Source organism: Lygodium microphyllum, chromosome 20, assembly GCF_053477565.2.
Source record: "Lygodium microphyllum isolate KBCC chromosome 20, Lygodium_microphyllum_v1.1.10, whole genome shotgun sequence".
NCBI lineage: Eukaryota > Viridiplantae > Streptophyta > Polypodiopsida > Schizaeales > Lygodiaceae > Lygodium > Lygodium microphyllum.
In genome coordinates, this window is record NC_141154.1 from 71,778,161 (window position 1) to 71,850,249 (window position 72,089).

The window sequence follows — 72,089 nt, forward strand, 5'->3', positions numbered from 1 at the left end:
TTTCTTATCCTAAGGTACATGCATAGACATACACTAGTGATGTAGTAAAAGAGGCTATAAGAGATAAGAGATTTGACCATGTGGACAAATCTAACCAAAACTAACATGACAAGATCATAACACAACACATATAAGAGTTTAATTGAAATAATATCTAAAATAGACTTAAGTAAATTTTGCATAGATAGCTTAAACTTTTCAGTATGATAAGTATTCTTACACACTAGATTACAATTAAATAGTTATCCTTACAAAGGATGATAAATTTTAATGAGCTCTTTAATACCGATTTGGTAAAATATTTACTTAAATAAAATTTTTAAACCAAACATGCTTGGTACCTTTTATAAAAAATTAAAAAACCAAAGACATAGTTTCTTTAAATAATATCATCAAAGAAAGAAAATATTGCAAATGCTAATGGAAGTAACTTCTCAAGAAAAAAATCAAAATTACATCAATGTGTCTTCCTTGATGAAAGGAGAAGGAACGGAGTTTAAACACCTGAAGTAGCCCTTAATTTCTCTTTCATAATTAGACTTGCTATATCTTGGCTTGATTCTTCTATCCCCTCGGGTGGTACTTCAAGAACTTGAACTTCAGTAGGAGGAACCTCTTGGGAGTTTGAATTTTGTTTGGCACTCTCATGGACCCTCCACAATTGTGCTTCAACCTCTCTTTGCTCTTGAGTGTTGCAAACCACTGCAATAGTCTTCATATGATTTATCAATGCCACCTTAGATGCAAGTCCACTTGCATATACATCAAATACAACCTCATGAGCATCATTGAATGCTTTGATTGTAGTTTCCATAACTTTCATTTTCTTTCTCAAAACGGCCTTTGCAATCCTTTGTTCTTCTTCAAGATCTTCATCATTGCACTCCTTGTCCAAGCCTTCAAAGTCCAAAATGGAAGGCTTGTTGACATTGTTTATATATCGCTCAAAATTGATGAAGCTTTTCTCCATGGTCACTAATGTCAAAACCACAAAAGAATCTATAGATCCAAAAGCAAACGTTCTATCCATTGGTAGGAAGTCAACACTACCAACTAGCATGCGATACTTGCAAGAAATTCTTTCAAGAGCATTTTTCAAAGCTGCCATTTGCTTTCGATCAAGAAATGATAACAACATGAATTGTTTAGGTTCACATGTCATTTGTAGTAGAGTGGATACAACCTTTCCAAACTTTATAGAGTCCCATTTCATTCCCTCAACCCCATGTGCTGCATCTAGAACAACAACCCCAATGGTAATTGGATCTCTATAAACATTATGTATAAGATCAAAGGTTTCTAGATTGCATCCGACAACATATACACGCCAAGGGGAAGTAGTGGAGGATTGAAGAGGATTTTGCTTTTTTCCAATTAGGAAGTTCACAATATCTTTTGCTCCATTTGGTAGGGACCCTGCATCAGCTCCACGTGTGAGCTTCTTTGATACCCAATCATTACAAATGCCTAAAATCTTTGTGTAGACTTCATCATTGATATCATAATCATCAACAAGCTCTTCCCAAGTCTTCATCACAGCGCTACTTTCTGGAACTGAAGCATTGAAAAGAGTGACTAATTCCTCCTTTAGGACCCTATCTTGCTTGATTTGCTTAGCCCTTGTTTCCATGTCAATCAGATCTTCCTTATCCCATTTGTTTCTAAGAAAAAGGATATGACCTTGATTGATCTCCTCTTGTAGTTTAAGGATGTCTCCATCCTTTAAACCCATAAGGCAACGAAATGCAGTAGGAGAAGGTTGCCTTCCCTTTTTTCTTGAACTCTCCTCTTGGGATATAAGTTCACCTCTAGAGTATCTCTTCATGATTTTGATCCAACTATCAAATATTTCTTGGGAGCTAACAATCATATGGCAATTTCTAGATGCACAATTTTCTCCAATGTATGCCACAAATCTCTGCAAAAAAAAGATCAAAATAGTGAGCATAGAACAAAAGAAAGAGCATCACACTAATCTTCACAAAAAAAGAAGGTAAGCTTATATATGATTACCTGCCATGGTACTCTTTGAGAGCTTGTCTTAGAAAGCCCTTGTTGGGGTTTTGGTGGAGAACCAAATGCTAGCCACTAATCTCTTAATTGTTGAAGTTGCTCAACATAAGGTGCATTCTTCATAACATTATGTGATTCCATATTTGTCATTCGTGAAAGCTCAATGCACATTTCCGCAGGACAATCAACTAATATTCTAGCATTTCTTATGGTGTATAAATGCTTGGTTACTAGACAACGTGTAGTATTACTCTGAATATATATCTTTGCTGCTTGAATTGAGTGAAGCCCTGATATAATCCAATAACTATAAGTGTCCAACTTATTAGCATCGACCTCATCACGATGCATGGGTCTCTTCTCATTGTTGTCTTGTACAAAAGGCATAAGATATGCTGCTGTTGCTGGGTTCATGGGAGTCTTTATGAAAGACGTGGTTAGCTTCTCTACATAATCCCAACATAGTGACCTATAAGCATACAAAGGAGGTGCCTCATAACACCTATCAACGAGAATAGGAAATTGTGTTGTTGGCCCAAATGGAAAGAATTTTTCAAACATGTGAAATCCTGATTCTTCCTTCTTTCCCTTCTTCTTAACTATTTCAGGAAAATCGAATGTTCTTTCTACTCCCTTGACCTCAAGAGAAATTATTGGCTTTGCAGGTGTAACTTCTAACATGGAAGGTAAAGTGGCATCATTCTTAGTAGTGTTAGCAGACATACTAACAACAAGAGCTTGTGACAAGGAACTTTGTTGAGGTGATTTTGACTTTGAGCTTGTGTGATTCCATGAATTATTTTCTTCTTGAGGAGAAGATGAAGATCTCAAGTCTATTTGTTTATCTTGGAGCTTCATTCTTTTGTTGGGGCGATCACATTTTCTTGATAGGGAAAGTAGCTCACTATTTTGAACAGCTTGGAATGCTAATATAATGTCTTCTGTGCCCTTTACCTCCTCAAATAAGGTCCATCCCATTGTTTTCAAAGAGTATTCTTCATCCTCTTTAATACTGGCAAAGTGAAATGACAAAGGATCAAGTTTGTATACTACATTTTTCCCCTTGATCTTAACAAGATTACATGGTATTCCCTCTTTCCCAGCACATCCATCTGTTATCTTCTCTATGACACCATCTTGTTGAAAAAATGCAATATCACTCTTCAAAGTGAATAAGAGAACATTGTCAGCTCTTTTTCCTTGACTATCATAAACATCCACATACCATGGATACACAAAACCACCACTAACTCCATCAATGGTTTGGGTCTCCTTTTTGGATGTGCTATCTTTCTTTGCCATTGAATAGTTCTACAAAGAGAAAAAGTTGTTAGACAAAAGTGGATTTAAAAATATTCAAAATTCACAAAACCCAAATAAATGTATAAGATTTCTAAGTTGAAAACTGAAAACACAACAACACAAGATTTTACGAAATACAAGACAAATGTACTCTAAAGGGACTCTTCCATAAAATGAAATATTGAAATTTGAGACTAAGTGTGGTATGAGATCCAACCATAAATATGTGTGCTTATGTATCAAATCTCATGGATTATCCTGGCCCTAAGTTAGCATTAATTATGTTTCTCTTACAAGAATCATATAGTAAAAACTTTGCAATGGACTTCGGTGAGAAGATCAAATTCTATTAATAGTGAGACTTGACCATGGGCTTAACCAAATGGTCAAGTGATAATGAAATGTTGAGTGTGAGTGTGGTATGAGATATAGTGAAAAATCATTGTGGTTATGTAGAAAATGTCATGGATGATTTTGTCCCTAAGTTAATATTGGATTTCTTCTCCATGTAAGTTTCCTATGCAAGGATCATACTCTACGAACTTTGCTAAGATTTTTGGCCATGTGGTCAAATCCTATTTAATCAAAGAATGAGATTTAGTCCAATATGAGATCCACCTATATATCAATGTGGTTATGTAGTAATCTCACAATTCCATTTGGCCCAAAGTTAACATTTTAATTACTGCACATGTAAGTTTCCCTTGAAATGAGCTATATTGTAGAAACATTGTCAATATTGGTTTTAGCCATGTGGTCAAATCCTATTTAGTCATAAGACTTATCTATCAGATTAGAAACTTTGCCATGGTTTTTTACCATAGGGTTCTTAAAGGCTAGTTAAAGGGAGGATGCAGTTTATTGTGATATGAGATTCACATATAAACAAATATAGCTATGTAGCAAATCCCATAGATATCAATATAAGATAAAGCGAAAAACACTTGAAAGGTGGAGATTTGACCTCATGGCAAAACCTACAAGACAGGATGATTTCTATATACTAGTTTTACCATATGGCCAAATCTAGTTTCATAACCATATGAAGAAAGTGATTCATTTGTTGTAACATGCTGTGAAATTGGATTTGACTATATAGCCAAATATTGTTTTATAATGGAATGAAAAAGTAGTCTCATGGTTTGTAAGATTTATAAGATTAGATTTGATCATATGGCTGAACAAAACAAGAATGGGGGATTCTTGGATGCTAGCATTGATAACAAAATGAAAGATTTGACCATATGGCCAATTTTTATTTTGTAGTGGAATGGAAAAAGTGGCTAATTTGTGGAAAAATGATATGATATTTATAGGAAGTAATGAAAAATTGAAATGAAAGAAATGGTAAATGGAAACAAAGTGGTTTTTTTGTTGCACAACAAGTTTTGACCACATGGCGAGACTTCCTATAAATATAGTAGGTAATCAAGGAGTTCCAAGTAGAACATGGTCTTCCTTTTTTTGGAGATAATATAGAAGATGTTTTTCTTAGAACATTTTTCCATACAACCAAATCTAGCATACCCAAAATTTGTGTGATTGAACCCACCATAGATTTAGTCTTAATTTTTTAGGATCAAATTCCAAAAAAGTGGTTCGTTTGTTACAAGACAAGATTTTACCACATGGCCAAATTATAGAAAGTAAGGAATTCTAAGTAGAAACTAGCCTTTCCCTTTGGAAATAAGCAAGGGTTGATAATATAAGAAAGCATTTGACCAAATGGCAAAATGTCATTCTTGTAGTAAAATGAACAAAGTGCTTGATTGGTTGCAAGATATTGTGATACTACAGGAGTCCTTATTTTGGCCAAGAGATAGCTTAAGGAGAAGATTTGGCCACATGGCAAAATCTCATAGTATATTGGAAAAAAGAACATAAATTACTTCCTATATTATAAGAAAAGATTTGATCTCATGGCCAAATCTCAGATTGTATTGAATAAAATAACAAAAAGTACTTCTTATATTGCAAGAAATTTTTTGACCATATGGTCTAATCTATAAATTGATGAAAGATCATGATATATGTTGTTAGAAAATCAAATTACATCCTATGGCAAAATCATATTGAGTATTTGTAAGTATTGTATAGCCATATGCTTATTGCAAAATTATAAACAGTGTAACCATAAAATCTGATGGTAATGCTTTTACTATGAAAATACAGTATAATGGAAAGTTCTATATAGTAAAGTATAATACAATGTATAAGAACTTGATAAAATGCTCTAATATTACAGAATGATACAATAAATATAAGGGTAGGTTTAGCCTTGAGGCAAAATCTTGAGGTATATAGCATCACAGAATAGGAAGAAAGGCTAGTATTTTGAAATCACTCATCATTGATAAAAGCATTGCACAAACCATTTATTCCATATTCACATCTAAGAGACTTTTTTCAACATTACACAAATCATATACTTCATATTCACAACAAAAAGAGTATTTTCAACAGTGCAAGAAGTCATGTTTTCAATATTGACGTAGAGTGAAGCTATCACTTGCAAGGTAGTGGTTGGACAACAAAAAACACAAGCACTCCAGGAGATCAATCAAGCAATCGAGAAGAAGAAGAAGACATTGAATTCTCGAGAGTGAGTGCCTAATCTCATTGCTACAGAAATACATATACAGAAATACATATTGCATTTAGTTTTCATACATGATTCTTATTTAGAAAATGCTTTTGGTGTTTGATCTTAATATTATTCAATACTAATCATACAAAAGAGTAGTAGTGTGATCTGTAGTAATTGTATGGATTGAAATGGTCATAATCAATGTAGTTTAACTCAAAATCAGAAATGAAGTAGAGAAAAGTTGAAAACCTGTTGTAATTAGTAGGTCAGTAATGTGTGCCAATGTAACAGAAATCACCCGTGAAGTAGGAGCAGGCACGGTGTGGACTAGCGATCATTCACTAGCTTGTTGAATTGCTAAAGCCTTGGAGCAAGATTTTTTATTTGAAGATGCACGTACTTTTGGTCATAATACCCTGATTCAAACCAGAAATTTCATTGCACAATCTGTTTCAGTTTGAGAAAATGAAACAGTGAAGAGTAGTCAAAGAAATATCCTGATTCAAACCAGAAATTGAACTGCACAATCTGTTTCAGTTTGAGAAAATAAAACAGTGGAGAGTAGTTAAAGAAATACCCTGATTCAAACTAGAAATTGCACTGCACAATCTATTTCAGTTTGAGAAAATGAAACAGTGGAGAGTAGTCCAAGAAGAGGAGGGGGATAGAACCGCCAAAGATTAGGGCTGCAACACCTCTAGTAAGAGAGGGGCGACAGGAGCAGAGATAAAAACGCAGAGGATCAGAGATGCCAAACCTGCAACTGTAAAAACGCAACAGAGAAAACGCCCAGGTTAGAGAGTTACGTGCAAGAGAGAGGGAGGGGAAGAGAAACTCATTTTGAGAAACGTCATGATTAGTTATGAAGACCGACTCATGAAACGAATCATTTAATGTATCACGCTATTCGAATAACCACAACTTGTTACGGAATACCCCCAGATCCCCACAGGGGGGCGATGCCCCCCGGACTCCCCGTTGGGGGCGTTGCCCCCAAACCCCCACCGGGGGCGCTGCCCCCGAACCCTCGCTGGGGGCATTGCCCCCAGACCCCCACAGGGGGGCACTACCCCCCGGACCCCCCGTTGGGGGTGTTGCCCCCAAACCCCCACAAGGGGGGCGCTGCCCCCTGGACCCCCTGTTGGGGGCATTGCCCCCAAACCCCCACACCACGGGCACTACCCTCGGACCCCTGCTAGGGGCGTTTCCCCCAAACCCCCATCAGGGACATTGCCCCCAAACCCCCACACCACGGGCACTACCCTCGGACTCCCGCTAGGGGCGTTGCCCCCAAACCCCATCAAGGACACTACCCCCAACCGCCTACTAGGGGTGTTGCCCACATACCCCCACCAAGGGCCCTACCGCTTAAATCCCCCATTTGGGAGCTTTGCCTCCAAATCCCTACAATGAGTGCTATCTTGAAACCCCAACTAGGGGCATTGCTCCCAAACCTCCACTGAGGAAGACATTGCCATCAAACTCTTACTAGGGGCATTTCTCCTAGACCAGCTCTTTCCCCCTCGCCCCTCCTTAAGAACCCACCATTGTGATATTGCCCCTATTTCCACAGCTAGAGATTTTTCCTACATACTCTCTATCCTACCCTACTAGAGATTCTACTCTCGAACTATCACTAAGGTGGGTTCAAAATCCTCAATGATATTACACATTACATATTAGATACATTTAATATACATAATCTTACAAAATATAATTTAATATATTTAAATTATATTTATTAATTATTAATAAATTAATTTAATATATATATTTTTAAATTATATTTTGATAATATATTCCATAATATACACATAGTATGATATACTAATATAACATGATTTAGAGTAATAGTATAACTTAAAAATAAAATGTAATATAATACATTTTACTATTATCAACAAGTAGGTAGTATAAGATTTATAAATATTTAACCATGATAAAAATTATCTTTCCTTCTCAAATAGCTTCTAATTGATGCTAAAATTTTCTCAATATTTATAACTTTGTGTCATAGTGAATGAAATCTCCTATTCTTTAGAGGTCATTGTGGTTTCAACATTTAAGCACAAGGTCAAAGTTTCTCAAAAATATCTTTTTCCTTGTTGTCATGTGGAATACATGAAATAAAGGTTTTGATCATTTGATCAAATATTTTCCAATGGAGATCACAGAAATTATTTATTCTTGTTGATATACAATAAAGGCTTTGAACATTTGGCTAAATCTTGTTCTATGGACATCACAAAAAAATATTATTCTTACTATCATCTAGGTTAAATACATGTTTTGACCATATGGCTAAATCTTTTCTTGTGGATATCACAAAGAATTTTAATCCTAAGTCTTGTCTAAAATAGTTGCAATAGAGGTTTTGACCATCTGGCTAAATCTTTTTCCATAAAGATCACAATGAACTTTTATCCTTGTTATATGTATTTGGCTTGAGTTTTGACCATTTGGCTAAATATTTTTCTATGGAGACCACAATGAGCTTTTATCCTTTTTGTCATGTGAAATACATACAACAAAGATTTAAATCATTTGACTATGTTTTCCCCTATGGGGATCACAAATAATTTTTATATTTGCTATGGTATGGAATACATACAATAGATTTTTGACCACGTGGCTAAATCTTTTCCTATACACATTATAAATAATTTTAATCATTGTTCTCGTGTTGAATAGATATAGTACAAGTTTTGAACATCTGCTATATCTTTTCCCAATGAGAACACACAATGAATTTTTTGCTTACTCAAAGAGTAGCTACTAAAATAAAGTAAAATCAAGGCAACTAAAAATAATAGAAGAAACTTTTCTTATTTACTTTAGGTCGGCACAGTTCATGAGAAAGTTTATTTTTGGCCATATGGTCAAATCTATCCCCTTCTTTCTGTACGATGTTTCCATTAATACTTTCTATTATGGAAGTTGGACTCATTCTATCTAATGTTTAAGTACTTTTTTTGTTTCAATGAAATTTGATACTTCATTGTATTTAGCAATTTCATCACTATTTTCTTCTTTCTGAGAGGTGACAACATACAAATGATAAAATCTCCATTTTCTCACTTGTTGATGGACCTAAAAACGGGCCGGCATTGGCTCATGCACTAGCCGGGCCTCACCACTACGCACAAGACAACCCCTCGGCCTCGCGGCCAGGAGCGTCTACCAAAATCTCTGCCTTCCTAAACATTGCGTTTGTAATACGTTGTAGTCCAACTGATCCTAACCCAATATTACTCCTCAGAGGGAGTCCCTTTCACATAGCCAAAAGGCTCGAATCACATACACATGGGGTTCCTCCTACGACTGAATGCCGTCAACCCTCTGCGACTCTCCTACACCTTGGGGATTGGCCCCTCAATGCGTCGCTCAACAAATAGACACATCGCACAAAAGTCGCTCAAGGTACCAAATAAACGTGTCCAGGAATGTACCATTGTCCTTACTTAATTTCCCCTTTAGGATCCCCGTCTACCTACCGCATGGGTGCCTCACTGCCTCTCAACGTAGGTCATGTTCTAAACAACAATTGCAATGCATGTCCAGGAGCTGATCACCGATACTTTTAAATTCTTTTCATGCTCTATGCATTTGGTGGATGTCTAATGCTCAAAAATTTAGCAAACAGTATCGTGCACAAGTGCAAAAACATCCTTTTAATGGTTTCCAACTACCGATCGTGCTTCGTTGCATGGGCCTAGCACCGAGGTGATCCTCGTGCTACTAAGCTCTTAATTTTAATTATCATCCATCCTAAATGCTATGCATAGAAATCAACAACTTCCCCATCATTTCACACTGCATTTAGACATATTTCAACTTCTCTACCCTTCCCCGTTTAAATATTGCATCGTTGGATGGATTTATAGGGTATTTTGACATCATTTTTTTGTGTAGAAAGCGGAAAAAGACGCACTAGAACAAGAAAGTGGGGTTGAACTAAGGCAAATCCTCATGCTTCAGTCCCCACAAACATTCACAAACATTTCTCTTATTTATCCTTATTTTTCGGAACCCAAAATGTATTTTTTCCCTATTTTTTAGGGTTTTTCCACCATTTTCTTGTATTTTTCCATTTTCTCCCATTTTTTTAATTGCTGAAAATTAAGTTCAGTTTATGGGTTGTGGCCCTTAGTTCATTTCAGCAAAAAATAATAATTTTAGTAGGTGTGGATTAATTTATTGCATCATTTTTAGCCCAAAAACCCTATTTTCCCTCATTTTTATGGTTTTTCGTGTCTCGGTTTTCTATTTTCTGCTAACCCGCACATGTTTTTCTGATTTTTAAATGATGAACAGCTAGAAAACAACTCAAAGCACGACATACTCAAAACTCAACCCATATGAACACATTTTTATCAACCAAATTTGCATCAAAAGGCCATTTTCTTTGTAAAAACAATTATTACCGTGTCTTGCGGTTTTTTCCATTAAATTTGGCACGTCTTACGACTGATTTCCAGCCATGAATTCTTCTTGGAATCAGCAATCTACAATGATTTGGCATTGCCCTTCAGTCTCGTCAAGAATCGGCATCCATCCGGCCATCCATTTCCATTCTACTCTTCCACGCACGAACGGGGGTTAAGAGGAGAGAGAAGGAGGAGAGAGAAAGACTGATTTTATCTCTCTCTCTACAGTCCACCATTGCGGGAGCGGAGACCGGCGATACGGAGCGTAGGATAGATGTAGAAGCCTGGCATAATGCACTCCATAGCTTGTTTGTCAAGCATGATCATGATTGGGGGGGGCGCGTTTTTTTCGCGCCGTTGCCTGCACGGCACTTCCTTCCCCCCCACGAAAAAAATATGGGGGTGGAGGGGCCAAAGGGCACCCCCCACTAATCACACCCCTTCAAATTTCAAATTTGGCCCCCTTTGTGGACACCCCGGCCGGTTTCCGCCCAGTTTCCGCATACGGACTCCGATCGTCAGTCTGAAAATTTCTGTGAGCTCATCTCGACATCCCGCACTCACTGGCAGCTCCACTGACTGGCACAGGTGCACGGAGAAATTATGAAAATTCTCGGAGTGTTGTACGGGGGCCCGTTAAGCGCTTGACGCTTAAAATCATCCTAGATCGAGCCGCCGCCTTTGACAGTGAATATTTTTCCCTTGACATTCATAATTTTTTTCTATTTTTAAGCACTTCCCGTCACCTAAATTCCGCTCTCACATGTACAGGTATCATGAATAACGAATTTTATTTTGGAGAAACTATGAATTTGCTAGATGATCATGAGATTGTTGCACTTGGTAGAGTGCATGCAATACATCCAAATGAGACATGCCATGGAGAAACACTTGAAGATGGATATATTTCAGTGGCTATTGATAAATGTTTAAATGTAGCAGCGTATTTGCCATTCCCAACAATTGATGCAACGAAGGTTCATGAAGCTGTAGGTGGTTTTGTAAAATGGGGAAAGAAAGATGTGGTGGTTGTTTCAAACTCAATAACAATTCATGACAGAGGAGATGATTACGAATCAGACCATGTCCTACCTTCTGAGGACATTGATGTGCTTAGCATTCGTGAAAGTTGGAGAGAACGTAGAGTGATGCTATGGACAGAAGGAAACACTTTGTGTGTTGGGACAGGGGTTATATTATTGGCTTTTCCATATGATGTGATAAACTTTGAATTGCTAGGAGAAGAGGATGTTGGTGTGGTGGTAGATAAAGCCCTTGATCAAACCACAGGAACATACATAGATGACAACCTCCACTGTGTCACTTTGGAAAGATGGCCTATTAAAAAAGTCACCTTTGATGATGGAACATCACTGCTACAACAACAATCATACATGCAATTTGTCTCTATAAATACTTGTGCCAAAAACATGGAAGATACCAATGAAGATTATGTTTTTGCAAAAAAATCAATTTTTGTTCAGAAGAGATCATATTGTATGGTCAATAGAAAGCCTCGAATTATTGCCCCTAAAGGTGCAAACTTGAGGACTTCTATGGACTCCATTTCACAAGTTTCCATGATTGATTGTTGCCAAGAAAAGTGTTGTCAGTTTGCTGATAGAAAAGCAATGCAACAATTACGTAAATACTTTTGGGGATTGCAATTTGAAGACCGCACAAACTATGTTTATGACAAGTTTGAATCATCATGCAGGATTGATTACTTGGGAACAAGGAAGTACAGCTTTATCTTCAATGGACAAGTGGTATGTGGAAGGGCATGGTATGAGATTCATGGAATCCCAAAGACATCTTTTTACAAGTACAAAACACAATTTGAGCATGGCGTGAGGAGGACAATGCATGGAAACAAGGGGGCAATAAGAGCAGCTTGGGATCACACAGAGATGGGAAGAGCCATCCTTAGAGACTTTGTTAAGAAGAATGCAGAGCAAATGCCACACAAGAGTAGAACAATGCAAGATGGATCAAGGGAGATACAATTGGTCATCCCTGATGTTTATAAGCAGGTAGATATATGGGCAGAAGTAAATACAACATTGAGAGGTATTGGATGTAAGAAAATGTCCTTGTCCACCTTCAATCGTATTTGGAACACAGAGTTCAAGCATGTAACCTTAGCAAAGACAAGTGAGTTCTCCAAATGTAGTATTTGCTCAGAGATCAAAGAGCAACTTGCAGCAACAAAGTGTCTTCAAGAGCGAAATGTGCTTCTAAAGAAGCGTCAATGTCACATGCTACAACAACAAAGTTGTCGGAACATATACTACAGTTGGCGCTTGGCCTCAGCATTAGATCCAGATAAAAACTTGTGCATCATACATGATAAAATGGACCAGCAAAAGACAGCTATCCCTAGGTTAAGGCTTCGATCAAAAGAGACTGAAAGATCTACTCAACTACCAGTTTCTTTAACAGGCATGATTACACATGGACATGGAGAAGGTAGATATGGACATTTCTCACTTGATCTATGGCCTCATGATCCTAACTTCACGATTGCCTCATTGTCATTGTGCTTTAGGAACTTAGAGCGACTACATAGGCATGCAAATGGTGATCTACAAGTAGATGGAATGCCAAGATCAACCTCTGTGCTACTAAATGCCCTCAACTCGAAAAAAGCACTAGACCACCATCAAGGTGTTGCACAAAATAAATCATGCATGGAAGATAATACACCACAGGATGACCATCATCATTTCAAACGATTGCAAGAGAACTTACTTCTACAACTTGATAATTGTGGGTCAGAAAACAAAAATCGCTATCTCTTTGCATATCTATCATTGCTTGTTGCACGAGGAACATTCAAGATGATCCAGCTTGGGTTTCTCATGGTGGGTCATACACATGAAGACATCGATGCAATGTTCAGCCAATTTTCAGAGAAGCTAAGGATGAGCATGACCTTCACTTTTCCTCATCTTATGCAACATTTTCAATCATGCCAAATGACTAGTCCTACACCTTTCTTATTGACACATGTGCTTGACTTTAAGAGATACATTGAGGGATACTTGTGTGATTCGAAAGATACACTTGTTGGTCACTCAAAACCTCTTCAATTTCGGTTTTATATGCAAGGAGATACACCTATCATGCAATACAAGATGCATCCAAAGTCCCCAGACTGGTTACCAAGAGAAGGTGGCATTGAATTATGGAAGAGAGACCTTGCAGGAAAGCCTACTCTTCCAAAGGGTGTTCCAATGTTGCTGCCCATGTTTGAGTACGTTAAGGATCATGAAGAAGTAGTAAGTGGAGTTAAAGATTATCTGAAGTATTGGGAAAGATGGTCAAATGTACAAGGACTTGAAGCAGAGTTCACGAAGTTTATAACACCAGTGATTGATTATTGGAAACATATGATCTACGCTCTTCAAACTCCAAATGTCCAAGAAGATTTATTTTTCATAGATTTTTGGCCAAGAACACAAAGTGATGTAACCAATATAGATGTAGATAATGCAGATGACTTCATTGGATTGGAAGAGTTGAATGATCACTATTGTGGTCCTTTGAGCAAACGACCCAAACATGCATTTGAACCAATGCTTGATGTTAAGAAAGATGACTTTGTGCTTGTTAGACCTTCAAATCCAATATATCCAATATGGCTTGGTGTTGCACAAACTGAGGTCGATACAAATAGACATTCCAAAAACTTCAACAAGGTATGTATACAATATTGGGCACCAGTTTGTAGTCGTCAAAATGCTACAGATGCAGAGGTGTATTTTAATTGTTGGGATAAATATTGGATGTGCAACAAAAAAGATCCTGAACGATGGGAAACAATAGATAGCATTGTCTTCTCTTGGATGAAGAAAGGTACAAAATCTCCCAAAAAAATCAAAATTCCCCCAAAGGTTGTATTGAAGGCTAAAGAAAGTCTACATGAATCCATCGACTGAAGATTTTCCTTGAATATTTCAAGGATATTAAAACTAAGGTGTTTATTAACACCACCTTTTTGAGTTTTTTTCAATCTCTTGGAAACAACCATAAGTAGTAATATGTTTAATTGCACCAAGTTCCAAATTAATGAAATTCCCAAAATTCATGAAATCCATTTTGATTTGGTTTTCCCATATTGATGGGAAATTCCCAAAATCCCGAATATGGAGTTTAATGGTCATTTTCCTAAACGGCAACTAGCATCGAATCCCAATCGAACTACTTTATGCAGAAATGCCAGGGATGAAGGAGATTCATGCTGCACATGGTTCAAGAAGAATGGAAAACGAGAGGGATGCAAGGCTCAACCTCTCTGCCCATAAGGCATAGTCCCATTCTGTTCCCCTAAAACAGCATAAATCGGGATTTTTGTGGTTACCTAAACTCTAGGTCAGCGCCCTTACTGTTCATTTCCTTTGAGAAGAGATCCTTGCTATCCATTATGATTGAGAAAAGTTCTCGGCCAACCGGGACCACCCATCCGTAAGACAGACCCATGGCCACATCCACCGCACTTTCCTCAAGGTTGCTTTAGTTGTCTAGTTACCTACCACATTTAGTTGGACATGCATCAAGCTGCTTCATTAATTAGCCAGTTAGACACCGGTTCCTTCACGTAATCTTAGCACTTGACATAGAAAAGCAGTGTCAAACAAGTTCCTTTTCAACAGGCTATCTTATTTATATTTGGAATACATCCATAAAATCCAGCCCGTAGGCTTATCCATAATCCGCTCGAAGGCTATCCATAATCTATCGGAAGGCTATCCAGCAATCCATAGGGATTACTAATCCAAGATTCTGCCCGTAGACTAGTATGCGGGCCTCGAGATCCAATCTCGAGTCATGTTGGCCTCTTGCATAGGGCCCGAAAGGCAAGCAATTTACGGCCAAAGACCCCCGTGACACCCAAGCATCCTCCTACTCCAAGTAGCGCTCAATGAAAAGACCTCACGCGGTGGGTTCGGTCCACATTCCCTGTGCGGCTAACAACCCCCTTGGTTAGGGTCAAGCAGACAGTCGGGGGTAACTGATGCTGCCTCTTCCTTCAGGCCTTCAACTTGAAGTATTAAATATCTTTCCACCCTTTAGTTCCTTGAGCAAACAATGCAAACAATGCTCCTAAATTGTTACAAGTACAATCAATCCAGTGGTCGTCTATTTGGCCAACTACTAAGGAATGTTTCCTTCTTTCCGAATGCATCCATCATTTGATATGGGATCAATTGCAACTTGGCAAGATCCCCTAGGGTTTGTTTGTTAACCCTTTTGTCCTTGAGTTAGGGTCGTGCCCTCTTAACCCAACTTAACCAATACCTTAGGTTTCATACATTGACAATAAATCCTGGCGACCATGTCGCTCCAAATTCTTGACTGATCCTTTGCTTCCAAGCAAATACCTAATTCCCTTATCTTGACAATTTTTCCCCAAGAAAGGTGGTATAGCAGGACGGCTACTCATCCTCTTGCAAGTTAAACTTGCGCAAGAATCTGCCAATCTCATTCCAAGGAATTGGCAACTCTCTTGTGATCAAACCACAAGATCATGCGACATTGCAACTTGTTGCACAAGTGTCGCATCTATTCCATGGGATCATTTAACCCATCGAACGACGTCTTCTTGCCACAGAATCATGATTAGATAAGAAGGAGTGTTTAGGGTGTCTTCTTATCCAACCCATTCCCAATTGCACTAGGCCGACAACGTTCGGTCCTAGGGGTTCCAAATCAATCCCAGTTTCAACATTTGATCGAGTGATCCTTAGGATAAAAACCCTAGATCGTTTCTTGCAAGCGTGTCCAATTGTCCCTACATCTCGTGAATGTGGGTAGGACCTCTGGGTATGAGGGTTTCGACTTGGCAATGAGTGGGAAACTAGGTCAAGTCCTTAACGTGCTAAACCGTAGTTAGCACTTGGAGTATGTATTGTATCGATTTAACCATCCTATGCGAATCCTTTGTGTTTTAGGTGATGTAGATAATCCAGCTTACTTGTCTCGCAACAAGGTCGAACCATCCCTAGAGATGTTAACTTGATCTAAAAGGGGAAAACTAGTTGCATTACGACACAATTCACGTAAGCACACGATTCATTGCCTCTACGTACGATTAGATTCACAATCCCTAACTTTTCTTGTTAAGACCAAGGCGCATGTTAAATTTCGGCATGACTTTCATTGATCCTACTAGGACATGCATTCATGATTCATGCCATTAAGCTTTTAAGATTTTATGCTTAAATGAACCATGCAGCCTTTCCCTAACTATATCTCTTGATGAATGAAATTCTTCGTACGATGAATGTGCATTATGCAACCTTTTGTAACTATTACGTAGTTAAATGAGATTCATGTCAATTTAAGCTAGAGTTAACCTATTTCATGCAACCCTTAGAATCTTTTCCATGCTTTGCTATTTCCTACGATTGATAACTACTTCCTTAATGAATCATTACAAAGAAGATTTGTCTAAAAATGTGACATGCGATTTAATCTTTCCATGCCTATTCAAAGGTGTACTTTAATAATTTTGACATTGTAAAACTAGGCAATAGACATTCTAGACCGTCACTTTGAAATGCACAAAAGGCAACTTGCTAATAAGGTCCTAAAATGCATAGACACCTTCTGTTTTTTCGTTCGTTCCATTGAAAGTACAAATGACCAACTTCGTATCATGAGTTAATTCTAGTAAATTCTAAATAGCCAAATTATTTCCAATTGTGTTTAACTAGGTGGATGTGAAATGCATAGGCGCATAATAGTTCATGAAATTATCATGCAATGCAATACTTTTGCGTGGAATTAAAAATAGAAAAAAAAACCTAGACTTGTGGGCTCGGTGAGATATCCAAATGAATACTAGGAGATGATCCTTCTGCAAGCGCGCCTTGTGACTTTTTAGGGGCCATCGTAGACGTGATTTTGGCTTCTGGTTTGCCTTCACGTTTTACGAATTTACTTGCCTAGGTTCGCAACCTTAAGATCTTTTCCCGACTCCCTCGTATACGGAGATCCCCTTTGAAGTACGGATCCTTGACAGAAGTATCGGCTTGCGGCTTATGGAAGGCCTTAGGGGTTGGAGCATGGGCCTTTTTCAGGAAAAGAGGGGTTTGCGAAAAGGTTCTTGTGAACAGGACTTGAGAAAATGGAGGCTTGAGAGTTCTTCTTCTTCTTCTCTTAAAATTCCAGGGCTAGGAATGGTTTTATGGGGGCCTTGCGAGAAAGGGAGGCTTCTTATCTTCTTCTCCTCTCTCACAACATCTCCTACAGCCTATCCCGTTTCCACCCACTAAGGGGGTGGGCTTTTATAGGCCAAGGGAGGGGAGAGGGGACCTCCCCCACGTGGGCTATGCATGCAGCCCATGACTCCCCCTTGTTACCACCTCTCTCACCTAGCCATCCCCTTCCCTCAGCCATGCATCGACTGGGGGGAAATTTAGTAAAAAAAAATTCAATTATTTGCACCTTAACCTCCTCCCAAGAGGGAGTTTCCCCACGATTTATGTGGTTCTGAACCGCGGTCTCGGTTTGCCAATGCCGAGGCCTTGATTCTCACGTGTGATTTACAGGTTACACTACCGGTAATTCCAATACTGAGAATAGCCTTTGCATGAGTTTCACGCGGTGTGTGAGAAGTCGGTCTAGTAATATTTTTAAGTGGAAATATTACATTCTCTCCCCCTTGAAGGAATCGAGATGTCCTCATCTCGAGATGAATTGGGGATATTGTTGGATGAGAGTGCTTTCATCCATCCAAGTGGCATCCTCATCGGGATAATCTTTCCACTGGATGAGGCATTCTCTCAAGGTTCTAGATCTCATTTGTCTCTCCCTAACATCTAAGATCCTATCAGGCCATAGCTCAAGGACTCCTTGGCTAGGCATTACAACTTGTTGGTCATCAAGTACATGGCTAAGATTAGGTACATACTTCTTCAATAGGCTGATATGGAATATATTATGAACCTTAAGGTTCTCAGGGAGCTGCAGCCTATAAGCATTGGGTCCTAGGCACTTGAGGATCTTATATGGTCCACAATACCTTGGACTTAGCTTCTTGCAATCTCCTAAGGATAGGGAACTCTTCTTTGGCTGTACGTGAATGAAGAACATGTCTCCTTCCTCGAAGGTTCTATCTTGATGCATCAAATCCGCGTATGCCTTCTGTCTATCCTTGGTTGCTTGGATGTCCTGTCTAATTGACTTTATTTGGTCATCTATCTCTTCCAACATCGGCCTTGAAGCTTCAACCCTCAAGGTTGGATTTGAGAAGCTTAGGGGACTTCGATAGTCATGCCCATACAATGCTTGGAAAGGGGTCAACTGAATGCTTTGTTGGTAAGAATCATTGTAGGCAAATTCAACCAAAGGTAAGTATTGAATCCACCTTTTTGGTTCACGGCAGCAGTGTGCCCTTAGCATATCCTCGATGACTTGATTGACTCGCTTCGTTTGACTGTACTAAACCAAAGGTAGGCTGTACTAAAACAGAGTTGAGTCCCAATGGCTTCAAAGATAGCTCTCCAAAAGTGTGATGTGAAGAGGGAATCACAATCACTAATGATTCCTCTAGGCAACCCATGTAGCTTGAATATCTTCTTGATAAACAACCTTGCAATGTCAGAGGCTTTATAATTTGTCTTAACTGGAATAAGGTGTGCAACCTTATTAAGCATATCAACCACAACCATTATGGAGTTGTATCCTCCCTGAACTTGGGGTAGGCCAATAACAAAGTCCACACTGATGAATTCCCATTTCATTTGGGGAATGTCAAGTGGTTGCAACTTTGTTGGCATTTTGACATGTTCGGCCTTAATACATTGACAAGACAAACACTCAGCGACATATTTGAGAACGTCACCTTTAAGTCTCTCCCAATAGTAGCTCTTCCTAACTGTATTGAGAGTCTTGGCATATTCGGGATGTCCTGAGAAAGGGGTATCATGAGCTTCCCAAAGTATCTTCTGCTTGACTGATTGGCTTGCCAGTATACATAATCTCGTTCTATAGTAGACAAATCCACTATTGATAGAGAATTCATGATAGTTAGCCTGTAGCTTTTGGTCCTGGTCTTTGATAGAATCTCTCTTAGCATCTTTTGATAGGCTCGATCATGGCACGCTTCTTCTCTAGCTAGCTCAAGTATTGGGTTGTTTGGCATGGATACCTTTGTGGCTAGAGATCTAGTTGTTGATGGATTTTGCAAGATTAGAGAATTACGGAATGCCTTGCGACTGAGTGCATTGGCAACTACATTCTCCTTTCCAGGTCAGTATTTGATTTCAAAATCATACTCCTCTAGCACTTCAATCCGACCTTGCCTCATGTTGAGCTCATTCTGGGTAAAGATCCACTTGAGACTTTCATGATCCGTCACTAGGGTAAACTTGGTACCCAACACATAGTGTCTCCAAAGCTTTAGAGCATGGATAATAGCTAACAATTCTAAATCATAGGTATTATAATTCTTCTCATGGCTCTTCAGTTTCCTTGAAGAGTATGCTACAGGATGACCTTCTTGCATGAGCACACATCCAAAGGCAAGCGTGCTAGCATTAGTTACTACTTCGAACTCCTTACTAAGGTTTGGAAGTTTTAGGATAGGTGCTGATACCAAACTTTGCTTTAATCTATCAAAGCTAGATTGTTCAGTAGTTCACCATGTAATGGATGTTTGCTTCTTTAGTAGATCCGTCAGAGCTGCTATAATCAAAGCACAGTTCTTAATGAAGACCCTATACCATCCTGTCAATCCAAGAAAACTATGTATTTCTTTGATAATTGTTGGTATTGACCATTCTAGAACGTCTTTGACTTTGTCAAGATCCACTGAGATTCCTTCCGCTGATATGATGAATCCCAGATATTCAATCTGACGTTTGAAGAATGCACACTTCTTCATCTTAGCATAGAGTTTGTGTGCCCTCATTGTCTCAAGGACAATCCGAAGCTGGGGTTCATGATCTTCTTCTTGTTTGGAATAGACTAAGGTGTCGTCAAAGAAGACGAGTATGAAGTCATCAAGATATGGCCTGAAGATATCCTGCATTAACTTGTTGAAGGTGGTAGGTGCATTTGTAAGCCTGAATGACATGACTAGGAATTCAAAGTGTCCATATCTTGTGTTGAAGGCCATCTTTGGGATATCTTCCTCCTTGATCCTAATCTGATAGTATCTAGACCTAAGATCAATCTTGGAGAAGATCTTCGCACCCTGAAGACGGTCAAGAAGCTCGTCTATTCTAGGAATAGGGTACTTGTTCTTAACGGTTGATTGATTCAACCCTCTGTAATCAATGCACAGTCAAAGCATTCCATCTTTCTTATTTTGGAATAGCACTGGAGCTCCCCATGGTGAAGTGCTAGGACGGATATAGCCATGTTTCTCCTTCAGCTCAATTGCTTCCGAGATGGACATTCTATAAGGCCTCTTTGCAATTGGCGCAGCTCCTAGCACTAGCTTGATCTCATGGTCCACTTCTCTTTGAGACGGGAGTTCTGTCAGCTCTTTAGGAAATACATCCACATACTCCTTTAGCCATGAAGGTTCTTTGCTAGACTCCTGCTTTTGACCTAGCTTATTAAGCCTAATAAAGTAGACAGGTAGTCCCTTTCTAACTCCCTTTATAATTTGAGATGCTTTAGTCAATTGAATTTTCAGTTTTCCAGCCTCTCCTTGAGTTGTGACTAATTTCCCTTTAGAGTTTCGAAAGAAAATTGGCCCTTTCCACAATGAATGTGGGCGTCATTAGGTTTAAGCCAATCCATTCCGAGCAAACACTCATGGATACCCAGGTTCATGACCCTGAATTTGATTGAAGTCAACTTTCCTCCCAGGAAGAATTCTACCTTAGCAGTTTACTTGGTACGAGTGACCTCGCGACCATTTGCTAATTCCATAAGCAAGGTAGGTGCTTCTACTGTGGCTATTCCTAATCTTCTTGCACAAGCTAGTGAGATAAAGGAATGCGTACTGCCACAATCAATCAAGGTCTTGAAACCTTTACCTTGATAGTCCGATGGTGTCTGAATCACCGAAAACTAGGGATTCGGGCCTTTCTTGTGAAGGGTAGCATAGACTATTGCCCTTTCAAACTCTGCTTCCATGGTCAGGTCTTCTTCTTTGCACATTTCCCTGTTGGCAACACATGCGGTTCTTCCTCTACCTCGGGTGGTGGCTCCTTGGCCACGGCTACTTCCTTAGAAAGGAGCTTGACGTTGTCCTCCACCAAGCTTGGGGCATTTCCTTTTGAAATGATTGGGCTCGTTTTGCAGTGGAAACAATGGAGATTGTGGCCATTACTTTGGGTAGGGACAAAGTTATTGACATTATTCGTCCTTGCTTTCTTTCTTTGTCCCTAGTTTTGACCTTGAACTCTCTTCACTTGGGGCCTATATGCTCCTTTGTTCTGATCATTATAAGACCAAGTTTTGTTACTTTTTGGCCTAACTTGCACCTCCTAAATTATGTGCACAGCTCGAATGAGTGCGTCCTGTAGATCTGTTGGGTGCATAGATTCAAGGTGTATATTCACAGGTGGGTTTAAACCGGTACAAAATTTTGACACTTACTGTGTCATATCCATCTGTGGTGCATACTTCAGAAGTGAGAGAATTTTGAGTAGTATGCGTCAAGAGTGAGACCTAGCTATTTCAGCTCATAGAACTCATTCATTTTCTGCGTGCAATACGCAGGCGGTAAGTATCTTCCTTGCACAACTTTCTTCAGCTTTTCCTAGGTAACGGATCCTTCCAAGATCCCTTGATCTCTGTACCATTTCTTCCACCAAAGCCTTGCTTTGCCAGTGATCTTCAGCTTGGCGAGCATAGCTTGGTTTGCGGGTGCAGTACCGGCCGCTTCAAAGTAACCTTCCATGGACTCTATCCAAATCTCAGCATCCGCTTGGACAGTCCTACCTTTCCCGTCAAATTCTAGCGGCTTGATCTGCTTGAGAAGAAACTTCTTCTCCTGAATCATGGCCGTACTTGATGTAGGGGGCAAACTAGGAATCTGTACTTGGGGTTGTGCCTGGATAGAGGATTCTTAATGTTACAACTCGCTAATCGTTATGATTATATCTTATACCCAATTCATCTTTCAGCCAACAAACCAAGCCACTTAACTTTTTATCCATTCTCAGAGACAAGACAAACATTGATAAAAAGAAGTCTTATTTTATTTATATGGGCATAAAATTTCGGAGTACAATATTTCCTGGGATCATAGAGCAACTGTTACATTATTTCGAAGAGAATAATGTTGTGTTACATTTAGCTACGGGAACTAGATAATAGTATGGTTTTGGGTCATGGATCTTTAGGAATCGATAAGTCATCGGAAGAATAATGTATCCTTTCCTTTGGTACCCATTCTTCTCGTAGCGTCCCAGCACCTTGATCCTGTTGGTGGGGATTATGCAGGTCACTTCCTCGTATATATATGAGTTCAACTCAACCCTTCGACCTTCGACATGTAAAGTTGTGTTTACATGAGCCTCAACAAAAATGAATAGCTTCACGATCTTCAGGTCCTCCAACCACTTGATCCTCTTTAGGTTGGTTTGAAGGTACCTCCGTTCCATGTACAAAGGCGATGGATTATAATTACGGTCTAGGACGTTCATCATATCGATTCTTTGTCGATAATCTGAGGAATGCATCGCGGTCATAAACATAACTCAGAACACTAAGAACCTGTTCCATGCTTCATAATTCTGCAAGACAGCGTCGAAAGTAAGGAAATATTCTTAATAGCAACATTTGCTTTACTTCTTCTTATTAAGATTTATGAAAACAAATCCTTCGTTGGTTTACTCTGATACCAACTGTAACGTGTCCACTTGTTCCCCTTCAGGACATGTCTTAGCAGTCCATCTGAAAGAGAGTGTAGAAAGCTCCACTCGGCACTCCCACGGAATGTTACGGGGTTTGCGATCTAAGAATTTCTGTGTCTGCTACATAGCGGAAGTATTCCGACCGTTCCCACTTAGGACCGACCTAAATCAGGGTTTCCCCTAATAGTCATTTTCCTAAATGGCAACTAGCGTCGATCCCCAAGCAAACTATTTTATGCAGAAATGCCAGGGACGAAGTGGATTCATGCTACACTTGGTTCAAGGAGAATGGGAAATGAGAGGGATGCAAGGCTCGACCTCTCTTGCCATAAGACATAGTCCCATTCTGTTTCCCTAAAGTAGCATAAAATGGTATTTTTGTGGTTACCTAAACTCTAGGTCAGTGCCCTTGCTATTCATTTCCTTTGGGAAAACCTCCTTGCTATCCATTACAATTGAGAAAGTTTTTGGCCAACTCGGACCACCCATCCGTAGGATAGACCCATGGCCACATCCACCGCACTTTCCTCAAGGTTGCTTTAGTTGTCTAATTACCTACCACATTTAGTTGCACATGCATCAAGCAGCTTCATTAATTAGCCAATTAGACACTAGTTCCTTCACGTAATCTTAGCACTTGATATAGAAAAGCAGTGTCAAACAAGTTCCTTTTCAACAGGTTATCTTATTTATCTTTGGAATACATCCATAAAATCCAGCCTGTAAGCTTATCCATAATCCGCCCGAAGGCTATCCATAATCTTCTCGAAAGCTATCCAACGATCTAGAGGGATTACTAATCCAAGATTCCGCCCATAGACTAGTATGCGGGCCTCGAGATCCAATCCTACGTCACGTTGGCCTCTTGCGCAGGGCCCGGAAGGCAAGGGATTTATGGCCAGAGCCCCCCCTAGACCCAAGTATTCTCCTACTCCAAGTAGCACTCAACGGAGCGACCTCACGTGGTGGGTTCCATCCACGTTCCAGGCGCAGCTAACTATCCCCTTAGTTAGGGTCAGATAGACAGCCGAGGGTAACTGGTGCTACCTCTCCCTTTAGGCCTTCAACCTGAAGCACTAAATATCTTTCCATCCTTTAGTTCCTTGAGCAAACAATGCAAACAGTGCTCCTAAACTGTTACAAGCACAATCAATCTAGTGGTTTTCTATTTGGCCAACTACTAAGGAATGAATCCTTCTTTCGAAATGCATCCACCATTCGATCTGGGATCAATTGCAACTTGGCAAGATCCCCTAGGGTTTGTTTGTTAACCCTTTTGTCCTTGAGTTAGGGTCATACCCTGTTAACCTACCTTAACCAATACATTAGGTTTCATACATTAACAATAAATCCTGGTGACCATGTCGCTCCAAATTGTTGGCTGATCCTTTGCTTCCAAGCAAATACCTAATTCCCTTATCTTGACAGTTTTTCCCCAAGAAAGGTACTGTAGCAGGACGGCTACTCATCCTCTTGCAAGTTAAACTTGCATAAGAATCTGTCAATCTCATTCCAAGGAATTGGCAACTCTCTTGTGATCAAACCAAAAGATCATGTGACATTGCAATTTGTTGCACAAGTGTCACATCTATTTCATGGGATCATTTCACCCATAAAATGGCATCTTCTAGTCACATAATCATGATTAGACAAGAAGCAAGGTTTAGGGTATCTTCTTATCCAACCCATTCCCAATTCCACTAGGCCGACAACGTTTAGTCCTAGGGGTTCCAAATCAATCTGAGTTTCAACATTTGATCGAGTGATCCTTAGGTTAAAAACCCTAGATCGTTTCTTGCAAGCCCGTCCAATTGTCCCTACATCCCGTTGTCGAAGGGTTTACGAAAGCATAGTCGCGTCTTCAGAAGACCTTGATATATATCAAGATGGAAGATCAAACAAATAAATAATCCAATGTCAGAGATGGTTCTAGCATTCAACTCTGAGACATATATTAACCATACAATAATTCCAGATTTCAATCAATAAATTCTGTTTTAGCTTCAGCATGTCATACAGGTAAAGTATACCAATAACATTCTTGTCTGATGGTATATGACTCTCTTTATAGTGAGCTCAATCATCAAGTTTTCAGGGTTACTCCAAGCTGAATGGGATGAATAGGTGATATTATATTGTTATGATGGGCTGTTTCTGTAACCTTTAAAGAACCTTGCAGTTTTCATACATGATTACCACCTCTTTATGTAAAACCTTGGAGTTTATCTTATTCAAAATTTTAAGGTATGTATCATGAAAATTGGGCTCAATACTTTGCGAACAGTATTCTGCATCTCAGTTGGTGTTGAGCGAACTTTATCTTCCACCTTCTTCACCATCTTTGACTCAACTTTCTCAGCCTCAGGTTCAGCATGCTTGACACTGATAGAATTTTTGTTCGGCACTTTCACCTCCTTAACATTTACCTTCTCTGTCATTTCTTCTCCATCATGGTTTCCATTTCCTAGCATAACCATCTCACTTGTGGCTGCAGTCAGTTGTTCTTTGATGCGTTTCTGAGCAGCAGCAAGTGATGTATCAGTCTGCCACTGCACGCCATCATCACTCTCTACAACAGGTTCCTCTTCATCAGCTTGGCTTTTCGAAATCTGAATTCCGGTTTCAGGATTCCCACATCCATAGCATTGCACATACTTCTTAATGAAAATTTCCAAAAGCCCTGCCAATTTTGCAGTATCATGTGAGCCATTCACAATAGACGTGCCTGTTTTATCATCAAACTTTGACTGTGCCCATGAGCTATTCGTCTTCAAGTCCTCGATTTCCTTCTGAAAGCGTGTCCCCCCCTTCTCTGTATGCTCTGATCTGCTTCCTTGTCTATTTCCCCCCTTCACCGTCTGGTTGTAGCAGATTCATTCTGCCGGTCTTTGTTTGCTGATTCAGTACTCGATGGTCCCGTCGTCAAAGAGATGTCAGAAAAATTCTTCACAAGCCCAGTCAAAGTCTCTGAAGAAGCCTCAACGGCAATTGACTGAGGACACTGATTGGCCTCATTGAATTGTTGTTTCTGATAGCCTAGATCTGAAGGTAAAGAAGAATGCCATTATCGTTCCTCTCCCGTCGAATGCCTCTTCATCGTTTCCTTCCCACAGTCGATCCTCCCCTCCATGAACAGCTGCTAGTCGGTCTCCTCCTTCTTATGGTAATGATGAACTGACTAACTTCTTGAGAGGGAAACGATTGTCGACGTCGACCTTAGGGGTGTTGGCCGCGATGCTGAAGCGGCGGGACGATCGGGTCGTCATCTCAAAGAGAGATGGTGAGAGAAGTAGAAGAAGCCAAGAACGAACGAATCATAGGAGCACAGGAATCGCCATCGCCAGCAATCCCAAATTTCACAAAGGAAACCTCTGTTCCTCCCTCTCCATCAATCCTCTGTTTCTCCCCTAAACTGAACTGGTAGAGAATTCGTACCCTCAGAGATACCAGTGACCACTGCAATGCTCCCACCGTTCCTTTAACTGCCCAAACTTGCTGAATTCCACCTCCAGTTCAGAAACTGTCACATTGAGAGGAAGATTTTTGACATACACAACCCTACTGTCCCCTTCAGCTTCAAGAGAATCTGTATTATCATATGAAGAACCTCTATTGCCGTTTGTGCTGCGCTTGCATCCTCAAAGTCCCTGAAAGCAAAAACAAACACCTGCCTTTTGATTTCGAAGGTTCACTCCCCCTCAAATTGTCAAGCTCCTTTTTCTGCGATGCTTTTCCTTCCGCCCTGATTCGATTGAGGAGCCTCTCTTCCCCCCAAAATACCTCCTTCTCAAAATAGCCCCGAAAGCTTCTCCTTTTTCCCTCAAAGCACGGCTCTCCTTTTCCCTCCTTCTTTAACCTTTCAAAATCCCCTCTTTAGCCTTCGTAGCTCACATATCATTATTTTTGGTTCAAATTCAAACTATCTATTCTAGAGCTTGTAGAAGTTTTAGCTTATACAAAAGCTCTTGACTATACTGCATATCTCCAACAATTGTATTTTGAAAATCACCTATTTTTCACATTCAAGGATCAGCATTAAACCACAACTCATCAGTTCTTCACCTTCAATGGTCCGCATCTCATCTGTTCTTCAAATTCAGTGATAAGCCTTAGCTTCTTCCTTCTCCTCCGATGCGTGTGTAGTCACATATGCATGCACCTGTGTGTGCTCATGGCCATGGCCACCATGCTCCCATGGATGCCACAAACCCAGAAGGACAGGGCCATCCTCTTTCGCTCTGTAGAAAACCCAAAACCACATGATGAAGCAGCCTCAATCATTAAGCTTAAACCGTGAATCCGTCCAACAGTCAATGGCTCCTCTTTTTGCTGAGTCTACGAGCAATAGTGCTAATGGATTTTGGCAAGCAATGATTCCAAACCTTTTTGCAGCAACATGTATCAACATAGGCTGAAAGCATCTCATCATGCTCACTCATGCGCAGAAAATAAATGTAAACACAACAACTGAGTATATACAAAGTATCAAATCACATACAATTTTTGGGTGGTTTTCACACCTCGAATGCGCAGCAATACGACATCCACCCCCTCTAATCCTGCGCATCCTCCGGATGGGCCAACTACCCATGATCATTATCATCAAGATCCACAAACAAATCAATCTCTTCGTTATGCATTTCCGGTAGATCAACAAGATTATCAGCCATATCATCTGTCTCTTCCATTGGAGTTTCTTGTCGTTGCTCTTCTCTTGAAAATTCTTCCAATGCATAATCCTCATCATCTCTTTTCTTGAAAATCTTGATTCTTTTCCCAGCAATAGGCACTCTAAGCACTGTTCCATCCAATTCTGTCAACTCATATGTTGCATTATCAAAGACATGTCTGACTATGTATGGCCCAAACCATCTTTTCACCATCTTCCGAAGTGCAGTATGCTGATTTTCAAGGCTGCTATCAAAGACCAATACCCAATCTCCCTCTTCTATTGCTCTAGGCCGCAAGCGATGCCTGCTATCAAACCTGTCCTTGTTCCTTAATCTAGCAACTTTCAACCTGTCAATAGCTAGCTGAATATCCTCAGGTCTCCTCTCCAACTGTCGAATCCGAAGAGCTAAGAGCTCCTCTCTCGTCAAATCCTCCTGCCAAGGTAAAACTGACCAAGTCAAAGCACAAGTCTCAATCGGCATAACAGGTTTCTGACCATACATCAACTCTGCAGGCATATATCCTGTGGTAACACTATGGGTCGTACGATCAACCCACAAAGCAAATGGAAGAAGTCTCGGCCATTCTCCAATCCGTCCTCTGCATGCTTTGGCTAATGCTTTCACTATTGGCGGATGCCCTCTTTCACTCTTCCCATTTCCCTCTGGATTGCATGCTGTAGTTAGAGCCAATTTGATTCCTAGCTGAGAGAAAAACTCCCTAGCTTCATCTGCATCCAATTCACCACGATCCGCAGTGATCTTACCCACACAACCATACCTGCAAAAAATTTCCTCCAATAAGAACTTACACACTGCACTAGTGGTCTTCGTTCTCAAAGATCTGCCCTCAACATGATTGGTAAGATCCTCTCTAGCCAAAACAATGTACCTCATCTGCCATAGACCCATAGGCATGGTAACCAAATCAACTACCCACTTATAATGAATGCATAGCGGATAGGTCGGATGAAGCTCATCTCTATGACGCACTACTGAATACATCTGGCAGTCTCTGCAAGTCTCAACAAAGTGAGAAACATCTCTGTACATGCCTTTCCACCAATATTTCTCCCTGATTTTCTCATAAGTAGCCCATACTCCTCTATGACCAACCCAAGGACTCTCATGAAACTCCCTCATCACCTGTAACTGTGACTCTCTATCGCAGACAACCCGCAAAGGTAATCCGCCTCTTTTCTTCGGATGCTTCCAAAGAAATCCGTCCTTGAGAAAATAACCATAGGCTTTCCTTCTGATCTTTTTAAACTCTTCATCTGTCCATTCATCTCTTTTGCTTAGTGTACTAAGGTACCTGCCAATCTGCAACCAATCTCCAACATAGAGTTCTTCTATGAAAGCCACAATATCATAAACATGACAAACATGATCAACCATAGTGGCTGAAATTTCTGCATCATCCTCTTCTGCAAGTAGAGTCTCCTCATCATCATATCTGGCTCTAGACAACATATCTGCCACTGGATTATCCTTCCCTGCTATGTGTTTAAATTCCGGATTTAATGACTTGATGTATGCAATCCATCTCAACATAGCTATATCCGGAGTAGAGCAACTCGTAATCATACCAATCAATGGCAAGCAATCTGTCTCTACCACAACTGAAGCTCCAATAAAGTACTCCTTGTCACATTTGAGAGCCGTCACAATCCCCAATAACTCTCTCTTGATTTGCGGATATCTCCTCTGTCTCTCGTTTAGGACTTTCGCCCCAAACCGAATAGCATACCTATTTCCATCTGCATCATCTTGACCCACAGCCCAACCTATGCCAATTGGACTAGTGTCAACTGTCAATACAATAGGCCTATCACAATTATAATCCGCTTTCCTGAGAGTAGGAGCATTCTGCAATAACTTCTTCAATTTCCGCATGGCTTTAGTGTGACTCTCATCCCAATAAAATTTCTGCCCCTTTCGAAGCAGCTGATACAAACAATCTGCAATGTGTGCAAAATGAGGTATCCAAATCATATAAAACACGCAAGCACCAATGAATCTCCGTACCTCAGAAGTGGTAGAACAATACTCTGCAATCTTGCCTATAGCATTCACCTTATCAGGTGAGGGTTTCCTGCCATAATATCCACACATATGCCCAACAATGACAACCTCATTCACTCCAAAAACAGATTTTTGCCCTGAAAGTGTCAAGTTCACTTCTTCTAACCTGGCCAAAATCTTCTCACATGCTGAAATATGATCAGCCACAAAGTATCTACATCCCTGCTCATTTAGGCTCTCATTCTTCTCTTCTTCTGCACACCCCTTAATGGGCACATCATCCAAGAAAGGCATAGTAAGCTGAGGTATGTAATCACGAAGGACCTTATGCATGGCATTCATCATATGCGCAACAGAATTAGTGGCACCTTGAGGCAAGGTACACATCCTGACAAGCCCAATAGGAGTTCTCATGGTGGTTATATCCCTGCTTTCCAAAGCCAGCTGAAACTGATCATAACCTGAATACAAATCACCCAAAGAATAGATGGCACGTCCAGCAAATGCCTCTGCAAACTCATCCACAACTGGACCAATACCAACATTCCTGATAGTAACTCTGTTCACTGGCTGCATGTCCTGAATAAATCGAAGAGTACCATTCTTCTTCGGAACTGTAAACCACCTGTTTGAGTATGGTGCAGATGAAGGCTCAAGGATTCCCATCCTGATTTTCTCATTCAACAAATCAATCAACTTTGGCAAGTGTGCTTTAGGCACTGGAATAGGTCGGAGATTCCATGGAATATGAGGAATAGTAAAGATGACCATAGGAGCAACAATATCAGGATTCACACATCCAATCTCATGTGGGACAAAAGCAAATCCCCTTCCATGACGCTCAAGCATCTCCTGAAAGCATTGCTTCTCCATGGGTAACAAGAAATCACCATTTCCAATTTTCAATTCAGCAAGTGTCTCTGCTGAAAATTTATGACCAATATGCTCCGAATTCCTCAAGATTTGCTGTTTAGCAGCCCTCTCTATTTGCTGATCACTGTTAGGTGGAAGCGGTACAGCAACCGGCTTCACCTTCTTATCCACAGTTTTGTACTTCATGTCAACCCTGGCTTCATTATGCTCTTCTGCATTACATAAACCTTGCTGTAAATCAGCAATTCTGCACTCCAATGGCTGAATATTCTCAGCCCTCTGCTCTATGGACTGCATAGGAACAGCCCCAAACTCTGAATGCTGAAATATTTCAGCAGTAAACTTTGTTGGCTGAAATTTTTCAGCCCTCTGTCTCTCTGAAAGCTGATCATAACCAGCTGGAAACTCTGTTTGCTGAATTTCTTCAGCACTCAACACTCTTTGCTGAGTTTCCTCAGGCTTTGACTCAATCTGTGACATAAAATCTGCAATTTCATGAAACATGTCCAGGGATTGCACTAATACATTACCATGACAATTCAGCATATCAGTTTTCAGCATATCTCCCATCTCTGTCATCGTATCTGCACAAATCACACTGTCATACATACCATCTATGTGCTCATCATCCTCCAAAATTCCTGCATTTTTCAAATTTTTCTCCTTCCTGCATATATACTGCCTGGCAGCTCTAGACAATCTAGAAGTCTTCTGATAGCTCATCGAACTGTTTGCTGAAATCCCAACATAACCGGAGGAGAAAACACCGCTGCCAGGAGGCGAGAACTCCAATCTCCTCTCCTCTGTACCACCGTCGTCTCGCGAAACGGCGGTACCTAATGAAAACCCGAATCCCTCACAGTGGGCAAGGGTGCATCTCTGAGAGTATCCCTGTTTCTAACATGGTTCACACATACAGTCATAAACTGAACTGCTCTCATACCATCTTTACTGCGAATTCGTGCATAAGCAGATCCATCATCCATGACCTTTGTCTCCATGCGCATCTCTGTAATGAATGGCTGACCAAGAATTATGGGATAAGAGCATGAATCCTGCACAAAGAAATGAAAATCCTCCTCTACATCACCAATAGAAACCTTGACACTAGGGCAAGCAGCATATAAATCACCTGCAGTGTTATTGGCGGCTCTCATACGCCACCCATGCTCTACATCCATAGGCCATCTGTTACTCTCATAAACTCCACGAACAATGAGATTAATCTCTGAACCATGATCAACCAATGCAACATAAGGCACCTGTTTCTCTCCAATCTTTACCATCGTCTCTGTAGTTGCCCTAGCCCAATGGCTCCGCGAAAAGTGACTACGCGGTATCAAAACAGGCTCATCAATTTCAGCATAATGCATAGGCTGAACCCTCTTCTCTACCTGCGGCAAAACAGAAGCATTATCAACCATAACCTCATCATCATCATCATCCAACTCTCCAATCAAAACTCCCTTTGTATCAGTGGTAGCCAATGCATGTCTTTTCCTCTTCAGGACCTCCTGAAACTGATCCTGAAACTCTCTTTTTGAGATGCCCAAAATCTCAGAAATAGTGAAAGTCACCTCACTGCCAAGTATCTTATCATTAAAGATTTTCTTCATGTCTGTAGATGTCTCAATATCGGACATCAATCTGAATCCTGGCTGCTTTCTCTCTCTAGGCTCTTGCCTCTTTTCCCTCTTTTGAGCATCCTCCATCTGTCGATCTGGCCCTGATCGTGAAGACGGTCCTGCAGTAGGTGGAGTAACAAACTCACCCCCTCTAGTCTTCTTAGCTGCACTTGGATTGTCTTCATCCCTCTTACGCTTCTCCTCAACAAATACATCTGCACCATGAGATTTAGCCAAATAAGCATAAATAGAATACCTGTCAACAGGCGAGTCCCATCCTGTCTCTGATCTGATGCTAGAGCCTGCGCTAGTCAAAACAGTTTGCTGAATTTTCCCCTTGTTTGCAGTCTCCATAGCATAAGTCCATAGTGCGGACTGAGTCTCTGATCCCTTCTCAATCTGTACTCCATATGCAGAAGCATCACCTCTAGCCATCACATAAGAAGTACGCGCAGCCATGTCCTCCACTAACTTCTTCATTCCACCTTTACCAAAGTTGGTAACAAGTGGAGCTCCAGTCTCAGTCAACCAAATCTTACCATCTTGCCCCCAATATACTAAATTCTGCCTCCTTGCATCCTGGAAAGAGTCACAATCCCTGCAATGCTGATGCTCCGTACTATCACACCAAATACATCTCCGACCTCTCCTAGGTGCACTAGGAGCACTCCTAGGTGCACTAGGAGCACTCCTAGGTGCAATAGGAGCACTAGAAGAAGTAGCAGGCGTAGTTGAAGCAAACTGCTCCTTCAACTTACCCACCAACTCCGCTTTGGCTGACTCAAGTGTCAAATCTGTGATTCCTTTGATTATGTCATCAAGAGAAGTAGGCACCGATGGAGCGGATGGTTTTGGAGCAGAAGGTGTAGGCATCGGTCGTGGAACAGGAGGAATAGGTGGAGTAGAAACAGTAGGCACTGGCATAGGCCAAGAAACTGGCTGAGGAGGAGAAGAAATAACAGGGATAGAAGTAGGCATAGGAGCAGATGATGGTGTAGGTGTCATGGAACCATTCTGTAGGCGAGTCTTCCATATCCTCCTCTTGGTCAAAGTCGAGACTGCATCCTGAGCATCCTGCCAATCAGTTTTAAGACCCATAGGCTTTGTGCGATCTTCAAGAAGCTCACCCAATTCTTCTTGAAGAGCAGGATCTGCAGCTTGCAAGAAAAGCTCAACTTTTTCAACATCCAATGCTCTTTGTTCAATGGCATCAAGCTGACTATACCTTTCTTCAAATTCTCGAATCAACTCCGAAGTAGCAAGACCTTTGTTTGGCATGTAGACCCACTCTCGGAATGACCGCCGAGTAGCCATACCAAAGTCCTCAAGGAAGTATTCTTCTTTTAGTGCCTTCTTAAAATCTTGCCAATGTGTATTTTGAATAAATAAATCAGTCACCTTTGTCCTCAAAGCAGGTGTGACAAGACGAAGGAAGTACTTACTCATAAGTCCAGCAGGAACTCCAAAAAACCCCATCTTGATCTCATATGTCTTCAAATATGCTGAAACATTACGCCCGTCAAATAGCTTCTTCTCACTCTCAACTGCTTCAATAGCCTTAGTCGCGTTGTTTGCATTCTCCTACTCCGAATAGAGTTGCCTTTGCTGAGACAACTGCTGTTGATGCAATTGTTGTTGCTGCTGCATATACATTTGTGTTTGCTGATTTTGGAGCTGCATATACATGGACATATTCTGCAAAATCTGTTTTAGATCCTCCGTTGAAGTACTTGACGCTGCAGTCATTGAGGGAGCTGAAGTAGAGGCAGCTGGAGTTGTAGAGGAAGCTGAAATAGAGGCTGAAGTGTCTCCCATCCTGAAATTTCAGCGACGCTTTCACGTCGGGTTCACCAAAGATGTCGAAGGGTTTACGAAAGCATGGTCGCGTCTTCAGAAGACCTTGATATATATCAAGATGGAAGATCAAACAAATAAATAATCCAATGTTAGAGATGGTTCTAGCATTCAACTCTGAGACATATATTAACCATACAATAATTCCAGATTTCAATCAATAAATTCTGTTTTAGCTTCAGCATGTCATACAGGTAAAGTATACCAATAACATTCTTGTCTGATGGTATATGACTCTCTTTATAGTGAGCTCAATCATCAAGTTTTCAAGGTTACTCCAAGCTGAATGGGATGAATAGGTGATATTATATTGTTATGATGGGCTGTTTCTGTAACCTTTAAAGAACCTTGCAGTTTTCATACATGATTACCACCTCTTTATGTAAAACCTTGGAGTTTATCTTATTCAAAATTTTAAGGTATGTATCATGAAAATTGGGCTCAATACTTTGCGAACAGTATTCTGCATCTCAGTTGGTGTTGAGCGAACTTTATCTTCCACCTTCTTCACCATCTTTGACTCAACTTTCTCAGCCTCAGGTTCAGCATGCTTGACACTGATAGAATTTTTGTTCGGCACTTTCACCTCCTTAACATTTACCTTCTCTGTCATTTCTTCTGCATCATGGTTTCCATTTCCCAGCATAACCATCTCACTTGTGGCTGCAGTCAGTTGTTCTTTGATGCGTTTCTGAGCAGCAGCAAGTGATGTATCAGTCTGCCACTCCACGCCATCATCACTCTCTACAACAGGTTCCTCTTCATCAGCTTGGCTTTTCGAAATCTGAATTCCGGTTTCAGGATTCCCACATCCATAGCACTGCACATACTTCTTAATGAAAATTTCCAAAAGCCCTGCCAATTTTGCAGTATCATGTGAGCCATTCACAATAGACGTGCCTGTTTTATCATCAAACTTTGACTGTGCCCATGAGCTATTCGTCTTCAAGTCCTCGATTTCCTTCTGAAAGCGTGTCCCCCCCTTCTCCGTATGCTCTGATCTGCTTCCTCGTCTATTTCCCCCCTTCACCGTCTGGTTGTAGCAGATTCATTCTGCCGGTCTTTGTTTGCTGATTCAGTACTCGATGGTCCCATCGTCAAAGAGATGTCAGAAAAATTCTTCACAAGCCCAGTCAAAGTCTTTGAAGAAGCCTCAACGGCAATTGACTGAGGACACTGATTGGCCTCATTGAATTGTTGTTTCTGATAGCCTAGATCTGAAGGTAAAGAAGAATGCCATTATCGTTCCTCTCCCGTCGAATGCCTCTTCATCGTTTCCTTCCCACAGTCGATCCTCCCCTCCATGAACAGCTGCTAGTCGGTCTCCTCCTTCTTATGGTAATGATGAACTGACTAACTTCTTGAGAGGGAAACGATTGTCGACGTCGACCTTAGGGGTGTTGGCCGTGATGCTGAAGCGGCGGGACGATCGGGTCGTCATCTCGAAGAGAGATGGTGAGAGAAGTAGAAGAAGCCAAGAACGAACGAATCATAGGAGCACAGGAATCGCCATCGCCAGCAATCCCAAATTTCACAAAGGAAACCTCTGTTCCTCCCTCTCCATCAATCCTCTGTTTCTCCCCTAAACCGAACTGGTAGAGAATTCGTACCCTCAGAGATACCAATGACCACTGCAATGCTCCCACTGTTCCTTTAACTGCCCAAACTTGTTGAATTCCACCTCCAGTTCAGAAACTGTCACATTGAGAGGAAGATTTTTGACATACACAGCCCTACTGTCCCCTTCAGCTTCAAGAGAATCTGTATTATCATATGAAGAACCTCTATTGCCGTTTGTGCTGCGCTTGCATCCTCAAAGTCCCTGAAAGCAAAAACAAACACCTGCCTTTTGATTTCGAAGGTTCACTCCCCCTCAAATTGTCAAGCTCCTTTTTCTGCGATGCTTTTCCTTCCGCCCTGATTCGATTGAGGAGCCTCTCTTCCCCCCAAAATACCTCCTTCTCAAAATAGCCCCGAAAGCTTCTCCTTTTTCCCTCAAAGCACGACTCTCCTTTTCCCTCCTTCTTTAACCTTTCAAAATCCCCTCTTTAGCCTTCGTAGCTCAGATATCATTATTTTTGGTTCAAATTCAAACTATCTATTCTAGAGCTTGTAGAAGTTTTAGCTTATACAAAAGCTCTTGACTATACTGCATATCTCCAACAATTGTAGTTTGAAAATCACCTATTTTTCACATTCAAGGATCAGCATTAAACCACAACTCATCAGTTCTTCACCTTCAATGGTCCGCATCTCATCTGTTCTTCAAATTCAGTGATAAGCCTTAGCTTCTTCCTTCTCCTCCGATGCGTGTGTAGTCACATATGCATGCACCTGTGTGTGCTCATGGCCATGGCCACCGTGCTCCCATGGATGCCACAAACCCAGAAGGACAGGGCCATCCTCTTTCGCTCTGTAGAAAACCCAAAACCACATGATGAAGCAGCCTCAGTCATTAAGCTTAAACCGTGAATCCGTCCAACAGTCAATGGCTCCTCTTTTTGCTGAGTCTACGAGCAATAGTGCTAATGGATTTTGGCAAGCAATGATTCCAAACCTTTTTGCAGCAACATGTATCAACATAGGCTGAAAGCATCTCATCATGCTCACTCATGCGCAGAAAATAAATGTAAACACAACAACTGAGTATATACAAAGTATCAAATCACACACAATTTTTGGGTGGTTTTCACACCTCGAATGCGCAGCAATACGACACCGTGAATGTGGGTAGGACCTTTGGGTATGAGGGTTTCGACTTGGCAACAAGTGCGAAACTAGGTCAAGTCCTTAATGTGCTAAACCCTAGTTAGCACTTGGAGTATTTATTGTATCGATTTAACCGTCCTATGCGAATCTTTTGCGGTTTAGGTGATTTAGGTAATCCAATTTACTTGTCTTGCAACAAGGTCGAACCATCCCTAGAGATGTTAACTTGATCTAAAAGGGAAAAAATAGTTGCATTACGGCACAATTCACATAAGCACACGATTCATTGCCTCTACATACGATTAGATTCACAATCCCTAACTTTTCTTGTTAAGACCAAGGCGCATGTTAAATTTCGGCATAACTTCCATTGATCCTACTAGGACATGCATTCACAATTCATGCCATTAAGCTTTTAAGATTTAATGCTTAAATGAACCATGCAGCCTTTCCCTAACTATATCTCTTGATGAATGAAATTCTTTGTATGATGAATGTGCATTATGCAACCTTTCGTAACTATTATGTAGTTAAATGAGATTCATGTCAATTTAAGCTAGAGTTAACCTATTTCATGCAACCCTTAGAATCTTTTCCATGCTTTGCTATTTCCTACGGTTGATAACGACTTTCTTAATGAATTGTTACAAAGAAGATTTGTCTAAAAATGTGACATGCGATTTAACCTTTCCATGCCTAATCAAAGGTGTACTTTAATAATTTTGACCTTGTAAAACTAGGCAATAGGCATTCTAGACCGTCACTTTGAAATGCACAAAAGGCAACTTGCTAATAAGGTCCTAAAATATATAGACACCTTATGTTTTTTTCATTCGTTCCATTGAAAGTACAAATGACCAACTTTGTATCATGAGTTAATTCTAGTAAATTCTAAATAGCCAAATTATTTCCAATTACGTTTAACTAGGTGGATGTGACATGCATAGGCGCATCCTAGTTCATGAAATTATCGTGCAATGCAATACTTATGCATGGAATTAAAAATAGAAAATAAAAACCTGGACTTGTGGTCTTAGTGAAATATCCACATGAATACTAGGAGATGATCCTCCTGCAGGCGTGCCTTATGACTTTTTAGGGGCCATCGTAGACATGATTTCAGCTTCTGGTTTGCCTTTGTGCTTTACGAATTTACTCGCCTTGGTTCGTAGCCTTAAGATCTTTGCCCATCTCCCTTGTACGTAGAGATCCCCTTTGAAATACGGATTCTTGATAGAAGTATCGGCTTGCAGCTTATGGAAGGCCTTAGGGGTTGGAGGTTGGGCCTTTTTCGGGAAAAGAGGGGTTCGCGAAAGGGTTCTTGTAAACGGGCCTTGCAAAAATGGAGGCTTGAGAGTTCTTCTTCTTCTTCTTCTCTTAAAATTCCAAGGCTAGGAATGGTTTTATGGGGGCCTTGCGAGAAAGGGAGGCTTATGAACTTCTTCTTCATCTCAAAATACCCCAGCTAGGAATGGACTCATTGGGGGATCTAGTGGGAAGGGTTGTTAAGGAAGCCCCCCCCCTTAGAATCTTCTAAAAAAAGAAGCTTCCAATAAGCCTCTGGCTATCGCAGCAGCCACGTGGAAGGGGGAGGATAATACATGGCAGATGACATCGCTTGGGGGTGATCGACTAACGTGGAGCCTCAGTGCCACCTGCTGAAACGGTGGCAGCAGGCAAAGAGGGTGGTGGTAGTGTGCTCGCCCAGCAGCTCGTGGCGGACGGTAGTGGTGGTGCCCTCCGACTCGCAACAGCCTCCTCCATTGGCCACGGCACAGGAGCCTCACGGTCGCAGCTTCTCAGCTTCTTCTCCTCTCTCACGACGTCTCCTACAGCCTATCCCCCTTCCACCCACTAAGGGGGTGAGTTTTTATAGGCCAAGGGGGGGGAGAGGGGACCTCCCCCACATGGGCTGTGCATGCAGTCCATGACTCCCCCATGTTACTACCTCTCCCACCTAGCCATCCCCTTCCCTTAGCCACGTATCGGCTAGGGAAAAATTTAGTAAAAAAGATTTGCAATTATTTGCACCTTATCCTCTTAACCTCCTCCCAAGAGGGAGTTTCCTCACGGTTTATGCGGTTTTGAACCACGGTCCCGGTTTGCCAATGCGGAGGCCTTGATTCTCGCGTGTGGTTTACAGGTTACACTAGCTTCTCATGAAGGGGTGTAAGTCTCTACTAAGGAGTAGAGATTCTCGAGGGGATATAGTCCAAAGGTGACCGCATGTTTTATAAGCTATCGTATCTAGATTTTATATGTGACAACTAATCTAATCATTTCGATGTATAGTACAAAATATATAGTCTGGCATGGTCGCATATTTTTGCATCAAGGGCATTGATAAAGTGCACTCCAAACGGATTGTGGTGTCATGGCAAAGTTCGAGCAAGAGAGCCGATGGCCAGCCATGGACCCAAATACCATTATAGATGAGATGGAGTATTTTAAGAACTTACAAAATATTATCTCAGTGGATTACTATAGCTTCTCCATGATCATATTCGATGTACAGTGATTCAAAATGGTATTGGAAGAAGCCAATGCAATCATTCGACAAGATCCATCTCGATTTCTTGAAATAGATTCCGAGAAAAGATGGACGGATCTGCACAACATGTTTGTCTTGCCGGACCATTGTAAACAGGTATATGAACTATTTTTATAAAAAAATTCATAACATAGAATAACCAAAAATATTGAATATCTCTTATATGTGATTTTGAGAATGTAATTTTCTATCCAAAACCTTGACAACCTTGATGGTGGTATGTTGTGCCTTCAGCTCCTCGGTGTGTGATGTCATTGCGTGTAGGGTTGAAGGTCACCATAGGGGTTTGACAAGAGAAGAATGTATGGGGGTTCAAGCGCTTTTACTCCAGAGATGGTAGAGATAAGAGAAGGATGGAAGGTTTCAAGCCAAGTTCTTGAAGATAAGAGACAGTAGGGCGAAGGTAGATTTAGGGAGAGGAGTAGATGGAAGAGAAGGGGTCCCCAAGAGATTGAAGATGAAGAAGAATAATCCTAAAAAGAATTAGAAAATATAGAAGAATACTAACAGAGATGAAGCATGTCAGTTTGTTTCAGTATTATTGAGAAAATATAACTCTAATAGACAAAAACGTGTACAAAATTATACCTTCCTCTATGCTTCTTAGATCACCAATCTGATGCCTCCATTAGCTCTAAAAGAGGGTTTAAATACCAGGACACCTGGCCAAAATTCTGTCAAATTACTCCTTCTTCATCTCACACTTTGGAGTTCTATTCACTTCCTGAAAACAGCGATCACATGTCGCACGATTTCGTCAATCTCTCTTTTTACATAAAATCCTCTCAAATTGGCTAAAAGCTACATGCTTTCTTTTACATATCATCCTATTCTGGAAGTTTTCTATAGTTTTATGGATTTTTACAAGAGATAATATCTAGAATATCAAAAATTGACTAAAAACTTGTCCAAAAAAATCTAATATTTTGAGCCATGGATACTAACACTAATGCCTAAAGTGGCATTGGCTCTCTAAATCTAAAAGGAAGCCACACTCTAGACTTTTTTACATGGTGTGCCTGTAGCAACACGATATCCACCCCCTCCTAACCTGCACATCCTCTGGCATGTGCCAAAGTCTTACAGATTTGCAATGTTAGAAAAAGTATCCTCTGCCATGTCAATGTCTTCATTTTCTGCCTCTTCTTCTTCCTCTATGACTTCATGCTCTTGAATTATATTCAAGTCTTATAGCTCATATGTTGAACTTTCTCTTCGTTTGAAGGGCTTGATTCTTTTTCTAGCTATGGGTATCTTGATGCTTGTTCCATCCAATTTAGCCAATGAATATGTGGCATCGTCATGAACGACCTTTACCACATATGGGCCAAACCATCTTCCTAGAAGCATTGTATTGATTGTCTAGGCTGTTGTCATAAACAAGCACCTTGTCATTTTCTTGAATTGCTCTTGGCTGAAGTCAATGTCGCTTATCATATATTCTTTTGTTCTTTAGTCTTGCTGTCTTTAGCTTCTCAATAGCTGCTTGAACATCTTCAGACCTTCTTTCTAACTGCCCTATGTGCAAAGTGAGCAACTCTTCTCTATTGATGCCTTCCTCCTAAGGTAGAAGACTCCATGTGAAAATAGATTCTTCAATTGGCATAATTGGTTGTTGTCCATGCATAAGTTCAGTTGTAATATAGCCAGTCACTGAACTGTGAGTAGTCTAGTCAGCCCATAATGCAAAAGGTAGCATTTGAGGCCATTTTTTGATCATTCCTCTATAAGACTTTGCTAGAGCTTTGAGAATAGGTTGATGACCTCTCTCACTCTTTCCATTGCCTTCAGGGTTGTAGGCTGCTGTTAAAGCCAACTTAGTACCCAATTGAGCAAATAAGTTACGTGTCATCATCATCCAACTCTCCTCTATCTGCAGTTACTTTATCCATACAACCATATCTACAAAACACTTCTTCAAGTAAAAAACCACAAACGGCTTGAGTGGATTTGGTTGTTAAGTCTTTGCCTTCAACTTGATTGGTTAGATCCTCTCTTTCAAGCACTAAATACCGCATATTCCATATTCCTATAGGCATGGTTAGAAGATCAATAATGTATAGACAAGGGATAAGTCGGTTGTAATCCATCTTGATGCTTAACCATAGAATACATCTAACACACATAACAAGTTTCAACAAAATGTGCTATGCCCCGATACATGTTTTGCCACCAATATTTTTCTTTGACTTTACTAAAGTTTCCCATATGCCTCTATGGCCATAGGCTTTCATGAAATTCCTTCATAACCTGTTGTTGCAATCTTTTGTTACCTAAAACTCGGATAGGTGCTCCTTTCTTCTTCTTTGTGTGCTTCCATAGATGTCCTTCTTTAAGAAAAAAACCATAAGTTTTTCCTCTTGATATGCTTCAACTTCTCATCAGCCCAAGTCTCCTTCTTCTTCATTGTGCTCAAATATTGGCTGATCTTCAGTCAATCTTCTTTATAATCTTCTTCAAGGAAATGAACTAGAACTTGAGCAATGCAATGAGCATGCTAGCTTCTAATTGACCATCCTATTGTTTTCAGCTTTGGACCAGTATATGCAGTAACTGAAAAGGTATTTTCAGCAGCCATGGAATGAAATTTAGCAAGTATAGATTCTTCAGCTTCATCTTCTTCCATCATCTCTTCTTCATTGTCATATCTTGCACGTGATAGCATGTCAGCAACTGGATTCACCTTTCCTGCAATATTCTTTAATTCGGGGTTGAGAGACTTAATATATGCAATCCATCTTAGCATAGCAATGTCGGGTATTCATGCCCAAGAGTGGAAGACAATTAGTTTCTACCACTACGGAAGCACCTATAAAGTATTCACGATGACACTTTAATGTTGTTACAACTCCCCACAATTTCCTTTTTACTTGCGCATACCTTCTTTGATGTTCATTGAGAACTTTTGCTCCAAAACAAATTTCATACATGTTTCCTTCAAGATCCTCTTGGCCAACAGGCCATCCTATCCAATGGGACTTGTATCCACAGTAAGGATGATGGGTTGACCATTTGAATAGTCAACCCTTTTGAGAGTGGGGACTGAAATTAACACCTTCTTTGATTTGCACATAGTGAGAGTATGCTCTTTAATCGAATAGAATCTTTGGCCTTTTCTTAATAATTGATAAAGATTTTTGGCTACATGAGCAAAATGTGGTATCGATATGAGATAGAATACACATGTACCAAGAAATCTTCTCACCTCTGAAACATTTGTGTATTTTTCTTGCATTTTGCTAATGGCATCTATCTTGATTGGAGAAGGTTTTCGTCCATAGGGGCCACATAGATGACCGACCACTAGGACATTTTCTACTCCAAAAATTTACTTAGCTCCAGAAAGAGTAAGATGTACCTCTTCTAGCTTTGTCAAAATCCTATCACAATCATGAATATGGTTAACTACAAATGTCTTGCAGCCATCTTCATCAAGCTCCTCATTCTTTTCATTCACTTCACATCCCTTGATAGGTACATCATTAAGAAATGGAAGAGTAAGTTGTGGAATAAAGTCCCTTAAGACTTTTTGCATGGCATTCATTATATAGGCTATGGAGTTTGTTCCATCTTGTGGTAGAGTGCACATGCAAACCAATACAAGAGGTGTCTTCATTGTGTTAATGTCTTGGCTTTCTAATGAAAGCTAAAATTGGTCATATCCTAAATATAGATCACCCATAGAATAAATTGCTCTACCTACAAAAGCTTCAGCAAACTCATCAACAATTGGATCTGAACCAACATTTCAGAATGTGACACGATTAACAAGCTGTAGATCTTTGATGAATCGTAAAGATCCATTTTTCTTGGGTACGGTAAACCACTGATTTGAGTAAGGTGCTAAAGAAGGTTCTAAAATCTTTATTCTAATCTTCTAATTTAGAAGTCTCAATAATTTAGACAGATGCACCCTTGGAAAGGGAATGGGCTTGAGGTTCCAAGGCACATGTGGGACTGTAAAAATGACCATAGGAGCCACAATATTTGGATTCACATAGCCTATTTAACTTGGTTGAAATGCAAAAGCTTTTCTATGTTTCATTAGCATTTGTATAAAAGAGTGTTTTTCAGCTGGCGAAAGAAAATAATTTTCACCTATTTTGAGCTCTTTTATACTTTCAGATGTGAACTTGTGACCAATGTTGGAAGGATCATGAAGACTTGGCTGATTTGCTACCCTATCAGTGAGTCTCCACTTTCAGGAGGCAGTGGGACTGCCACAGGTTTGACTTTCTTATCCACCGCCTTGTATTTTGTCTCCACTTACACTTCAGCCTTGTTGAGTAAACCAATGTCTTTCTACTCAACAAATTCTTGAAATGTTTGATAAAAATCCAATATACATACTTCTATGGAGTAATTTTCAGCCTGATTTTTTGTATGAGCAGCTATATTTATTTCAGCCAATGTGTTAGTAGTAATCAGTCCAAAAAAAAAGCCCGAAATATCTTCATTTTCAGCCATCATATCATAAGTTTTCATCTTCCTTTTTAAATGATATCAATATTTTCTTTCAGCTTTAGTCATGGCCGGAAGAGACTTTAACAACCCATACTATTGGCTATACATACATACAAATTTGTTAGAGACATAGTTTTTGTAGCATAAGGAGGTTCAATCTTTTTACATGATGCACTACCATAACCTCATTTTATAGTAGTGCAACCCCAAAACCCTTGAATTCTCGAGCATTAGGAGGAGTAGGATAATCACAGTCGATCTCTCTTTCGATGATGGTTCACACACATAGTAAGAAATTGGATAGCTCGTTCATTATCCTTGCTTCAGATTCGAGCATAGGAAGCACCATCATCAAGAGCTTTTGTTTCCAAGCAGGCTTCATAAATGTAAGGTTGCCCAAGAATGATAAGGTAGCCACAAAAGTCTTGAACAAAAAAGTGAAAATTGTCTTTTATGTCTCCAATAGTTACCTACACATTAGGACATGTAGCATATAACTCTCCAGAAGAGTTGTTTGTATCTCTCATTCGCCATCCTGGATCAACATCTATGGGCCATCTGCCACTTTCATAGAGACTCCTTGCCATGACGTTTATCTTCGAGCCACGGTCTAAGAGTGCAATACATGGTGTTTTTTTTTCTCCAATTTTGACGAATATCTCTATTGTTGCTCTTACCCAATGCGTATGGAAGTATGACTGCTTGAAATGAACCGAGCCTCTTCCTCCTCATGCATGTGTTGTAGATGGCCTTCTTTTTGAGAGGTGGGATGCCCAACTGATTTAGACTAGCTGACTATTATATTTTCAGCTTTCACTTCTTTAATTTTTACATTCATGATTTCTTTATCTTCAACTTCAATTGCTGTAATTAATTCTTTAACTTCTTGAAGATGAATTCCTTGTAAAGTCAACTTCTATTCATCCTACACAAAAACTTGAAGAACTTGCAAAAAAGCATGCACTATTTCTTCAACTTCATCACCAACATATTGTCTTTTCATTTTGATTACATTAATAATTACATCATGAAATTCACGTTTGCAAATTCCAAGATTTTTACCTAAGGTGAATTCAATTTTGCTTCCCAAAATTCATTCTTCTAGGACTCGTTTGAGATCGGTTGTAAATTCTATGTCAAACTGCAATTTGTAGTCTGGCTGCTTGCATTTCTTCTTTCCTTTAGTCTTCTTTGTTTGTGGCGCATCTTCCATCTCTTGATTTGGGGTTATATTTTCAGCAAGCTTTGGTTATTTAGGCGTTCTTCTAGTTACTCATTTTGGAGGGCTAGAAGAGGAAGGCCCTGGCTCATCTTCTCTTCTTCTCTTTTCTTCAATCAAGACTTCTTTATGATTGATGTTAGCCAAATGTTCAAAGGCGGAAAAAAAATCTACCAGTTCTTTCCAACCAGTTATTCCTCAAATGCACTGATTGGCGTTAGCCAAATCTTTATTGACTACTTTACTACATTCCATTTGATCTAGTGCTTGCATCCATACTTTAGTTTGCAAATTATCTTTACATACTTTCAAACTTGATTTAATTGGCTCAATTTGTAGCCCATAAGTAGCTGCATCAATTGTTGCATAGGCATTCTTTATAGCTAAATCTTCTAATCTTTTCTTCATTTCACCATTGCCAAAATTTGGCTCTAGCGGAAGATCAATTTTAGCTGCATAAATCTGTCCGTCTTTCCAAAAGATGAGCTTCTATGCTTCAGCCTCACGGAAGGCACAACACTCCCTCTTGTTATGTTGTTGGCTATCGTACCAAATACAGCATCTCTTAAAGCCTTCTCTCATGGGTCTTTGAGTTGATGATCATCCTTGTTCTTCAACTTTGACATTCAGCTTCTCCACCTTGGAACTAATTTCTGTAAGATTCAGATGAAGGTCACACATGCTTTTAATGATTTCATCCATTACATTATTTTTAGAAGGAATAGAAGAAGAAAGAGTTGGTTGATTAGTAAAAGGAATAGGGGATTTTGAAGGTGAGACAAGCTCCATTAATGGAGTTGTTGAAGTTGAAGTAGAGCCCAATCTTAGTCATATCTACTCTATTCCAGCAATCTTAGTCACGAATGAAAATAGACACATTTTGACCATTAAATTATTTTAATTTATGCCCAATTTCTTCTAGGGCCATGATAGCTGTGAAATCAATCTTCTCTTTGTCTTGCCTTTGTTGTTGTTGTTGTAACATTTGGGTTTGTTGTTGCTAAGTCTGCTGCACGATGCGCACCAATTGTTGTAGAGTATCTCTTGAAGAATCCCCCATCTTGGAGTTTTCTTACACGGACCTTCACATCGGGTTCACCAATGTCATTGCCTGTAGGGTTGAAGGTTGCCACAGGATTTTGGCAAGAGAAGAATGTATGGGGATTCAAGAGCTTTTACTCCAGAGATGGTAGAGATAAGAGAAGGGGTAAAGATTTCAAGCCAAGTTCTTGAAATAAGAGACAGCAGGGCGAAGGTAGATTTAGGGAGAGAAGTATACGAAAGAGAAGGGGTTAGAAGAGATTAAAGATGTAGAAGAATACTCCAAAAAAGAATTAGAAAATATAGAAGAATACTAACAAAGATGAAGCCTATCAGTTTCTTTCACCATTATGAGAAAATATAACTCTAATAGATAAAACGTGTACAAAATAATACCTTCCTCTATGCTGCTCAGATCGCCAATCTGATGCCTCCATTAGCTTCGAAAGGAGAGTTAAATACTAGGACACCTAGCCAAAATTTTGCTAGATCGCTCCTTCTTCATCTCCCACTTCGAAGTGTTGTTCACTGCCTAAAAATAGTGATAGCACGTCGCGTGATTTTGTCAATTTCTCTTTTACATTAAATCCTAATCTAGAAGTTGTCTATAGTTTTATGGATTTTTACAAGAGATAATATCTAGAATATCAAAAATTGACTAAAAACTTGTCAAAAAAAATCTAATATTTTGAACCATGGACACTAACACTAATGCTTAAAGTTGCATTGGCTCTCGAAATCTAAAAGGAAGCCACACTCTAGATTTTTTTACATGTTGTGTGCATAGCGGTACGACAGCGAGAGTGTATGATGAAAGCAATGTTCCAAGCATAGATGAGGAGAGTATACAGGTGGAGGGGTCGATATTGCAAGAAGTGGAGGTCGAAGAGGGCTTGGATCCATGTATAGAGGAGGCAAATTTGGGTAACGATGATGGAAAAACAAGAGGCCAGGAATTCTTTGAGAACGAAGTGGACTCCTCCTTTTGTGGTGATCTATCTATAGACCTTCTAGTATATGTAAAGTTGTGCCAGGAGATTGACATGGGACCATAAGCTACGTCATACTTGTAGTATCTGCCTACTCAATTCGTTGGTGAATCACTTTTAAGAGCAGTCTAGAATATATATTTTAAGTAACATCATTTTTTCTAGAGTTACATTACCATGCTTTACTTGAATCTTTAATATTTTCTATCTATGTAGGTTACCTTTGACGATATTTGGAGAGTAGGACGAGTCAAGGGATCAACAACGAGGAGTTGTAGGAGATATTCACACATATGTCTCTAGATCAAATGGCCTGATTCAGAGATATGGCAGACCAGGAGCTGTCTCACCATCGGCCTGTTCCATTAGATCTACTTGGGCACGATCTCATGCTTCCATTTCTAATAGACGAGGTTGATGCTCCAGACTAGGCTCGGATGGAGGGATTAGTTCTGGGGGATGCTACGAAGATGTAGATGGTGTGAGCCCACGGTCTCAGCTCGAGGTAGGGGCGCTACTCGCTCTCATACAGGTTCTAGAGAGGGTGGCTCAAGTGGGTGTTATGGATGCACCGATGTAGTGTCTCCATCTCATCGCTCTGGTGGAGGTGTGTCACCTGTAGGATTTGTCACACCTGTGGGGACATCTACTCTAGTGACTCCGGCTTTTTCTCAACGATTTGTAGGTGGCACCCCTATGGGTCCTATTCCGAGAGATACTACCCCTGTAGGTGTACCAAATGTATGAGGGTCTCCTGGTTATGCCCAGGAGCGCGGTTGTAGGTTGGAGAGGACACATCTTAGACATACCCTAGAGAGGGGTATGAATACCTTATAAATGATAGGATGGGAGCTGTGATCATGAATAATGAGGGAGAGGAGGGTGATGTCTTGTATGAGAGAGTTGTGCCAATAAGTTTTTTGGCACAATGTCTTGGACAATTGGAAGAACATACCTGAGGAGAGCAATGACTATATAGTGGCATCCTTGCACGAGGAGTTTTTGGTATCTACCATGATAGAGAGATTTTCAATTGGGTGGATGATAGAGTGTATATGTGCGTACATGTCACATAGATGATCGAATGCATGTAAGGTACTCAAGAGTGGTATCTCAAAGCCCGAGTAGCTAGATCGAGATAATTAGTAGTGCTGTGCAAATTGGATGTCGTATGCATACGTAGCGAGCGTCGAAAGGTCCTCAAGAACAAAAAACTCTACTTTAAGCTCAAAATTCAAGAAAATAGACTTGCACGACATGAGGCAAAAAGACCAATTGGATACAATCTTCCCCCATGCCTTGTGTGAGTGCTCCACAAAGCATATATTTAATATTTTATTCATCTCCAAACTCAAAAATAGCCCAATTTTATAATTAGCATGCTTTAGCTTTTGTGTTTGCTTTTGTCCAAATAAAGAATAAAGTGGTTGGACGGCCCAAGAGTCGGAGAGTGTCCAAATACAATGTCCAATAATAAATATTTAAACTGTGCATCCATGCGCATACAAAAATAATAAATATATGTCAAGTACTTCAATAAATAAATGCATCAAAATAAATATTGGTGTCACTCTTAAGATGCACGTCCATAAAAATGATAATTTTTTTAAAATAACTTTAATACATGATATTGCCCAGTGCTTTCAAGTGCCACCGTCATCTAACTCTACAATCAACTAAAGCATTCACAATTGTTAGAAAATAATAAAATTAAACTGACAAAAATGAATACATAGCAGTCTTCAGCTACAAAATAAATAAATCAGTTGGAAATCTGTCCTAATTTTAATTTAATACGAGCGCATACTCTAAACTCATATACGTCCATTAATTTAAATATATATTTTGTGGAATCACCCGCTATGGAATCACCCACTTGCATATTAAATTAACTTGATGTCCGAAAAGGACAGGCATCCCTGTCAACTTTTCACACAAGGAATCCACCTTATGTATGAGCCTCAGCAAATACATATAATTTTACGGAATCCGCAGCAAAACCTCACAGAATCCACCATGGAATATGCCTCCTGGCATCATACCCCCAGGATGGGATAGTAGTTGTCCTTAATTTCTATTAGCTCAATGTGGAGCCAATAGTGAGGGATAAGCACTTAGGTCACAAGTGTGCATCCATTGGGCCTCTTCAACATGATGATTTTTAAAAGTCACCAAATATCTAGAATATCTACGGCCACTTTTAGTGGTCATATAATTAGTGTCTAAAATTGTTTCGAGTTCAAGGATTTCAATTTCTTCTTCTAACAAAAGAGGATTTCCATAGACAAGGTGGATAGGTAATTGGCCTTTGAACGATCGTAACAAACTGACATGATTTGGATTTTTCAGTGTTGGAGTAGTTCTAATTTAAAAGCATTATTATTAATTTTGTGAATGATTTTGAAAGGTCCATAAAATCTAGGATCTAATTTGACAACAAGGTATTTCTCAATACTTTGTAGTCTTCACTTTTCAATGTGTAACCAAACATAATCATCGACTGTGAAATTCATAGCTTTTCTTTTCTTATTAGCTTGTCTAGTATATGATTGCTAGGCTTTCACAATCATATCTTTTGACAATGAAGTAATAGATGTAGGCAATCTATGTCCATAAATGATTTCAAAAGGTACTTTCCGTGTAGTTGTATGTGGAGTATTATTGTATGCAAGCTAAAGTAAATGCAATTGTGTATCCCATGTTTGTGGTTTTGAAATTGTGTATACACGTAAAAGATCCAAGATTGTACTATTTGTTGCTTCTATTTATCCGTTTGTTTCAGGATGAAATGCAAATAAAAAATCAATCTTTGTTCCTAAATTAGCAAATAAGTTAGTCAAAAAATTATTGCAGAATCTAGAATCACAATCAGAAATAATAACTTTTGGCAAACCATGGTTAGTGAAAACAGTTTTCAAAAACAATTGAGTAGCTTGAGATGCACTTAATGTTTTCTTACATGGAATAAAATATGCTTGTTTATTAAACCTATCTACAATAGTCCAAATCATATCGTGATTAGCTTGAGTGTTAGGCAAACCAGTAATAAAATCCATTGAAATATGTTTCCATGGTCGTTCTGAAATTGGTAAAGGCATTAATAAACCATATTGCTTACTATGGTGTCACTTAACTCTTTGAAAAATTATACATTCAGTTAAAAAGTTAGAAACATAAAATTCAATCTGTGGCCAGTAAAAATCTTCAACCAATGTACATAAAGTGAAAATAATACCTCTATGGCTTTGATATGGGGGATAATGAATTTTGTGCAACACAAATGATCTAAATGGAATAGTTACACATTACCTTTTCTCATAAAATATAAATCCATCAGCATAAGACAATGAATCAATTGGAATCCAGTTATTTGTAATTAATTTATTCCAATCAGCTTGAAAACTAGGCTCTTGATCATAGGTATCTTTCATAGGAATAAGGGAATCAAAAGATATCACATAAATATTATGAATAGTTGATCTTTTGCTCAAGGCATTGGCAACAACATTTTCTTTTTCTGGGTTGATATTGGATAAGTGGATGAAATCTTTGAATAAAAGTAGCCCATTTAATATGATGATCAAAGATTTGTGGCTGACTAAGGAGATGTTTGATACTTTGTTGGTCAGTTTTGATCATGAATTCAGATCCCATTAAATAGTGTTTCCATTGTCGTAAAGCTTATACTACTGCTAGCAATTCCTTATCATAGGTAGAATACTTAAGTTCAAAGGGTTTAAGTTTGCAGCTAATGTAAACTATGGGATGTGAATCTTGCATAAGGACAGCTCCTATTCCACATCCACTAGCGTTAGTGACTACTAGGGAAAATTGTCTATTAAAGTCAAGGAGTTATAATACAGGAGCATGTGTAAAGGCATGTTTCAATAAATTAAAAGATTTTTGCTGATTTTCAGACCAATGATATACAATACCTTTCTTTAATAATTTTATCAAAGGTAATGCAGGCAATGAAAAATTTCTCACAAATTTTCTGTAAAAACTAGCAAGACCTAAGAAAGAACATAATTCATGCACATTTTTAAGTATCGGCCAATTCAAAATTGCTTCTATCTTTTTGGGATAAACTTTAATAGCTTCAGATAAAACAATATATCCTAAGTATTCAATGTGAGTTTGAAAAAATTCACTCTTTTCAGGATTAGCATATAATTGATTGTCTTTCAATAATTTAAAAACCAAGGATAAATGTTCATAATGCTCGTTCTCATTTTTACTGAAAACCAATATGTCATTAAAGAAATCAATGGCAGAATGCTAATGTTTCAAAAATATGTGGTTCATTATATGACTGAATGTGGCTGGTGCATTAGTTAAACCAAAAGGCATAACAAGGAATTCATAATGTCCAAATTGAGTCCTAAATGCAGTTTTAAAAATATCAAATGTGTCTAGTCGTAGTTAATGGTATCTAGATTTAAGATCTATTTTGCTAAATATTGCAGCCCCTTGTAGTTTATCCATGAGGTCGTCTACCTTAGGAATCAGATATTTATTCTTGACAGTGATATTATTTAGGATACGATAATCAATGGACATCCTATAGGTGTTATTTTTATTTTTAACTAATAGGATAGGTGCACCAAAATGAGAACTAGTGGGCCTAATAAGTCCTAGGGTTAACAATTCTTCAACTTGGGTTTGAATTTCTTTTTGTTAAATTTGATTATGTCGATAAGGTGCTTTACATGGTGGTTTTTGAACCTCGAATTAGGTCTATTTTATGATCTTTAGGATGTGTGGATGGTAAACTAGATGGTAAGTCAGCAACAAAACAATCTTTAAATTGTGAAAGAAATTGTGCATGCCTAGGATGCATCTGATTTTCCTTAACTTCAATTCCATTCACCCATATTAAGTAGGATTTGCTACATTTTCTTAATGTACATTTAGTCTGTGTATGACTAAGCAATGGAAAATTATTGAAAGTGTGTAGACCATGCAATATGATTTATTTTCAATTAGAATAAATCTTCATTGAATGCGTGGAATAATCTATATCAGGATTATATTGATGATGCCAAGGCATTCCTAAGATAATGTCACTAGATTTCAAAGGCACAACTAAGAAATTTCTCTGTTCAGCAAAATCACCAATTTTAATTTCTAAGTCATTCACTTCTTGTGTTCCATTGTATCTAGTGCCTAAGAATGCATGCAGCCTTGATGCGATAATGAGTGGAAACAGTATGTAAATTTAATTCTTTGATCAAATTTGCAGAAATAAAATCGTGTGTGCTCCCGTCATCATATAAAACAGTCTTTTCTTTACCATGCAGAAGACATTTCATCGTTAATAAAGAACGATGATTTGGTATACTTGGTAAAGTATCTGAAGTATATCGTCATCGTCTTTCGTAAAATCTGGCATTTCTTCATGATCTTCATCTTCAGTCGCTCCCAAGTAGTTAATGTGAACAATTGGCTTTTTGGATTGACAATTCACAGTTAGATGTCCAGGTTAATGGCACTTATAGCAGACTATGGATTTGGCTTTAGAAACATTATTGGTAATAGCAGAAAATTTAGGAATGTTGGGATTTGGCTAAGAGATGGCTTAGGATTTGGATTTGTATTTGATATTAAAGCAGGGGGTCATATCCAAGATTTACGGAATGAAGATGGAACATATCAGTTTTGATTGAGTCTTAGAAAGTTATAATTTGATTGCTTTGTACCGAAGTTGTACCGAAGTGACCGTTATTTGAGAATTGTTATGGTCGCTTCTCTCATTCTTGAATTTTGTCTTCAACATCATGGGCCAAAGAAATCACATCCTCGAGAGTCATTGGCTTGAACATGTTCACTTTCACATAGAAGTGACCAAGCAAACCAAACATAAACTTGCACTTATGGGTCGCCTCAAGTACATCTTCGAGCATTCCAAGTTGCAATAAACCATTCCAGAAATGCTGAAATAGGCTCGCGATCTCTTTGTTGCAGAAGTTCCCATTGTTTGATTGCTTTTTTGTGGAATTAAGATGGAAGAAAATTCTACAAAATTTTATTTTGAAAAGTCTCCCAAGTAGTAGGACAGTCAATGCTTTTGTGGACAAGAGTCCACCATATGACACTTTGTCCACTAAATGATAAGTGACACACTTAATTTTGTCTTTTTCGGCATACTATTTTTCATGGAAATAATCATCAAATTGATTGATAAAAGCGAGAACAATCTTTCCATCGTGTAACCCATTGAAAGTACAGAATTTGAAATTTATTTTACTTATCTTATCTTCTTTTTGGATAGATTGTGCTTCCAGTGTCGCAACGATCGTATGTCGTATAACATCTTCAGGTTGCAGTCCATCTTGATCGGTAGTAGATTGTTGAAGAGTGGCCAATTGAGCTTGCAAAGTTTAACGTGCTCTTCGTTCCTCTTGAAGCTGCATCATAATTAGGTCTAATTTTTGCTCCATCATTGGTTCTAGTAAATCACCTTCGGCCATAAAATCTTCCATATTTTGATTGGTCATCTTGCAAAATTTTAAACAACCTCACCTACTTGAAATCTTGTTAGCGGGATAAGCGTAGCTCAAGATCGGGTTTACAAGGCTTGCTCTCTCCTTTTTTTTTTTAAATGACTTTTTAGAAATCTTTCTTCTTTGCGCATACGGAAGTTTCTAAAATTCTTCTTTGATGAATTCTTTGTTCGTGAAGACTGCATATAGCAATTTGCTTATTGAAAATTATGTCTGTCATAGCACGGGTGTGGACAGAGGCTTGCAGGCAGGTTGAAACGAGTTCGGTATAAACTAAGTGTGAATGCTCACTTAAAAGGAGATTGAAACTTTGAAAGTTTTAAGCCTTAGTAGCTTAAAGAAGCTTAAGCTTTTATTAAAAAGCTTAATGAAACATTTTGCTGACAACCAGGACATCAAGACGTCGTTGACGGATTCGGCGGTGGTCAGTATATGCTGGCGCCAGAGACGATTGATTTGTGGAGCTTAAGCTTTTTTAATAAAGCTTATTAACCTTTTAACCTCCAACTAACCAAAATTTGACTTATCTTTTTCTGAGAAACAATGACTTAATGAATAAGCTTGAGAAGTGGTCCTCCGCCATCAGAGACATGTCCTTCGTGATCCAACATCATAGCATGGGGTTCTTCACTGCCAAGAACACGCTGGTATTGACAAATTGTTGCGACTCTAATTGTAGAGCCCGTTCGTTCTAAGAGGTTCGCCTTCGCACAAGATGGTAAGCGACTGGAAGCCCTTGATCATCTCAGCTTCGGTGCTCTAATACCATTGCTGTGCAAATCGGATGCCGTACGCATACGTAGAGAGTGCCGGAAGGTCCCCAAGAATAAAAAACTCTTCTTTAAGCTCAAAATTCAAGAGAATAAACTTGCACGACATGAGGCACAAAGACCAATTTAATATAATCTCTCACGTGCCTTGTGTAAGCGCTCCACAAAGCATGTATTTAATCTTTTATTTATCTCCAAGCTAAAAAATAGCCCAATTTTACAATTAGCAAGCTTTTGGATTTTGTGTTTGCTTTTGTCCAAATAAAGAATAAAGTGGTTGGGCGGCCCAAGAGTCGGGCAATGCTTGCCCAAATACAATGTCCAACAATGAATATTTAAATCATGCGCCTATGTGCATACAAAAATAATAAATGTATATCAAGCGCTGCAATAAATAAACGTGTCAAAATAAATATTGGTGCCACGCCTAAGACGCGTGCCCATCAAAAATGATAATTTCTTCTAAATAACTTGAATATACGCTATCGCCCAGTGCTTCCCAGTGCCACCGCTGCCTGCTCTACACATCAACTAAAGTATTCATAATTGTTAGGAAATAATAAAATTAAGTTGACAAAAGTGAATACCTAGTAGTCTTCAGCTATAAAGTAAATAAATAGACTGGAACTCTGTCCTAAGCTTAATTTAATATGAGTGTGTACTCTAAACTCATAAACATCTATTAACTTAAATATGTATTTTTCAAAATCACCCGCTATGGTATCACTCACTTACACATTAAATTAATGTGACACTCGAAAAGGATAGGCATCCCCGTCAACTTTTTGCATAAGGAATCCACCTTGTATACGAGTCCCAACAAATAAATATAATTTTACGAAATCCACCACAAAACCTCATAGAATCTACCATGTTCTCACGGAATCCATTATGAAATATGCCTCGTAGCATCAAGCAGAGACTCAGGGAAGAGACTACAGATTCTCTACAACATTGGCAATAATAGCGGCAGGTAGCGAGGACATGATTGGAGGCAGGGGTTGTGCATCATTTGGGGAGTGGCAGGTACAAGACTTATCTAGAGGACTTTGTAAGTTTTTCTTTTTTTCTTCTCACCTTCTTATTTGCAATATCACGTATACTGACAATCATGTTTCTAACAATTGTATTTTATTTTCTTTGTATCACTCCATTACAAATCGTGATCCCGCCTTCCTAGAGACTCGATATGCATAGAGACACAGTCTCATTGCTTTGATCGATAGATTGTATGCATGCGGTGGCCCAGTAAATTCAATCATCTTTCTTATCCATATTTACTATTTTTTAGAATGCATTATATATTGTGAACTAATGCGTAGTTGTTCATTTTGTAGAGTCCGTTAGATGCTCCTTTGTGTCGGGACAAGCTTTTGGATGGCAAGGATCTATAGCTCACACTTGGATTTATGGAGGACACATCCTCTTCTTTTTTGGTCATGTGATTTATGTGGGCATCTTCCATATACTATGTACGTGTCATCCTTTGTATCTTAGCATAATTTCATGAGTTTTCATCAACAATCTTGTACTTATTCTATATATAATTCTTGTGGGTTTCAAGTATATTTTGCACTCATCTTAACGACCATTGTGTACTCAACATGTAATTCATTTGTAAAATATAAACACAACACATGGTGTTAGCTACCCTGCCACAAATTTTTATTTACTACATGTATCGTTATTGGCATCGCAATATGTGTCGCAAACCATCGCTATATATGTTGCTATAATTTATGTCACAAAACCAACAAAAATTGTGACGCAAATAGCGATGCAAATAGTGATGCACATATCAATGATTTTGTAGAGACACTGATACTAATGTGTTTAGTGACGACGGGGGAAATTTTTTTAATGAACATTTGCGTCGCTTTGGACATCGGTATGAGGCCTGTATCTTGTAATGAACATTATTTCTAGCCAAAATGATTGTTTGAAAATAATCTAGAGATGATAAATATAAGTTCACTCCTATGGGGGTAAGTGCATGAAAATACCTCTTAATATGGCATCTCAAATAAGACATTTTACCTCCATCTTCCACAGATAAAAATGCATCGTACCTTATTCATATCATAACATTAATGTGTGCACTTCTCAAGGTCACTTTCACTTGTTATGTGAATAGGCCATCCTACATTTATAGCCTCATTTCCAAGACATGGCTATTACCAAACTAACTCATCTTTTTAGAAACACAAAAGACTTGCAAATAGGATCTCATCAATGATATGAAAGAGAGGCTTACTTTACCCTAAAAGCCTGTTGAAAATACCTCCCCTTTTCTGAGAATACCTCACCTTTTGAGATCATGTGATCTAATCTCCTTCACTTATTTCATGTCTCCTTTTTGGTCTTGTTTTGGATTGGACCTCCTACATAGAACTTCACACCACATTAACAAGGGCACTTTTAGCAATGTTATTTTGGATTGGTCCCCCTACATAAAATGTCACACCATATTAACTGGGGTGCTTTGAGATTCTTACAAGGTTCTTAGTTCTAGTAAATTATATGCAAGAATCCCTTCATGGTTTTTTCTTGGCCAATTCACCTTATTAAATTGAATTATATATAGAAGCATGTGTAACACCAATATGAGAATCATAAGACACTTGAGAAGCCTTCTATTAAACTTTATATAAGATTTCCATCTCTCATTTTATTTTGTCTTGTCACATGTAGATGCTATATGCATAAATTTCAACATCTAATGATCAACCTCACCCTCCTCCCTCCCCCCCAAAACACACGTGTGTGCGAGTGCACCACTCCATCTGCATCCACATTCCCACTAAATTTTAAATGTTAGTAATTCAGACATGAAAGTTGGACTCCTTACAAACTAACCATTTGAAATTCTAGGCAACTAACCATAGCAATATAAAATTATCTTTATAATATTACTAACAAAAGATCTCCACATGGTGAAGTTGAGTCAATGTATGATGATATTAAATCCCTAATATAGCTAGCTCTAGTGTCTTATGAAGTAGGATTGCACACTGAAAAGGGCATGGTTGATTTTACATTCATACAATGCTTATACACAATTGGCTTTATTTATAGTAAAAGGCTGGTGCCTTTGCAAAATCAAGACTGCCCTTGTTTGCTTGAAGTGCCTTGCTATAAAAATTCTTATAGTAGTCTCCAAATAGTGTTACCTTGAAACGAGGTGGATTCTTTTGATCTATTAAGCTAGGGATGGGGGCAATAGTGGTATCATAAGTGAGTCTAAAAATTTGATTTGACAAGAATCCAATTTTAGTTCTTGCACACCTGTCGACTAGGGAAACAACCAGGGACACCATTTTGGTGAAGGATTGTTATTCTAGCAAGGTCAGAATGGGGGCTAAACCCCATAACAACACTTGGGTTGGGACAAGGGGGATAGTAGTGGATCCTAAATGCACCAAAAGGTAGTTTTGGTACAACCATTTCTCAATCACTCTTCAAACCAAGACTATCAAAGATGGCCCCATATATTATATTTGCAAGCCTCTCCACACAATCAAAGTACTCAAGAAGTGGTGCTTTAGAAGATGCAAAGTTATTAATTAAGAACATGAATAGAAATATGTAAGTATTTATATATGAGATATGGATGTGCAAGTACATGTTACACACAATATACATACATAAATACATGCATACATGTATGTGTGTTTAGTCAATCATATACATGCACGATGAATGCATGTACATGTGTGTGTGTGTAGGTACAAAAGTATGTATGAATGTATGTCCCAATCTAAAACATGTAACTATGCAAACTCTAAGCTCAAGAAGTTCTTGAAATAATGTTAGAACTCTAGTGGAAGTGCACTACCATGAAGCCTTGCTTAGTACATGTGTATTCAAGGTGTATATGAAATCGACCCAAAACTTGCATTCTTGTGCAATATGTATATTGAAAAAATCACATTATATCTCTCCTTTTAAACTCACGTGGTATATAATGGGATTAGTAAGGCATTCACGCCTAACAAGATTTGACAAATGGCTAAATGCATGAGAATGAATCAGTGGTGCCTAATTAGGGTGAGCAAAGCAAGCTGAGGTTACCTGGAAGAAGCCATAGTCCTCGCATGCACGACCTATCCTCTCGAGTACCTTCACCCTTCCTGAAGGTTGATGAGACGCATCCGAGGTGAGACTTATTAGATCAGAGACATCAATGACCGGGATTTCCTCATCAGACATCAATTGCCGTTGACAGGTGCCATTGTAATCTTCGTCTGGCGAAGCGCCGTTATCGAGGAAGCCATCGACGAAGGGCCGATCTTCCGGAGGGCGGATAAACATGGGCGGCACTTCTTGTATCCCATTATCAATCAATTCCTTGACGCTTACAAAAGAGGACAAAAGTGCAAAACAAAAATATCTCATTCGTACTTTTCATCACATGCCATAAACCATAGAAGGATAGAAATATCTCATTCCCATTGTGCGCTCTTTAACATACATGACTTTCTTATATTATATTCAAATATCAAAGCCCATTGAATGTAACTTTCAAACTCACAATCATAAAATAAGAATGCTTTTGACCCTACCTAGTTGAGTGCCCACCTATATCTCAACTCAAATTTCCTTATGAGACTCAGTATACTCAAATACCATTCATCTTGAGCATGAGAGAAACTAGAAGAGTATGAATAGTCCTCAAAACTTAGGGAGTATCAAAACATATTCATAATCATTGTTGCTTTTAACATTGCCCAATGCAAAGCCAAATTTGACTTGGCTCACACTTCACTATCGGAGACCTCTTGTATTGAGCATGATAGAATGTTAATAGTTTTCTCCTTGAATTGGAATCCACTGGAGAAATGCTCACCAACATGCTATAGTAGATATCCAATTATCCTCTCTATCCTAACTTTGACTTCAAAAGCTTTTTGAACATGTGATCTAACATCACCATTATGGCAAATAATGAAGCTATGATGAGGACCACTAGTTGGCCCACTCCACATATCTTCCACCATTTCTTCACCTTGTCACAATAGACCCCAAGTAGTCATGTGCTTTTCTTGCTTGAGATATTTTGTCATGATTCTTACATGAATCTTTTTCTTTTGGACTTGTAGAGGTGTTATTTGGCCCTATACAGTATACCCATTTTACCACATATCATTGTAGAAATTTTGGATAATATATAATACATGTTCCATGCACATGGGTTTCACTATATAAAAACCCTACATGTGCTCAATATATAATATTTTTGGGTATTTTTGTACCCCTTTATACCCCATTTCAAGGGGTGCACTTATAAGAAACCATCCATATCATGTATATTTAAGGATTATTAGGAACATTCCCTTACTTACATGTTATAAGGCAATAAAATGAACCATTTTTCTTAATAATTTGATTTTTCTTTCCAAATTACAATAAATAAGATACTTCTCTTAAGTTAAGCTTGTAAATTTATCAAACTTCAATGAAATAAAATAGCTGTTCTATAGATCCCATAAATACATTTACATTTTTCAAGGTGCGCTCTTGAACTGCCCTCTAATGCAAACACACACATTCTATAACTCCACTAGAAAATGAAATCCCTTTTATTGCATATAGTACATGTTATCTTATAGATTCTGAATTAAACCCATACAAGTTTTGTGTTCTCCTATGTTGGCATTCAATTACATTATGCATAATGAAAGTATGGTAAGCGGACACTTGTTATTCAATCAAATAATACTTGTAATGGAAAAATAACTCATATTACTTTATGTTTACCACTATGAGAGTTTTTGTGCATAAGTTATTTCCCACCATCATCATTTGCAATTAACCTAGACTTGATCTCTATAAGAAGCAATGACAATATAGATAGAGTTGGAAAGGAAACTTGAAAGAAGTATTCCTTAGTAAATATCTCTATATTTAAAGCATTGTTAGCACATTTTATGGCATGCCCTATCATTGCTACCTTAAAAATGCTCTATTAGTACATCCCTATGAATATAGCTCCTATCAACTCTTACCCACACATAACATATCCAATGTTTCTTGACACGCTATTGATATATACATTATTATAATTGCCAAGATCTACATTGTTACACAGACTTGTATAAAAGCGATGGTATTTGCAGCAGTATTTGTGCTACTCTATATGGATACATATACCATAACATATATCAATGCCTACATTGACACATGTAGGAGCACAAATATCATCATATTTGCTTGTATATATATGAGTGAAAATACCAAATATCATTTTGGAGAGAGAGGTGAGGCTGAGTGAGAGGAGCTGAAGTAAAGAAAGGGTATCCCCACACTTCAAGGCCTCTCCACAATTGTCAGATTAATGTCCCTATTCTTCATGAAGGGCTTCTCATACCCACCTTGCAAAAATCTCCATGAAGGATCTATCACCTCTGATCTAGATTTCATCCAAACAATTGCATAGATAACATCCAATATCTATCTTCAAGATCATCTCATGCAACCCAGCATCATCCCAAAGAACATGATATTGGAATATTTGTATCTTATCGAGTATCCTATAGTTCATGAATGCATAATATGGAAAGCTTTAAGATAGAAGTGTTGGAGGATAAAATAAGGATATGCAACATGTAGACAAAAGGATTCCATAATGATCCTCATTGTAAATATCCTAGATATTAGGAAAATGAGTTAACCTACCTCATTCAATGTATCATGTATATATATAGTTGCAAGTAATGAAATGAGAAACTATAGTTCACTCTAGTTCTCATAGTCTCTCTATCTCTCTCCATACACTATGTACAGTAGGTTCTTCTCATTCTCTTATTTTCTAGCCTATCATTTTTAGTTCATGGTATTAGAGCACCAGCTGAGCACTGATTCTAATTGCCAAGCCTATCATTTCTTCCCAAGTTTTTACAAAATCACAAACTCCTTACTCTCTTATCTCTTTTTCAATTCTTATTACTCTAATTGAATCGATCTTGTCAATGCCACTATTTCTTATGACCACCACATCAAGATGGCCGAACTCAATGCTAATAACTATCAACCTCCACTGATCAACTTAAGGTTCAACCTTTCATCAATAGAATATAGTAAGAACAAGCTATGAGGGATACTCTTTCCACTTCATCTACCTAAGAAACCAAAGCTCTATCTTTAAGTACCTATAATCTGGAATATCAGGCCCAAAATATCTCCTTGTTCCAACTTCAAAGGAATCCTTGCCAATCCTTATCATAGACTAAATTTTCATTAGTTATCTCAATCCTCATCCATTCCTAGAAATCCTCACTACCTCTTCATATGCTCAAGGAAGTTACTATATGTATATCCTCTACATCACATGCGTTCAAGGCTTATTTATAAATATCCTTATCTGTGAATTTTTTCTAAATAAAAGATAACCCTTTTCTATTCAATCTGTAAATAACCCCTTTATATTACACCCTTCTATATGTAGAAAATGTATAAATATGATATTTTTTAAAAAACATTATTTTGAAGCCATGTGATGCACACATATATTCATGAGTAACTTACTTGAGTTCGTGTGCACTATTTGTTTAAAAAAAAGGTCATATAAAGAAACATTATTGGCAAAGAGAAGATGTAATAAGAATCACTCAAGAGAGTAAGCTCACTTTTTTAGTATTGGAAACTATAATAGAAGATCATTCATACACTATTGTTAGCCTAGCTACAAGTGTCCAGGTACCTCATTAAGACTCTAGAAAATAATACACTTGGTTTCTAGACTCTGGAGCTACTCATCATATGACCCTCCACAAAGAATGGTTGGTGAACTTCGAGGAGATATCTTTTGGACCACTCAATGTAGCCATGGGGGAAAATAGCATCCAATAAGATAAATGATATTGCACCATTCAAGTGGAGCTTCCATCCAATCACATCATTAAGGTATAAAAAATTTATTATGTTCCAAATCTCAAGAACAGTCTTCTCAACATCAATGAGATCACTTTTCAAGCCTCTCTCACTACTAACTTCTTTTAGGACCATTATATGCTCCAGCTAATTTCACCTCCTATGAAACTCACTTGCCCCAAATATAGGAAGGCTTTACACTCTTGGTTGATCAATCCTTAAACCTTCTGTAACGCTTTTGCTAATTCCACATCACTCTTAAGCACATTTGAAGACTCTCTTCTATGGCATTTCTAACTCGGTCATTCCTCTCAACATATCTTCTAGTAACTTGTCCATAACAGGTTTGTGTTTTGTGTTGGGCATTTCATTATCTTCTGTCAAGATTGTGCTCTAACCAAAGCTACACACCAATCTTACTCTAAATCACACTCTGTTACATCTCAACCCCTTCAACACATACACTCCAATATTTATGGTCCTATCAATTGTGATTCTCTCACAAAAGCATAATATTTCATGGTGTTAGTATAATATGATTATTCCAAATATACTATTTCATATTTTTTTACAAAGATGTCACAAGTTATTTCAAAGTTTCAACATTGCAAAGAAGTGGTGGAGAATAAGCATGAGTTACAAATTTAGGCTCTACAGACAAACAATGGATTAGAGTACACCTTGAATGAGTTTCACGATTATTGCAAAGCTTTTGGAATTCCTCATGAACTCACCACACCATATCATCCATAACAAAATGGAGTCCTTGAGTGAAACAGCCATACTCTTTTAAATGTAGCAATAGCCATGCTCTCTATGGCTTGTCTTGAAAAAGAATATTGGGAACAAGCAATTGCCATTACAAATCTCCAAAATAGATTGTACTCTACCTCTCTTCACAACTACACTCCTTGTGAATTATGGTTTGGCCGCCCTCCTGACTTTTCATATCTGAAGAATCTTTATCTATGATTGGAGTGCAATATTTCATGAGTTAAATAACTTTCTGGGATCCTTAACAACCACTTATTCTTAGTCTCTTATTCTATATCTAGTTGCACCACTAGAATCCACCACATCTCTCTTTTCATCCATTAATCGCCACAATCTCAGTGATGGGTCCCATTTGACACATTCATCTCTAAACATTCAAATCTCATCCTATTTAAACTTGTCAACAATCCAAGCCACATGTGACAAGGCCCAACACAAAGACAAAAGAGTTTAATGTGTCTAAGGTTTGCAAATGATCAAAATGTCTATCCAAAAAATAAAATTCCTCACTCAAGGTCCTAACTTATAGCTTATGTAGAAAATGTCGACCTCCAAGAACTTCCATCTGTTGTAAGCTCTGCACTTACTACTCTTGCAATACCTTCCTTTTACTCTTTTGAGCATAATCATGCTCTCCAACAAGTAGGAACCCCATCCATATCTCCCTCTCAACACATTGGATACCTAGAGATGGTATCATATCCAATAGGCCCAACATGACATCAATCCTTTACATGTTGATAAAAGTGGCTCTCTTAAGCTCTTGAGAAGCCATATTCACCATCTTCAACCCTTGGGAGCACCCATTTCAAGACCAATAAGTGGACATAGAGGCAAGAATTCATCCTCATTAGCAGGACTTCCTAGAAGATTAGCCCATATTGCTACAATGCCTTCCATCAACAATATTACACCCCCTACTACTCTCATTGTCACAAGCATCCATCCTCCACTTTTTTCTTCATTTGAACCCATCTCCATTTTTAGCTCATCTAATTAAAAAGAAGAGGAAGTACTATCCATTCCTACTCCATGTTTCAAAATCTTGCATGATCTTTCAATCCAAGCAAACATTGCAATCAATCAAGTAAGAGACTCACTCAAATCCATCATACCCAAGCCTCCTATATGCCCCTCCATCAATCAAGATCTTTGAAGTAATGAGACTCATCATTGGCAAGGTTCTATGCCTGAATAATTTAAGGCTCTACTCTAGAATCACACTTGGACTTTGGTTTCCCTCTCTCATGGATAGTCACAAATTAGCAGAAAATAGTTTCTTTGTAAGAATCTTAACCTAAATTGTACAGTCGACAAGTATAAAGCCCAATTGGTAGCTCAAGGACTCAAAGAAATAGAAGGTTTGCATTATAGGAGTACCTTCTCTCTAGTGTTGTCCATGACTTCTTTGCATATATTTTTTGCCATGGCTTCTTAGTTCCATTTACTTTGTATCATGTAGATGTTGAGATTACATTTCTCCATGGACATTTATAAGAGTAAAGATATATGTCCCAACCTCCAAATTTTGTAGATGAGAGGTACCCTAACCATGTTTGCCTCCTTAATAAAGCTCTATATGGTTTAAAAGAAGCACCCAAACAATGGTATACCCTAATACATGTCCATTTAGCATAACATGGTTTTCGAACTCTCAATACACATCATAACATTTATATTATCATGCAAGGAAATACAACCATCATCCTAGGACTTTATGTTAATGACATACCCATCGTAGCCCCATCCTCTCCTCATCTAATACCATGTTAAAACAAAAATCCATCATATCCTCAAAGTTTGCAATTATTGACTATAGCCTTATGCATTATTGCTTTGGAATTGAAATAGATCAATTCCTAAATTGATTAGAATACATGAACATACATATATCCAAAGTATCCCAACCAACTCCTCTACATCTCATTCTCTCTCCATTGAGCAAGCTAAAGAAATGAAAACCATACCCTACATAGAAGCACTTGGACATTTAAGGCATTCAATCACTTGTACACAATCTCAAGGCCACATCCCATATGGAAATATGATTTACCAAAGCACACAATGAATTTACCTTGAAGGCTTATTCAAATGCAAATTAGGGAGGAGACCTTGATACTAGGAGGTCTCTCATAGAATTAATTATCACTCTAATAGGTGGACCCATCTCTTGGAGTACCAAATAACACAACCACTAGCCCTTTTCCACTATTGAAGTAAAATATGTGGCATGTACTATGGCATCACAAGAGGTAACCTATAGTAAGAAAATCCTAGAAGACATCAGTTTTGGCTACAAACCTCAATCAATTCCCATCTTCACTAACAACCAAGAATGTATTTCTCTAGCCCAAAGGCCAAAATTAAGTCTTAAAATCCATCACATTTACATGTGCTATCATTTTGTATGAGAGTTAGTGAAAAACTAATATTACACTTGATTATGTTCATTCTTGTGACAATGCTATTGACATTCTTACCTCGGGGAAGTTACTATATGTATATCCTCTACATCACGTGTGTTCAAGGCCTATTTATAAATATCCTTATCTATGAATTTTTATTGGAAAAATAGAACCCTTTTCTATTGAATATTTAATAACCCCTAGTACACCCTCCTCTATGTAAAGAATTTATAAAAATTGTATTTTAAAAATACCTTATTTTGAACCCACGTGATGGACACATATATTCATGAGTAACTTACTCGAGATTCTTACCAAATCAATCCTCACCTAAAACATAAGATTGTAATGTAAATCCTTTGCATGCTCTAGGGAGGGGGACATAGTATGGATTGATGAATGGATGTGCGATCATTATATGATCTTCATTATCAACTCATTGTTCTTTCCTTCAATCGTATTCAATTATATTTCCTTTTTTACAATCACCATGGAATCCTTTTGAGAGGGAATGTTAGGATAGAAGTATTGTAGAGAATAAGACATTTATTGTAAAGAGATAAGGATATGCAACATGTGGACAGGAGGATCCCATAATGATCCTCATTGTAAATATCTTAGATATTAAGAATTCATGTATATATATAGCTGCAAGTAATGAAATGAGAAACTATAGTTCACTTTACTTTTCAGACTCTCTTTGTCTCTCTCCATACATTGTGCACAATATCTTCTCATCCTCCTATTTTCTAGCCTATCATTTTTAGTTTAGTACATGACTTTCTTCCCTCCATTTTTATGCATCTTTAGTTCTTTTTTTTACTTTTCTCTTCCACATACATACATACATACATACATAAATACATACATACATACATACATACATAAATACATACATACATACATGCATACATATAGAAAGAGAAAACATGATTGAAAGGTCTTCATGTGTTTTCTTCATTTTCTTTTTGGTTTTTTGTGAAAGAGATTGTGCAAAAGAAATAGAGAGTGGGAGAAAAGAACTTAAGGAAGAGAAAGTGAGTGAATGAGGTCATAAGACTGTGTGCATGTATTTTTTACTAATTTTATTCCACATCATCATCAAAATATTATGAAGAGAAGTAGAATGGGTGAGAGAAAAGAGTGAGGGGAAGAGAAAGAAATGCTTGGAACTATAGGTTATGTAATTTATTGTTTGTCATTTTCTTTTCCTCTTAATAGTTTTGGTCAAATAAGAAAGAAAAAAGAAGAGAGAAAGGAAGAGAGTGAAATTGTGTTATGTATGTTAAGCGGGTGATCAAATTAGCTAAGTCCCTCATTTTTAAAGTGAACTTAAGAAGAATTGGGCGAGCAAAGAGAGAGAGAGAGAGAGAGAGAGAGAGAGAGAGAGAGAGAGAGAGAGGGAGGGAGGGAGGGAGGGAGGGAGGGAGGGAGGGAGGGAGGGAGGGAGGGAGGGAGGGAGGGAGAGAGAGAGAGAGAGAGAGAGAGAGAGAGAGAGAGAGAGAGAGAGAGAGAGTACCATTAGTGTTGCAATAGTTAACAAGCCATTTCTTGAATAGCAAGAAACCCTCTTAGAGCTACTGATATGCCCATAAGAGACAATTGTAGTAAAAGGGAGTAGTCTTAGGGCTATTTCATCCTTGCAACATCTTATTCAATGTATTTTATAAGTGGAGACAACTTTCATGGCTATCCAAATATGGAGACAATTGATTATTTCCATTTTCTTACTCTATGAAAGTCTCAATTTTCTCTCTGTTCAATGTTCTCTCCAATCATCTAGCCTATTCTTATCCCTCCTTAGAAATTTCCATTAAATTGAGCCATTGGAGGATGAAATTTTAGCAAATCTGTAAATCCTAATTTACATCAAAACTTAGCATTTGATAGCCACGTCACAAGCATGTTCAAAAATTGAAGGCCTAAATACTTGAATTTCACTGTTGACTCGAATTGTGTTAATTTCAGGAGATTCAAGTAGCCATTCAAACAATTAACATTTGCAACTAAATTTGTCACCCAAGGAGCACAATTGAAGGCTAGTCCATGGGAAAACCAAGGAACAATTTGGTTTGAAGACTTGCTAAATATTTATGACAAAAAGAAGCACTTGGAGAATATAGAAAATTAGAGAATCTCAGTGTACTCTACGAACTCCCAATAAAATATTAAAAAATATGCAAGGGACACTGGGCCAACAAGTTGTTCACTATTAAAGATGAAGTGATAATATTTGCATTTTTATTTTATGTGAATTGTATGCTTGCTATAATTTTTGATTAATTAGGTCATTACCTCTCTCTTTGAGAAGGAAGGTTGGTTTTGAGATCCCATTGCCAGGATACCATTAACTTTATATAATTTGTGGGCTTGTGGCATGTAGTTAGAAGTCATAAGCATTGCTCTAGTACTGAAATTAAAACTAGTTGAGCATTACAACAAGAATATCTTCAAATAGTGAGATAAAATCAAGTAGAGATAATGCCTCTCAATCGAAAAAATTCACAAAGTATTGGAGAATATGAAATACCTTATCTTGGACAAGACAGGAAGTATGGGTAGCAAGCTGTGAATGAGGGAATTGAATAAGAGGTGGGTCGTTCTAGGGCTTTTCAAGTTGATGACCATTAAGTGGAAGAGGAATTCAAGGACAAATTTAATGATGATTTGAGAATAACAACTAATATATTTATGAAATTGGCAAAAGACCCTCAGTTTATACACTTTTTGGATTCCTTAAAAGAGGACATCAAAGGAAAGAAGAGAAAATCATCTTCCATATCTTCGATGTTACAGGGGTTTTAGTTGAAAGGTCATATCCACACTAGGTATGACAGAGAGAATGAAGTAGAGAATATGAGATAAAAGAGAAGAAAAAGAATAGACAAGAGGTACACAAGATAAATACAAAGCTCAATGAATCAAAGTACTACGTATTGATACAACTTGAGAATATAAACAAAATCCTTGTCTAAGACTACTCGGAAGCAATCTCCAAGCATTATGCCTCTTGGAACTCCTTAATAGACCAAAAAGGTGCACCAAACATTAACTTCATCTATGCTACTCAGACCGCAAATTTGATAGTTTTGATGGCTTTGAAAGGGGGTAAAAGCCCATGACACGTGGTCAAAATTACCCCTAATTGCTCCTTCTTCTTCTCCCAGCTCGGAGTGCTATTTCTACCTGTCAGCTGCTTGTAAATTGCAATCACACACTAGCGATTTCGAAAGCCCCTTATTTTTACATGAGATCTCCCAAAACTAGCTAAAAACCCACTTGCTTTTTACATGTTACCCCATTCTAGAAGTTTTCTACAGCATTTTAGGATATTTACAAGAAATAATATCCAAAATATCAAAAATAAGTTAAACTTTTCTAAAAATCCAGTTTTTTGAAAGTAGCCATACTATGGATATTAGAAGTGATGACTAAGATGACATTGAATCTCTAGATTAATAAGAAAGTCGGATGATGCACTCCACGGTTTTTCACACTATGTCCACGCAGTAGCGGCACGACATTGGGATAGCACGATGCATTTAAGGAAGAGCTAATGCAGTGAGATGATGTTCCCAATATAGGTGATAATTGTATGCAAGTGTTGCTAGTGGGGTAATTGATGTATATGCAAGGCTAACTCAGAAGAGCTTATCAAATGCTTTTTAAATAGCATGGCATGCATGCTAATGTGGGTCTCATGAGATACTTTTGTAGTGGTTTGGTTTTCTAAGAAATGGTTGATAATGATTCAACCATGGGGATGTTGTTGAGCCAAATGCACCTACATTTTGGACTTTGGACGGAATTCTATTGTTTCAGAAGTTGAAACTCACTTCGCTGACAATCTCTCACCTTGTCTCTCAACACTTCGTTGTAGCTAACCATGCATCCATCTCTCCAAAACAAGAAAGTAAGAACACAAGACTAGCTTTGAGGTGTGGTGAAATCACCAATTTACCTTCTTACATTGTATTTTGAAAGCTTGAAGGATCAAAGATGGTTCCACGACCACAACCAACATGATCCAATGCCGTTGCTCCTTTTCATCCACCACCAAGCACACCAATAAGTCAAGAAGCTAGCAGAGAAAAAGAAGAAGAAACAGAGGACAACAAAGAGCTTCACCTTTCCTTGTCTCTTGCTTAATACACCTCTTACTCATCACTCTCTCTGATTCACTCTCAACAATGGAGGCAATATGATAGAAGAAAAGAAGAGAATAGAAAGCTTCAATAGTTGCATTGATAGAGCTTCTGCAGCATGGATGCACTAAAAGGGTCCATACAACTGAGATCTCCTACCCTAATATAAATACAAGTTAGAGTTCGGGTTAGGTCACCTTTTTAGGACGCTAGGCCATTTTAGGGTTAGGGTTTGCACCCCACTTTACATTTTAGGGTTTTGACCAGTGTGAAATAGGGTTTGAACCCTCTTTTGGGCATCATGTACCCTTTGTGGATTCTAGACCGATAAATCCTCATTGCATGCTTGTACCTTAGTCTACATAGACCAAGTAATCTAATCACAAATCCATATGTACAACCCATGCAACACATGCAAGTGCAACAAATATAACTTTGGGTGATAAATAGAATGTGCACGGGAGTGAACTAAGCTCTCACAAAATAATACATCAATGATAATCTAATATCCATGAAGTACAACAATAATACTCAAATGTCCAAAATAATATCATGAAGTTTCACAAAATAACAATCCACCAAGTACTTACACTTCTGGAGCCTTCTCAAAATACCATTAACATTATCCCCCCCCCTAGAAAAGTGCCAATCCCATGGAACTCACATTGTAGGTTGCATATAGGAGCTTGCACCAAAGAGATAGAATGCTAGAAGTAGTCCATGAAGAAGTAGTCTTGATGGAGAAATAAATGCTGTTGATGAAGGACTCAAATTGATAAAGGTGATGTGTCTAATGACCAATGATGTGATGAGGAACTCGTACTAAAGAGTGATGCTCCTGCTAATGGTGTAGATGATGTCCAAAAATGAGGCTCAATGATGGAAAACAATGGTAGCATGAAGGATCAATGATAGCTTTGTTGAAGAAGAAATCATGGCATGGGGAGGATACAAAGGCCACCGATGGTGATGGTTCTTTAGTTCTTCAAATGGTCCTTCACAAGAATCCTACAAGCCAACTTGTGCTCTCCCCAAGGGGTGTTTGGAACAAATACTTATTTATGCACATGTAAGTGCAACTAGAAGATGAGTCCAGCTTGCCTGAAGTGTTGCCCAACACTTGTAAGTGCAATTAGAAGATGGGTCCAACTTGCCTGAAGTGTTGCCCAACACTTGAGGACCTAGTTGGTGGTAATCTATTATTGTGTAGTGCAAAACTTAGGGTGATAGGTTATCATGCCCCCTTTGATGTGCCCTCAGATTGTGTAGTGAGATAAGGGCCAGGGGATTAGAGATGGATCCAACAAACCAAAGCCACTAGACACACCAAACTTCAGAACCCTTACGTGTAGTGAAATGTGAGGACACCTAACAAATCATGGAGTTCTTGCTCTCTCTTTTTTTCCCTCTTTTTTTCTCAAGTAGATATATAAGTGATTCTCTTCTCGAGGAGTGGTTGTAGGTGAGTGAAAGACACCCTTTCCTCAAAAGATATGGATAAAGAAAGGTTCAAAGGTAAATCGGCAACTCTAGATAGAAGGGGCATGTACACTAGGAAAATCTTCTCTCAACCATATCCTTTAGTAAGGTTACATAGTAAAATGGCAATAGTGTGGCTCAAAGAAGAAGTCTTACCATGGCAATGCAATGAATCCCTGCATTGATGCCCAAGAATAGAGGTGGTAGCCATCCTCATAGGGAGTTAGTGGCTACTGTAAGAGCTTGAATATGAGGTGGAGATAATTGAAAGTAATTATGAATGTAAGATTTGTAGAAAATGTCAGATCTAGAGCATGGCTATGGAGGTTGAAAGAGGAAGAGTGAGCTCATAAGGTAAAAGACATCAAGATCAAATCTCACACAAGTGAGTTAGGTTCCAAGATGGAAGCTTGGACTTGTAAACATAGTCTTGTGTAGTGGACTGACAATGACATGGACACTTTGCTAGAAGTGCAAAAGTACTATGACATTGCATTCAAAAAGAGAGCAAGTACAATTCTTTATAGGAATAGACTAGGCTGCACTTTCCACCACTATGCATATGGGATTCTACATCTTGACCCCACACTGCTCCATCCAAAGAGGCTAAGCTGAGTGTGATGGCCAATATCTCAACACCCCTCCTCAATCACAACTAGATAATTATAAAGTGTGTAGAGGCTTTAGTGAGCAACCACCTAAAAAGTGTGGGCACAACACAAACATGGTAAACACTAGAGGCTATTGCAGAAAAGGATAAATGTGGGTACCAAAGAGGTGGCCGACATCGAGAGGTTGTAACAGGGGCCTCACAAAGTGTATAGAGATTGTAGTACAAGGTTACATGAGGAGTTTACAAGTTTATGTTAGAAGCATTAGGGCTATGCAATACAAGGCTAAAAAAGTCTATTAGAATAGACGGACGGATGAGGTTTGTCCTTTTTTTGGTTGTCTTCTTCTTCTTTTGCTCC

General features: G+C 38.8%; 1 protein-coding gene across 4 annotated transcripts; it reads right to left on the bottom strand.

Moving 5' to 3' along the window:
• Positions 1-6,479: 6,479 nt before the first annotated feature.
• On the bottom strand, positions 6,480-58,810 carry LOC148019008 (uncharacterized). Of its 4 annotated transcripts, none has more exons than XM_087701149.1 (2): positions 58,518-58,810; positions 6,480-6,665 (listed from the first exon to the last, which is right to left on the bottom strand). In XM_087701149.1, the coding sequence occupies exons 1-2, from the start codon at positions 58,755-58,757 to the stop codon at positions 6,645-6,647; spliced, it is 261 nt and encodes an 86-aa protein (XP_087557275.1). In that variant the 5' UTR covers positions 58,758-58,810; the 3' UTR covers positions 6,480-6,644. The 4 variants fall into 4 exon arrangements, with proteins under 4 accessions (XP_087557275.1, XP_087557272.1, XP_087557274.1 ...); XM_087701146.1 differs by lacking the exon at positions 6,480-6,665 and adding an exon at positions 54,589-54,977; XM_087701148.1 differs by lacking the exon at positions 6,480-6,665 and adding an exon at positions 55,011-56,837.
• Positions 58,811-72,089: the final 13,279 nt, after the last annotated feature.

What these genes read in the sequence shown, in the direction of transcription:
- LOC148019008 (XM_087701146.1), bottom strand. Translation starts at nt 58,757, where the DNA reads ATGTTTATCCGCCCTCCGGAAGATCGGCCCTTCGTCGATGGCTTCCTC. An exon ending in AGGACTATGGCTTCTTCCAG is followed by an intron (nt 54,978 to 58,517) that starts GTAACCTCAGCT and finishes TGAATACTTTAG; the next exon opens with TTGATGTGTAGAGCAGGCAG.